At 40.8% G+C, this 72,089-nt stretch overlaps 1 long non-coding RNA gene across 1 annotated transcript; it reads right to left on the bottom strand.

Annotated features, from left to right (window-relative positions):
• Nucleotides 1-36,795: 36,795 nt before the first annotated feature.
• LOC134432400 (uncharacterized) lies at nucleotides 36,796-58,156 on the bottom strand. Its single transcript, XR_010031324.1, has 4 exons — nucleotides 58,060-58,156; nucleotides 45,994-46,081; nucleotides 40,909-41,000; nucleotides 36,796-37,353 (listed from the first exon to the last, which is right to left on the bottom strand). It is a non-coding gene; the product is annotated as an uncharacterized LOC134432400 (long non-coding RNA).
• Nucleotides 58,157-72,089: the final 13,933 nt, after the last annotated feature.

Below are 72,089 nucleotides of genomic sequence, written 5' to 3'. Positions count from 1 at the left end.
CCTCCTGGACATATCCCTGAGATGTCCCCTATGCCAAGAGCTGGGAAAATTCTCCAGAGAAATTCTCAGCTTTCTTGTTGAGCTAGTTTTATGGAACCTTTGCTATCCTGATACCATTGTTGATTATTTTCCTATTGAAAATATACTATTTTGCCATTCAAATTGCTCAGCAAGTTTAAAGAAGATGACAGACGTGTTTGTATAGGAGTGATATGAGCCGAAGAGTGAAAACGTGTTTAGTTCAGGAATGACTACCATCTGTGCAACTGGGACAATGGCTATTTGTCTACCAGAGACAAATATAATTTGGCCTATTGTTGTGCGATTTTTGTACCTGAAAGGGATATGTTTAAAACTAACAGGACTCCAAGTCCTTTTAAGTATTCATATCCTTACTCTCCCTCCCCAACAATGTAAGGATAGTTGTGGGGGAAAGACACCCAGCACAAAATCCTGCAGTTCTTGCGAATGGAGTCATCCATTTAGCCCCCCCTTACCTGAGAGATATTTCACACTGCTCTGACTTCCATCTGATCAAATTCCTTCTCCTATGACCTGATCGAGCCCGTGTCCCAAGAAATTCTAATCCACTCACTCAAAGAGTGAAAGCACAGAATTTCCAATAAACCCCACAAATGATAAATCTCAGTCCAGGTGTGAAGGTTTATGTTATCATGCATGGTACCAGAGAAACTAAAAAAGCAATCTAGAAAAATAAGACTTTTTCTTAGTCTTTAATTTAGGATCATGCTTGAACATGTTGTTTTAGGTTGATTTAGACTGCATCTTCTCACCTGTTCTAGACCAGCATTTAACACAACTAGTCTTTATCAGCAACAACAGAGCAATGAGTCTTAGCCAAACCCAGAAAATAAGCAGCTTTGGTAAACATATGCCAAAAAATAACAGTGATCATAAAGCATCTTGTTCCAAAGATGAAAATTCTCCCTTACCTTAGAGGAAAAAGTGTGAGAGGAAGAATTTCCATGAGTCTAAGTGTTCTTTGTTCCCAAAACATGAGAGAGGAAAGATTTATCTGCTGATCTTCATTGATCTTGACTAATACCTCATGGACTTGCTCTCACTTAATGGCAGAAAAATACATGCTGAAGACCAAAATAAGGGTGGAAGAGCAGAATTTATTTGCAGGGTCTACCTCTGGCTCCTATTAAAACTACCATGACGTATGTCCTTAGTTTCCACATCCTTATAGGGATGATAGCCTCCACACCTCACAGAGTTTAGCCTCTAATGTCTATGAATATTGTCATAGTCTCAAGTGAAAGACTCTGAAGCACAAAAGAAAATGGATTTCTGTTCCAGGTTTCAAAAATAAGAAGCTCTGTGGGCAGCTTCTGCACATCATAGTGGGGACTCTGCATAGTTCCTCTGCTATGTGGTGGGAAGGGACATAGCTAGAATGAGTTCACAGTTATTTAAATGCTCTACTTTATCTCCCAGCTTGCTCATATGAGCAGCCTGGCTGCTTTCTGTGGGCAAATGTACTCAAAAATCAAGGACGAATGAGGAAGGGGTTTTAATGTGTTTGTGTATTACACCATGACAAGCACAACATTCGTCTCCCCCAGTCCAAACTTCACCACCAGATTTAAGATTATGCACCAGTGGCAAGTGCTGTGTTTTCATTCTTCTTGTATTTGGACAAATGTGAATGTGCTTTGTTGATGAAGCATACCTCGCTCACCCCATCTGTTTCAATAAGCTGTGCTGTGCAGGGGTCTCTGGGGGCCATCACAGCAGCGTGCTTTACTCAGTATCCCAAGAAGCAGCAGCTGCAGCTCCTCTGTGCAGCATGGCAGGGTTTGTAATTGTAAAAATGGCAGCATTCAACTAACCACAGTGCTGAGAAGAGAGATTGCATATCACCTTTCAAGCCCTATAAGATGCAAAGACTCTGGGAGTCTGCACAGATCAAGCCTTTGACAAATTAATTTGGTTACCTGCCTGCTGGTGGGATCAGCTTTTCAGCCCCTGGGAGAAGTTTTTAAAAAGTAGCCAAAACAATTAGCTGTATATCTAGTCATTTCTGGCCCCAAGGCAACTTGCCTTTTCTCCCGTTTCTTACCCAGATTTTAATTGTTACCCAAAAATAAAAAAAATTAATAATTTTGAAATAATAATTAAAAATAAAAAATAAAAGTAGAGGCATGTAAATAAAATGGCATTAACTGGAGAAATCTGGGCCTTGAAGCCCACCTGAACACTTACAGTCCATGAAGGAGTAGACAGACAGAATGTTCCTTGCAATGTAGGCTATTTTGTCCTCAGAGTTCCTTGCTACATGGTTTGGTATTTTGAATAAAGTTAAGAAAGAAAGAAGGAAAGAAAGAAGGAAAGAAAGGAAAGAAAAAAGGAAAGAAAGAAAGGAAGAAAGGAAGAAAGAAAAAGAAAGAAAGAAAGAAAGAAAGAAAGAAAGAAAGAAAGAAAGAAAGAAAGAAAGAAAGAAAGAAAGAAAGAAAGAAAGAAAGAAAGAAAGAAAGAAAGAAAGAAAGAAAGAAAGAAAGAAAGAAAGAAAGAAAGAAAGAAAGAAAGAAAGAAAGAAAGAACCAAAAAATTGGAGAAAATTTCAAGACAAGAACTGTTGCTTTAGTTTTAAAGATCTATCCTTTAATTTTAAAGGAGAACTTCACAGCACCTAAAGCTGAAATAGGAAATGTATATCCTTTTGGACAGGAAAGGATACACCAAGGTCAGACTAGGTACCTGATGGCATGAAAATTGAATAGTGGGTTTTGTTTTGCCTATACAGACACACGTCTGTAATATGCAGACACTCTAACTAAAGCAACATTTGCAGGGTTTTTCTCCTAAATTCTCTAGAACATCTGGGTCATTTCAAAATTCCAGGGACCTGAGACTGGATTGTTTTACTTTCTCATCACTAAGAAATTAAGAATTAAGTCTGATTAAGTTACCAAGGGTTATGTTGAACAAGAGGTGTCAATGTATTTTGTGTCACCTGCAAGAACTTAAGAGATGCTCTTACCAAGTATTTCAGCAGTGCTTGTCACTGCAGATCTGTAATCTTCAAAGCAGTAGCCAAAGTTTGAACTCCATGTAAGAGCTGACACTGTCACTCTAAACCATTTAATTTTCCAGACTTATTTCTCCTCATTTTGTTCATTAAAACAGAAAATGGCAGTTAATACATTTACTCTCCAAGCAGAGAATACATATTTTACTGACTGGGCATTAAGGTGAAGCAAATGGATGTCACTGCATATCTTAAAATGGAAAAGATAGATTTCATTGCACCATAAAATCTTAAAATTTTCTGAGTTACAAGGGACCCACAAGGACCATCAACCCCTGGCCCTTCACAGGACAACAGTCACACTGTGTGCCCAAGAGCATTGTCCAAAAACTTCTTGGACTCTGTCCAGCTGATGCTAAGATCACTTCCCTGGGGAACTGTTCTGGTGCCCAACCACCCTTTGGGTGAAGAAACTTTTCCTGATATCCAACCTAAACCACCTCTGACTCAGCTTCATGTTGTTCCTTCAGGTCCTGTCACTAGTTACTGAGATCAGCGTCTTCTCTCCCCATTGTGAGGAAGCCACTCCTCAAACATCTTCCCCTCAAGGCCATTCATCATCTTCATAGCCCTTCTTTGTATGCACTCTAACAGCTTAATATTGTTTTATATGTGGCATCCAAAACTACCCCAGCACGGGAGGTGAGGCTGCCCCAGCTCAGAGCAGAGCAGGACAATCCCCTCCCTTGCCCAGCTGTGATGCTGTGCCTGATGCCCCCCAGGACAGGGTTGGCCCTCCTGGCTGCCAGGGCACTGCTGACCCATGTTCAACTTGCCAGGACCCCCAGGTCCCTTTCCATGGCACTGCTTACAGCGTCTCATTCCCAGTCTGTCCATACATCCAGGACTGGCATCCAGGACATGTAGGTTCCAGGACTGGCTCTATGTTAAATTTCATACAATTGGTATCTGCATTTCAGTCACTGCCATGACTAGAGAGAAGGAAGGAAAGCAAGGAAAAGAAATATGTAGAGAGAAATGAGAGGAGGGAAAACAGCCCTACTCCCCCAGATCAGATACCAATGTGTTAATGTATTCTCTCTGAACATATGATACCAAATGGAGGTGCATGAATCTCAATCCTGAAAACTCAGTGGATAGAAAAAAAGCTGACTGCTTCAGCCTGCAACAACTTCAGTGCATCTCTAGACACAGCCTGGAGCAATAAAATATGAAAGAATTTTCATTTATTTATTTATTTTAAGATTAGATATGTTTTCTACTATTTAGCACATTATTTTTAGCATTTGGAGACTCTAACTTGTACAGTTAGTAGGCTTTAAAAGGCAGACATATCAGCCACAAGAAGAAAAATTGCATTCACAGAAGAAACTGAAGAGACCTCAAAGATCTGTAAACAGGGCACAAAGAATGAGGCATATGCCCTGGGAACCCTATCAAGTGGAGCACAAAATGGGAGCATGTATGTTGGACGGACTGTAGTTCTTGCTTTTGCCCCACAGGAGAAGTTCTTCACTGGGGATGAGGGTAGGGAAAAGTAATAAGGAGGAAGCAGCCACAAAGTAGGGTTGGAAAGTAGGAGAGAGTTGCTTTAGGCTATGAACTGGCTTTCTGGGGGGTCTGAGATGCCACAGAAAATCTTTCAGGTTTATATGTGTGCATGGGTGGATGCACATCAACCAAACCTGCATCTAAACTTAAAGAGTATCTTCTTTCATGACTGATCCCAGGCCTCCTGAAATGGGACACCCTCTCTATGTGCTATTGCAGTACAAAAAAATAAACAATATCTGCTACTCCGGAGCTGGACACTGCACAGATAAGAGACACGAGTCCAACAAGAGGATTTTTTGGTGGTTTTGGGTCGTTTTGTTTGCTTTTTGGAGGTTTTTGTAGGTTGGTTGGTTTGGGGAGGGGGGTGTGTTTGCTTTTTGTTTGCTTGTTTTTTTGGGGGTGTTTTTTGTTTTGTTGGGTTTTTGTTTGGTTTTGGTTGGTTGGTTGGTTTGTTATTGGTTTTGGGTTTTTTTTTGTTTTGTTTTGTTTTCTAATTTGGTTTGGTTTGGTTTGGTTTGGTTTGGTTTGGTTTGGTTTGGTTTGGTTTGGTTTGGTTTGGTTTGGTTTGGTTTGGTTTGGTTTGGTTTGGTTTGGTTTGTTGGGGGTTTTTTGTAGGAGTACAAGCAAAGGTTCCATATTTGTGGCTGAAAATGTGATCTGCATGTGCAAAACAACTCAACCATCATCTGAAGACTCTTCCACTGATTTTGGAGGTGCAGTCCAAGGGGGACAGGATGATGAGACTGACCTATTCAGACATGTGTTTCTAGTGTGGGCAATTACCAGCTGAAAAACCATGAAGTGACACTTGTGAAGCAGAAGCTTCCCTAGGTTTTACCAGGATATGATTCCAGTGAAGACATGGTGATCAGCAGTATGCTATGCAGGAGTAAGTTCCAACATGCCTTACCCCATGTGATACTGCTCTTTGCCAACCCCCTTTTCCCCATTTGCACCAGAGCTAAATATTTGCCGACCTCTAACAAAATAAAAGCACACACAAAAATGAGGTAAGTGGAGCTGTTAGTTCAGAGGCTGCTATTTGAGAGCTCACATAACTCTGGGGAAATAAGTACTCAGTATGTAATCCCAGCAATGACACTAAAGGTAAATGGATTTGGGGATTTTTGTCATGTACTGTGGTAGCAATAACAGCAGTGACAGGGCATTTGTATCCTCACATCACATCTGGTGAAAATATTTCATCTGGGAAACACAGCTTTTACCACATACTTTGCTCCCATTATTTTAATGGCTAATGTTTCACACTGCTGGTGATCCTCACCTGAATGGTGGCTGCAGGGTGTCACTTCCATTCCACTCCAGATTTGGGAAGCTTGGGATATAAATTGAAGTCAATACATCCACTATTGGAGAAACATGTATTATTATTAAAGCTCATTCATCACACACTGAAGTAAATACCTTGCATGGGGGAATTGGAATCATTTTCAGTGAACTAGATCCATCACCTTCTAAATCAGGTACATCAGCTACTGAATCAAATGCATCACCTTTGAATTACATGGAATCCCAGTTGAATTAGATGCATCACCTATTGAATCAAATACATTACTATTGAATCAAAAACTGTACGTCACCCAGTAAATCATGTAAATGTTACCCATACTGCACGTTGAACATCTGCATCACCAGTAAGTTTAACAGATGACATGTTAAAGCTTCTATAACATTTAAACAATTACCATAAGAGCCAAATTCAATATGTCAGTTACCAGTCCTGAAAGATCAACTTTTCAGAGCCAGTAAAAACACTGTAAAGAAGATTTTCTTTTTTTTTCTGATATGTTAAGCCTATGAGTAGGCAAAATCAGAAGGACTAAGAGGGAAAACAAGATGCAATCCAATAATATTGCCATGAGATGCTGACAAAATCAAGGCATAAGGTATGATGGTTACTCCATAATGTCTTTAACAGCTATACCACATGACTCAGAAAGAGCTAAGCCCATTGCTTAATACAGTGACTACCTTCCATCTTTCACAAGATTCTCAGTCTCACCAACACCATAGAGGTTGAAGCAGAGACTATTAAATTATTTTTTTTTCTTTAGCACGAAATTTATCCCTGGGATAGGCAAAGTTTCTAAGGGTAGCAAAAAACAAAAATGGACAACACAGCTCTGAGCACAGAGGTATGCTCTGGAATGTAGTTTGAGTCAAGCTCAGATCTCAGAAGATATAATCTTTTATGAGCTATTATGATCTTACAAATGTTTTGTAAGCTTTAAAAACAGCCTTATTATCAGACATTTTTAAGAATTTTTATTGCTTCTTATCTGGAATTGTAAGCAGTTGGAAGAAATCAAAATATTACTCTTTCTGACTCCTGACCCTCTGAGGAAAACATGGACAATCCCATTTTAGAGACTGGCAAAATGAAGAAGGCAGCCTTTTAGTGAATCCATAATTTCCATCCTCTTTTATGTTGCACCAATCATACAATGAAAGCACCATATTTAGATGGAGGAGGTTTTGACTTTGTGACTGACTGACACATTTTTGGCAGAAGAACATACTTACCTGCCTTAGTTTTCTGGAGTGCTGGAACTCTAGTTAGCCTCTGCAATAACATGATTAAGATGCAGTCAAAGTTTTGTCTGAAAGGGGGAAGCACAGAGGACATATATGCTCAAGAGCACTGCAGCAGGATTGCTGCAAATGAATGAGAGCTGAGTCTGTGCTCCCAATTTAGAGGAATTTCTTGATGTTTTCCTTTTGCTGAGGAACCCACATAGGAGAAGCACAGAAGACCAGAATGAGGAGGGAGAATAGATAAAGGTCTGGTGCAGGCTGGGTTAGTAAAAAGGTGTGGGGGGAAAAAAAGGAGGGCAGTTCAGTAAGGTTATAAATACGTAGAATTACTAGAATACTAAAATGCTCTGGTAATGGTGACCAAAATCAGCAGCTCCTTTGTTTATGATCTGGGAGAGGATGAAGCAAATGTAAATGAAAGAAGTGTGCTGAGCTGAGGAGAAGCTGACCTGTAAGATTAACTGCATATTTTCTATAATCGTCATTTTAACACAAGAACATCACTACCAATTCAGACTTACTGACACTGAGGTTATGTAAGCATTCCCTTTTCACTGCAAGCAACACCCAGGATAATGATAGAAGGATTTCTTGACTTAGATGCATTTGTGCACACCGAGAATGTTTTTTGAACATGCACAACATTTAAGATCCTTCAGACAGTTTAAGCTAAGCATACTGTACCTTGCTTTTTCAAGTATTTTCATATTCTAGAAAAAAAGAAATTGTAACACTCAACTCACAAAAACCCCCTTTAAAAGTACCCAAAGAGAATGGCTTGTCTTTCCCATCCTTTGTTATCCTTATGATAATCATAGTATGGAAGTATTAGGAACAAGACATCCAAATTGCAATGCCCAGTCGTCCGTAACAGACAGAAGTTTCATGCTCTACTCCTTAACCTTTTAAATAGACTGGGGTTTTTTTGAGTGGCTGGTTGTTCCACATTTTTTCTCCCAGGTTTCCAGGGCTACACAAGGGGAGAACAGGAATCAGCCAGCCAGTCAGTCCAATTACAGCACATGGAGACTACTGCTGTCTTTCATGAAGGGCATGAGTGAGGAATGAAAAAAACCCCATTTGTGTGACAAGAGTTTCAGAGAGAAAAGAGAATGAGACTGTATCAGCAGGTGCCTCTGAAGGTGGCCCACACAAGAAGCAGGTGAGCCTCTATCTATTATTTCCACTGTATGAGGGAAAAGCACATCTTTATATTCCTCTTTGATGTATGTTATGCAAATATCTTTCTTGAAAAAAAAATTCTGCTCTTTGTACCCAAGGATCCTGAAAGGCCTTCCCTGGCAAATCAAATTCTATCTGCTAAGTGTGATACAGGCCTCACTATCTGTGCCTCACTATCCCTGCCACTGGGGATACTCTCACTGCAGGGTCAGCAAAATGGACAAAACAGCAGGTGTGCCGATGCCTCAGCTGATGCAGTTCACAGCTTGGTGGCTGCAATCAATACACCAGACATGGACTGGAACACCTGATGTGTGGGCACACATCCCTGCAGCTGGAGGGGGTGATTATCTGTAAAACTACTGCAAGTAGGTTTATGAGAGAATATCTGTCAGAGCAGTTATCATAGGTCTTGTTGAGCTTCTCGTTGTCTTCGCAAGCAGGCCATCAACCTAACTCAAGAAGGAAGACATCTGTTTCAAAGGGTAACTTAGAGCGCTGGAGTCAGTAGATGATGTCTCTGATTTAGATGGCAACTTGGACACTTCAGTATGAAATACTACATGTCCATTGCACTTCCTTGTGCAAAGCATTTCCTTCCATGCAGGAGGTATGTGTGTGCCCTGGGGAGGGTGTGAAGGTGAGAGCACACTCAGTTTGAATAGTTAACAGGCACAGCAGCCTTTATGGCTGTTGCTCTGTATAGAGTCTTTGCTGGGGAAAGCAAACTGGCAGGCATGGCACTGAAAGGACGTGGAGGATTAGTCCAGGCTTGGGGAAAGAATTTTCTGGTTCAGGTTTCTGTTAGCAGGGCCTGACACCACTTGATGCAGACATCACGTTGGAAAGAGCTTCAGAAAGATGTTGACTTCAACCTGAGTACTTCATCCATATCATCCAGACAAAGGTAGGCATGCCTTTCAGCTCCAACACCACAAAACTCAGCTGTATCCAAAGATAATGCTCAGTGAGCACAGGCTCTTGAACAAAGCTGATCAGTAGGAGCAATTCCCATTTCCAAGATCATATGCATGCTGCATCTGTTTCTGGGTGGGTCACATGCTGCTGATGATTTGCATGCAGAAGATAGTTAAGTACAGCTTGTAGAGACACGCTCTCCCAACAGCAATATAGTGGGTTTTGATGGACGTTCAGGAAAGGAGAAGCCACAAGATTTTTCCACCAGTGCACATCTCAGCTAGACTTTGAAATGGGAGATCAAGAAAAGAATAGTATAAACATGATTTTTAGGAACTGGCAGGTTCTGACAGATGATAATTTTTCTTGTGACTGTGGGCAACTCATTTTTCCACATAGACTCTTTGTTGTTTATGAGATAACATATATAGTACAGAACGTATTTTACTGGGCCTTCATGGTAGGTTATGGACCAAAGACATTCTAATAATGTCATATTTCAGTGTCATGGAAAAGCCAAAGCTAACAATGGTGGAAATAGTTATGCAAATTAAGCAGAATTTGGCCTCCAGCAAAACATCTGTAAATTATGTGGTAAGATGTGCAAGCTAATCACTTTTTACAAATAAGAACTGTGTACTTAGTTCAGCTAAGGGGAAAATTTGGAGAAATCATTCTTTTAGCTGAGCTTCTCTGAGCTTATCTCAGGAGAGTTAGGTACAGACCATGACCATGCACATGCTGTGGACAGCCTCCATACTAAAGGAGAAAGGCAAACTTCCCATAATTGGCCTACAGAATTTTTCACTCTTTCATCCTCCCTTGTTGCTACACGTCTTTCTTGCTTTTATTGAGCCATTACGTGATTTATAGAACAAATGCAACTGCATTTGCAGCACTGTACTAAGTGATGTAAAAAAAAAAAAAGTAAGTAAATATTTACTTTTCCTGCCTACTTCTTCTTTATCTGCAGGCGCCCCCAGGAGAAGAGATGTGGAAATCTAAAAGTCCTCCTGATATTATACTGCTTGTTGCTTCTTAGAAATGTTTCTCTAAATGGGATCAGCCATCACTTCCTATTAGTACAACCAGCCTTTTCAGTGATGACATTACACAACGGGCAAGACTGTGATTACTTAGAGTCATAAGACTAGTCTTGTGAATATACTCCTGTGTCCTACTGCATTCTGAGGGGAGAGTGCTTTGCTTTGCAAAACTGCTGCAAAGATTTGAAATCTCAAGTGGATGTAGAATGCAATACAGCCGCTCTCAGCTCTTTGCTATCCTCTCTGGTATTGTGCTCCACATCTTAATCTCTTCCATGTCTATTTTTCATAGACACTATCTAGCTGGCCTTCTCATTTTGCCTTCTCAATAGAGATTGCCACACTGCTGTGAAGACTAATAAGAGTTTTTCAGAGGAAACATATTAGGGCAGTGGGGAGAGGTTGTAAATTTCAGTATCATTCCACTGACAAGGGAGTGAACTAAAGGTTAGACCATTTGTGTTTGGTCTGTGGTACTCCTTCTCAATGCTTTCCACAGTTCACCCTTTCTAAAATCCTAGCAAGGTCTTTGTCACTCAAAAATCCCTACCTGATGTAGTGCTTCCAGATGGGTGTGTCTTTGTGAGGTGTATGAGAGAATATATTGCTCATAAATGACTGGAAAAGTAACAGGAGATCCAGCTAGGTAGATAAGTTAGCGATGGACATTAACCACAGAAAAATAAATCAGCAAGCACTGGATCTAGGACTGAGAGAAAAAAGTAACTGCCCTCTCTCAGGGGCTTACTGTGGCATGGGTCACCTCTTTTCTGAAAGGCCACAAGGAGATAGGGTATTTTATCTATGCTTACCCTCTTATATTAACTCCTTGAGAAAGTGGCTGACTTCCATGCAGCTGTTCAGAGGTTAGATACCCATCTACCCTTCCTCTATCGCATATGAAATGTATTTCTTGTAGTCACACTGGAGCTGTGGTAAGAAGAAGACAAGGCACTGCTAGTGAAAGATCACCTTCAAAATTTGGATTGTTCCTACACCAAATGTTGGGAAAACTGCAGACAAGGGGGGAGTTCAGGCTGAAGCCTGAATTATATTTAGCAGCATTCATTTTAAAACTTTGGATCAGAGCAAAGCATTAGCTGGGGCAGAAGTTTCTTAAAATTCTGATGTGCCTGAGCTGTTTTAGTGGATTAATGGTGAGGTATTATCAGTGAAGCAGACGCCCTCAGTTTGACTGGTTTTGTCTGGTCTCCTTTTCTTCCAGCTGGATGGAAATATGGAATGCTACCTAGGCAGAAACAATATGCTTGATGCCTTTTATGGAAAAATGGGTACAGATCTGCAAGTCACAAAAAAGTATTTATCCTCCTGTGGCATTTGAGTGCAGTCTCACATTGTGCTTGCTCTTTGCCCCGAGGAGAATTTTGTTCTTTGCAGAGGTGTAGCAGAGGATTTCAAAGAGTCCTTCAACAGTGAAACTGTATAAGTGACAAGCTCTGGTAAGAAAGGGTCCACTAACTAGGCTCATAGCTGCCACAAAGTAATAACTTTGTCAAGAAAATGGAAGAATTACCCCAGGAAAAGAAACCCAAGTGTCTAAAGTCATATCTCATAATGAAACTTAACTATTACAGTTTTAAATTGCAAGACCAGTGTTCTGATTTTGCTGTGGGTTCCTCCTTCTGTATAGGCCTTATTGAAAAATGAAAAACCAGCCCCCTCCAGAATAGCCCCATTCTAATCTCACTATACAAGCTGGGGAGAGATCCAAGGACGTCAGTGACCTAATGTGGATGTAAATTCAGAGTGAAATAACAGTCCAGCAGCAGCTAACCTGCCTCTGTGGATGCCTGGGTACACAATCACTATAGCGACCCCAAAAGGAAATATGCTTGAGGAGATCACTTCACAGAATATATGTGAAACCTTTCTCATAAAAGTTTAAATTCAGCATTGTGGTACAGTCACTTCAGCTAAACCAGTGCATTAGCAGAGAAGAGAGCAGCTCGTAAAAGAGGTAGAGTATTCCCTCCTCCCCCCTGTTCTTGTCCACTCGCATGGTTGTGATAACCCTTCGCCCCTTCAATCCTTTCATGCTAATTTCTTTTTTAAGGGCACCAAGGAAAATAAACAGTTGGTTTTAAGTTAACAACAACAAGAAGAAAGTGGAAAATAAACTCTTGGGATATTGCTTAAAACCCAGAGGTCATAAGCCCCAAGGCAATGGCTTTTGGTGCACCTGGAGTAGGAGAGTCCACATCTCAGTAGCAAATTTGTGAGTTCTGTGTGGGGCCAAGATGAGAATGATGGTGGTAGAGGAGGCAGGGAGCCCTCAGTCCAATTGCTGCAGAATTCATCCCATGATCTGAATCTGTCTGCAGAAACTCCAGATTTAAAGGTGGCCACTGTGGCTGTGAATTGGTTCCATTTCCAGGTGAACCTGTAAACCGCACAGACCATCTCCAGGCTGCTGCTGCCCAGAATATCAGAAAGCCCCTCTGTGCTAGTGTGGGCCTGCAGATGTGTTCCCCAGAGTGTTACTGCCTCAGGTCTTCAAAGTAGGATAATTATATTTAAAAAAATAAACCTTGCCTCTAAGTATAAAGTAATAGTTTGAGCTGAGTAACCCACAGATCTAGCTTTACTATTTTCCATTCTGGAGCTAGGTAAGGCTGCAATAACTTGAAGATCCCTCCACTGTCTCCCACCTCATATTTTTCTGTGTACAAAGAAACAACTCTCAGCTGGTTTGTTTCCTGAAAAGCCTTTTTTGACTAGCATGAGTGGAATTGATACACAGAAAATTACTTGGGCTGTAATAGCAGAGTAAACATAGATGCCTTTGGATTAAAAAAAGTTTTGTGCTGTGTTGTTAACTATATCATTAAATGGCTCAGACTCTGGAATGAGTACACTCTCTTTCCATGACAATGTAGGTAATCCTAAAGAAATATCCTAGGTAATTGCGTAAGAATGGGCACAAGAGTCCTTGAGCTAATATTTCAAAAACAGTTACCTATCCCTCATGACTTTGGGGTGGGATCGGGATCTTTGTGCAGCAGGTAATATTGTGCAACAGTTCCTACAGCTTCTCAGGGAAGCAACACTGAAGTATGTATGGAACACCTATGCTGCCAGATGGGGACATCTAGTGCCATTTCAGCCACTGCCTGGCTTGCACCTGCAGGTTTAGATGGTCCCAGGTCTCCATAGGCCCTGTGTCAGATCTGCCAGCTCCCTGCTGATGTCATGGGTTGCACAGATTCCAGAATGGATTACACAGCACCACAGAAAGTCCTGTGTTAAGCAACTGAAATGTGCCAGGGGTGCTGGGGCTGCTGAGGTGACAAGAAACTGGTGATACCTCCATCAGAATTAGAAGAAAGTAGAAATGACAAATGCAAGAATGAGGAAGGAGCTGGGGCTTCAGGTGTTGGGTTAAGAGTTGGCTGGCCTACATCCAGTACCCTGTCACAAGCTTTTGAATAATAGGAGAGTAATTAAATTATTAAATAACATTTAAATAATCTTTCTTCATCTTCTTTTGCCATGCGTTTAACAACAGGTGATACTTGTCATTTCTTTCCAAGATATTTAGAAGATATTTAGTTTGGGGCTCCAGCTGTTGCTGCATGTCTGCAAAGTACAACATGGATTCTTTTACAGTTCTCACAAACAAGAGAGGGAGGAGAGAGGGAACAATTCCTTCTTCAAGTTCCATCTCTTTCCTCTTCATCTGACTCTCTGACTCTCTTTCTTTTCTAGTTAGAAAGAAAGCATGCCTGTCCTCCATAACCCTTATTTCTGCAGTTTGCACTAAAAGCTTTAGGATAGGTACTTATATCAAAACCACAGAGTCTCATTTTTTAATTTCTCTCTTGATTATCTGATTTTTTTTAAACTAGAACACCCCTCCCTCCTTCTCTGATATGTTTTTCCCCTTTTAAAAGTGTATCTGTTGCCCTAAGTGCAGCTGAAATGAGTGAACATGTTATGTGGTGCTTCAGGGAATTCCTGAAGGATTGATTCAATTCTTCTGGGATCTGCATTCTGAGAACTGAGAGCGCAAGTGCTGCAAAACCTGTTTGTGATTCAAACCCAAACATTAATATATATTAATGCGTGTGTGCATGTGTGTGTGTTAAGGGAAAAAATAAAGGTGGACTCAAAGAAAGAAAATCAGAGGCAGAAAAAAAGACCTGGTTCCTGAGGGTTTTGGAGTATGTTTTTTTTAAGTGAAAGCTAATGGAATCCAATATAACTGCTGAAACCTTGTCATCCTTGCTATCAGTGAGAGCCTTTGAATAAGCTAAATCCTTAATCAGTATAGCCTAAGACCCCAATGACTATGTGTAGAAGTGTTAGTCCAAATAAATCCTTGAAGGTTTCAAAGATTTGAAGAGCACTGGCACTTTTCTGTGTAGTGCCTGCCCTTTGTCCTTTTCTCCATGATGTCATTATTGAAGTTTTACACTCACTATGCATGGTGTAAGTTGACATTGACAGTTTCAACACTTTCACACTGACTCTGGAGGATTGTTAGCTTTGAAGCTATTTGGCCTTGAGCAGTGAATTCTTTTTTTGAGCTCATACTGGCTTATAATATCTGAGAAGGTTTGCATCAGTATAGCCCCAGCTTGAATTATGAGAGAAGGCTGGTTTCCAACTTGGAACTGATACCCACATGATAGAAATAGCGAACATTATACCATTTCAGATGGGCAGCAAAGTCAATGTTCCTGAATCCCCCCGGGACGCAACAATGAGTTTTCATTTTAACATCACAGTTAAAGCAACATCGGCAGCATGGCTTTTCTTGTAATCAGAACTCTGAAAAGCAGCTAGGCTTGGAAATGACTGTAAGAATATGCGATCTTCTGCCCTGTGATCTGTTTGTTATTAGGCTTTTTGGAAACATCTGCATGGGGCCAGAGGCATATTTCATATCAGTGTAATTTAATTCAAGTATTTTATGAAAATAAAAATAAAATGCTGTGTGGTGATTTAGACACATGGAATATCAAAGCACACAAGCACTAACAAGCAACACAAAGAAAGTGAGCTGTTCAGACACTTACTCATATGAGTTGTCCCATGGAACTTTATCAAGATGACACACATAAAGCTTTAAAGGCTGAGTCCAAAGCCTAAGGCATTGGTGACCAGTTGGTGGTAGGTTTTGAGACTCCTCCAGCTGCAAGCGAAGAGACTTCTCTACATGTTAAAGAACCTTTGAGGCACAAGGCCCCAGCACCTTCAAGGATTAAGTTCTCTTGTAATAGGAGAGCTATGGGAGAGAGAATCTTCCAGGAGCTGCGAACTGAGTCTGTATCTGTCCTTAACAAAATTTCTATGTTTTTCATGCATTTCCTGGTAAGAATAAAATATGATAGTAGAAAATTCAGCTATCTGAAAATTTCTAGCTCAAGAGGTGAAATGCCATCAGCTACCATCCTTGAATACAAATGACATCTAGAGGTTTAAAATACAGTGTTCCTTTTGAAGTTCTCAACAGACTATATCAAGACAAACCCAGCTGAAATACCAAAAGAGCAGGAATGGAATTCCTGAAATAGTACACCTGTTTCTGTCTTTTAACTAAGGATGAAAACAAAGACACTAAATCAGGACAAAAGTTTTTTATGCACCTGTATGTGTATTCAGCTTCAATCCTTTAGTCAGATATTGTGAGTAGTCACAGAGCTTATTTAAACAGCCTTGCATCTCCTGTATTGTCAGAAGCATAGCTATCTTGAGCCCTTCTCCCAAAATATCTTGAATCAGTGAAAAGTTTTGTTGGATTTTCTCACTGGCAATATTTGGCCATTGCTAATCCCAGAGCTATGCATGGAACACATAAAATTTTAGGGTTTGAGAAGGTACCAAAACCTCAACACAGAAACAGTCGTATGAATAATAGATACCTCTTCCACTGAACTTTTGGCTGTGGCTCCTGCTCTCTGCCCTCACGTCCCAGCTGTTGCTGCCCTCACGTCCCAGCTGTTGCTTTCTCCCTTGCCATCTGGATTCAGGCAGGCAAAGTCTTGGAGCTCGCTTGGTCCCTGTGGCTGACACAGGGTGTGTCACTCAGCAGCGACACAAGTCTGCCTTGGGACTCCCCCACTTGAGCTGGGGTCAAGTTCAACCAGCGTAAGCACAGGGATGACCACATTGGGTTAACACTGATTAACAGTTTTCAGGGAGAAGTGCAATCAGGAGTCTTCTCAGTAAGTAGAGAGATAGTAGGAGTTGCCAAAACATGAGTTTCAGCCCACTAAAAGAAAAGGTTCTTTCATTTTCTGTGGTCAGTTCTACTAGCAGAAGCTATGCAGGATTCATTCTCAGACGAAGCAACTTCTGTAACCTGCTCACCCAAGATGTGTGGGCAGAGCTTCTTGAGCTCCGGAGCTTCAGTCTCTAGAGTTTTCACATCCTTCTTTTTTGTCTGGAGGTCAAACTTCCCATATATTATTTATACTTATAATTTAGGAGATTCAAATTTAACAACCAGTCTTAAAATTCAACTCCATTTTCTGAGTTCTGGATGTCAAAAAAAAGCATTTTCAAATATTTTTCTCATGCTGTCTTGCAAGGACAAAGAAATGAATGATATTAACAAACACTTGAGTAAAGGTATTTTACTTATTTTGGCCACAGAAATCCACATGAAAGGCAATAATCTTACATTAATATATAATCTCTGTAAGATATGAAAAGCTCATCAATAGTATTATAACTTCAATCACAATCAATTTCATTTCTGAAATTGCTTAAAACTTCCGTCAGAGAAAGAATGAAGAGAACTTAATTTACTCATTTTGCTGGGTTCTTTTCTACTTGAGCTGTAAACTTATGCGTAAGGTAATGGGTGGGCTTTCTGAAGGACAGATGGAATTTTAAGAATTTTGAGTACAAGTAGGTACAAAGAAAAATTACAGTCTTACCAAGTACAGTCTTATTCTTATTAAAATCGTGTAATGTGATAACCTGCATTTTATTTAATTCTTATTAAAATGGTGTAAAATTATAACCTGCATTTTATTTAACTCTTTCACTTTCATACCAGAAAAAAATTAACTGAAGTCTATTGCTGAAAGTACTTCAACCCAGTTCCTCAGCCAGTATAAAACGCCGTAAGTCATTGAAATTAGGGGGCTAGTACTGAATTTCACCCACATAGGTATGGTGGAGCGATTGCGCTGAATTATTCTTGAATTGTGTACAACCTGTGGCACTTCTGTACTAGTGCTCTGGAGACTGCTGGTGTTACTGTATTTATAAATTGCTTCTGGCTACCTACTCAGTAAGTCACCAGAAATGTAACAAAAATCAATATAAGAAAAAAAAAACTGTTGCCGCTATGATTTTCTTCTACTTACATACAGCCTAAAAGGTTCACAGGAAAACTACTTCTGAAGCTTCAAATCATAATTTTTATTTTCTGTTACCTAGTTTCTTGACACATGGACTTACTTTACTTTGAAGTAGAATCATTCTAAGACACGGTTTTAGTCTGCTTGGTTTACTGGTGCTTTTGTGCGCACAAAATATTCACATCTCTGTTCTGATGAGAGCCATTGTTCTCACGTAGTAAGTGACAGTTCTTTGAGTGGTTGGGTTAAAACTTGTCTTAAAGCGTCCTGACTTGGCCCTACATGATTCTGAACCAAGGTCTACCTGCTGATTGGTAAAGTTTACATAAGGCAGGGTAGTGTGTCAAAATCCCTAGACAGGGTGAATATCTTCCTCTTGGTAGGTCAAAAATTAAAGTATTTGCTGGATGAGGACTTACTAATATATATATATATGTTGCTGTTGAGAGCTACAATAAGAATTCCTATTGACTTTCCATGACAGCTACTGTAACATTTACTACCAAAGCTCTCACTCAGTTGCTCAGTGATTTCTCTCCTCTCCTGGTTAACATTTTGGTACAGAACAACAGTCCCCTACAACTATTTAATGCAGCATTCCCACAGATGGAGTGTGGGCAAATGGGTAAAAATGAACAGTAGTGAACATTTCTCAGCTATCAGTGTGGATTGGCACCACCCCAGAACTGAAAAAAAAATGCTTTTTCCCCAAAGTCCCAACCTTTCCTCAAAAGAGAGAGGATCGTTTACTTATTTAATTTTCCCGACAATACATTTGTGAATGGCAAAGTAACATGAAAAACAGAATGGAACAGACACTGACTTATGCAGGGTTCTGAGGGGCTTGTATCAGGATTATTTGAGTTCTGGTGCATCTTTGGGAGGCAGAAGAGCAACTTAAAGTGGGTGTTTAGCAATCAGCTACCATTGACTCTAAGCATAAAGAAATGAATGAAAATTAATTACCTTAGAGCCAGAAAATGATGTGGATTAAATTGAGTTTTTCATCATCTTGCCATTTTTTACAGCCAAGTGGTGCAGGAGTGGGGCAGAAGACATCTGAAATATTTACAGAGTTTGGGAATAGCAAAGGGAGCAAGACAGGATAGAAGGTTAATGTCATCTTTAATATGGAAAAACTACTCTCTTCCTGTGACATATGCCTTTGGGATAATCTTGATAAATGCATGAGTATGATCAAAATGTCAGCCAGACTTTCATAAGTTTCTATCTCCCCCTTGAATGCTCTTCTACTGTCTAGAAGTTACCTGCAAGAGTCTAGAAGTGGAGATTATCCAGATTGCACAGCTACAAGGACAGCTTTTGGAGAGGAGCAAAAGATATTTCTAAGATTCTAATTCCCTTTCACCTCTGTAACACTAATGAGAACTGTGAGGTTCTCGCTGTGTGTGCACATATATTGTCTGACACCCATTTTGGGATCATGCTACATGGGATACACATTGCATCAACCTAATGACTTGGCAGAGTTCAGCTTGGCAGAGATGAACTTTTGGCTAGCAGGATATTTTGGGGTGTTTAATAGCCCAAAATTATGGTAAATTATGCCTCTAATTTTTCTTCTTTCACTGTTTCTAGTTAAGAATCCTGCTGGTTTATTCCATTTTGCAGCATGATTGCATAAGAATATTTAACCATTTTTTAAAGTACTAGAAGCCACATAGTAAGAGGAAAGCTTACCTAGGATCTTTGCAGAGAGTCCTCGGTGGCCCTTAGTTGACAGTCTCCAAATATTAGGACTTCCCTGAGAGAGGATCTTCCCCTCCTGAGAGAAAACAGCCTCTTACATTATTTGTCCTGAAAGGTCTCTCTGTGTTCTACTCTGACAATCCACCTGCATTGTCTGGACAGGTTTATCTCATCATACACTGATTTCATTGAACTCTTAGGTTATACTTGAAGGGCATAAAAAAACCCCCCCAAAAAACAACAAAAAAAACCCAAAAAACAAACAAACAAACAAACAAACAAACAAAAAACCCCAAAAAAATCAACCAAAAAGTAAGCTTTTAAAGCAAGCTCCTTGTTAATACCATAGCAGTGGAATTGATTTGCATCTGTCTGCTGAACATTGATAGATCACATACAGCCTTGCTGGGATGCCTGAGAAGACATTCCCATTTCTTTCCTTTACCTGCATGGAAGCCTTCTGAAGGACCTTGTGTCAGATAAAAAAATATCCTAAGATTCTTTGTAGAAGTTTTGTAATATTTATAGCGCCAAATTCTTGAGGCTGCCTTATCCCAGACCTGTACAGCCAGTTCCTGAAAAATAAGGATCTCTTGATGTTTTTCTTATTCCAGATCCTGGTCTCCCCTCAAAATCCACATTGCAAAAATTTTACATATCAATGCAGGAGTGAAGCACACTTAGAATTGCCTAGCCCCTGCCCTCAGCTATTAGTGCAAATTGTGTGGATGCCTTATAAAGATTATATTTTTAAGTAATAATTATAGTTTTTTTTATTATAGAGTTATTTGTTAGTGTTTTGCATTATAGGTCAGCTGGCCCCTGGATCAATGGGTGCACTGTATCACTTACATGACAGAGATATTTTTCTAAACAAAATTTGGATTCTTCTCACAACAAAGAGAGTCAGAGTGTGCCCAATTGGAGTTCCCTGGAACACAAATGAAAGCACAAAGGAATTACAGGACCAAAGGAAAGGGAGAAGATATCTGAGAAAGAACACAGAAGCTGAGTTTGCTGCAAATCCATGGAGCAGTATTTTGGCGTTACAGAAGATGGATAGGAAGACAAGAAGCTTAGAAAAAAGTTGTGGCAATGAATCTTGGAGCAAAGTGCAGAAAAGGGGGCCAAATATAAGCAAAGTGTTAGTAGTAAAAGTGGCCAAAACACAGTGGAATAGTCGTTTCTGGAGGAAAATGAGAAATTAGGGGACTGAAAACAAGAAATTTTGCTTTGAGAGAAACAAAGTGGATACCTGTATATGTCAAACAAAGGAGTGTACCTCTTCCTTATCTGTATACACACAAAAGCCAACAGTCCAAGCCAGAGTTTCTGTCAACATAGTTATTATATACAAGAAGGGATGGGTAGCTGGGAGAGTGGGATGAGAGAGTTACAATGCATTAGAACAGAAATATAGAGGGAATTTCTAAAGCCTGGGATCACATACTTCTCACAATAAAGCAAACAAGGCAACTGGCAGAGTTCTATAGGGAAAATGACATCACTGCAGATTTTTAGGGATAATCATTTAACTGGATTAGCCCCAAAGTGCTGTGTCTAAAATCAGCATCCCTGTCTCTTTATGTACTCCAGATGAAACACATTAGCAGAAATATGGCAAGGGACATTCACAATGCACTGATCTACATTATCAGCATTTTTTACAAATCTGCAATTAGTCTAAAGGGCCTGGGTAAATTAGGCCTCTTGATAAATGAAGCACCTAGACAGGTCTCAGATTTATTGGATCTAGCTGTCCTGCTGTCCAGAGCCTGTCGGCTAGGCTGTGAAACAGAGATGGTACAGTGGGAAAGTATATGAAGCCAACATACCTGCGAACTGCTGAGCAAATGGTGAAAAGCCCTGACTAGTGCTGCTGACTGACTAGATTTGAAAGTTTCTGCCAGGAATTGTGCAATTTTAGGGAAAATGAATGGATAAGTTAAGAGATTCTGTTTAAAATTTGGTATATATGTGTGAACTCCTCTGATATTATGGTGATAGGGACACTTATTACCTGAGACAGAGGTGAAGAAATATGTACAATCAGAGAGAATTAGAGAGAGAAAGGCAGGGGGGGAGGGAGGGAAGGGGGGGGGGGAGCACCAGGGGAAGAGAGAGAAATAGCAACACTTAGTGAAGAAAAAGCTAGTATTTTCTTATTGTACAAATTCTTGAGAAAAAAGGATGCAACATTATTAACTCTTCTTCTTCTTACCCTGATCGTAAATAAGTTCATCTGAGGGGTGAATATTTGCACTCCTGAAGGGAGGACTGGTAGTTTTTTGTTGCTTTTCACCACCCCCCTCACACCCCCCCCCACACCCCCCCCCCCCCCCCGCCCCGAGTAATTTTAAAGGAAACAGTATATACTATGATAGGGTATCTTTGATACATGCAGCTATTTGCTTACACACACAGCCTGCTCTTAGCTATTTTAATACCTCCCCAGAGCTAACTATCACACAATAAAGTTGCTGTCACTGAGAAACAAAAAAAAGTCTGGAGGGAATGAGGTATAGGGAATGTCCAGAACATTCTGATTTATATCTTGAGATCATCTGCAGTGATTTCCATCTACAGCATGGTGACACCTGCCAACTCCTCTGCTTTTGCTCTTGCTGAACTCAGCTGAACAAGCCAGTTAGGATTTTCCAGCAGATGTTCAGATGTTTCTCTTCTCCCACTCTCTGTCTTTGCTGCCTTCTGTCTTTAAAAGCCCTGTAGGACCCCAGGCTTGCAACTGTACCTAGCTTCTGAGAAACAGACAACATCTGAAGTTTCACTTATTGCAGTGCTCAGATCAGCAGAGCTAATAATTGAGCATAAAGACGCTTTATATTGGTTGTGAAAAGCGAGAAGAGCAGCAGAAGAAACTGCAATGTCTGGATCTGTTTGTTTCTGAAGGAAGTGCAGAGGGCTGCCACTCCTGTCTGGCTGCTTCTTTGCTCCCTGATCACTCAGTGTTCTTTAGTAAACCCACATTGATTTCCCTGTCGATAGTGTTCCCTCCAATCACAAAGAAACCATCAGTGCCAAATAAATGGCCAAGTGTTTTCCAGCAGCACACTTAGCTAATCCACCTTATAAAAAGCTTACTTTGCTGCTGCATCTCTCTCCTTTCAAATGAGTACACTCTATGTGATCTTAGAAGAAAGAAAGAAATCACAGGTGCCTACCAGGGACCCAAATTCACACTGGAAGTGCACAGTGTATCCAATTACACTACAGTTTGATCCTGCTACTTTTCAAGACCTTCTAAATTATGGAATTAAAATGGTTTAGTGGAAAAAAGCACTGGTGACACTAGCAGTGTTAAGAATTTAGAATGTGCCTTCTCATATATTAAAAAAGGCTCTTTGAATGTCATCAAAGAGATTTAAGAATTTTTATTCCTTTTTAAAGCTGTTTTAAAACTGATTAGGCTTTTTAGAATGTGTCTGTCTCTCGCTCTCTCTCTTTCCCACTGCCTTTTCTCACAAGTATTCCCTCCTGCTGATTAATCAAACTTTTCTTTGTTAACATAGGGCACTTCTGCCAAAATATTATAATTTTGCCAAAGAATGAAGCAGGCAGCCCAGCACTGAGACCTGGCACTGTTTTGTGTTAAGGTCTCCTAAACGCTGTAGGTGTAAAATGACTAGAGAGAATCAGCACTTTTCCAACTACTTAGTCTTTCCAACAACAACAAAAGCGCCTGACACTATTCTCATAAGAATAAAAAATAAATTTAAAAAAAAACTAGGGTTTTTTTTTTTTTAATGGGGAAAAATACAGAGAGAAGCTAAGAGTTCTGATGTCCTGTGCAGCTGAAAATCATAAAAGAACTTCCTTGGGAAATGTCTGTGAGTTTTTCAGTGAGGAGGTGAGGTGAGATGTATGTCAGTTTGTCCATTTGTGAATGAATGTGCACTTATCTATGTTGAGGCTGAGGGCTTCTGCATCCATGCATCCTAGCCTATGCTGCACCACTGTGAAAATGTTGATATTCACCATTTGAAAGTAATTAGTGGGGCTGTTGTATTTAAAGTATTCCCTATGTTGAAACTGCTTACAATAATAAATACTAATTGCTTTCAAAAGGCAAACTGGAGCCACTGCATCTGGGTGGTGTTCCACAAGTGAGCACGAAGGCACATGCATCTGTGGGTGTAGAGATATATATCTGTATATCTGGATGTGTGTGTATGCATGTTTGTGTGAGCATATGTGTAGATGTGAGTCTAACATAAAACACACAGCCATACTTGCCAGAAACAGAAAAGTTCTGCATATGTTATTCCTGTCCAGGAAAGCAAATCAGAGATAAGATGACATACAAAGGTCTAAAGAGAGAGGAAAGCTGACAGGCTATCCTGCAGTATCTGAAGGGAAGAAAGCACAGTCTTGTGGTTCAGGCACAGAACTGCATATTGCCAGCTCTACATGCTGGAACCAGCCTTGCCAGACCAAGTCCCCTGCTGGAGACCACCTGGCTGTCAGGGACATTTACCAATACACTGGGAATATGACAGAGCGGTTTTCAGCAGCCTTGATCACCATCAGGAGGAAAGCTGAAGAGATGCCTGATTTTTTTCCCAACCCAGGATGTGAAGTTGGCAATGAAAAATAAAGCATCGAAACTTAGTAGTGCTTCTTTAATGGTGTAGCTGATGACCTTTTTCCACCATAGAGGATCTCCTGAGGGTAGCACTGAGGCTCTGTTCATAAATGCTTATCAAATATATTGACATTCTCAGCTGCTCTGAGCTAAGTTGCAAAATGTTCTCACTCCACGAGGGATGGGTTGCTAACAAGCCTGTATCTCTTCTCACACCAGTGTAAATCAGAAGCAACACCAAAACAGTCAACGTAAGCCATGCTGTCATCAAATTGGAATGAACAAAGGGAAAATCATGCCTGATTCTACTTGTCAGTTTACAACTAAGTTGGAAATCACATGCTTAGCCCTAATTGAACAGTTCTAAATGAAACAGAGCTTCAGTTCAGCTTGTTCAAACCCCACAGCAAAAATTAACCTAGCCTGCACTGTCAGCAATAATCAGGTAAAATCCTGTGGGACTGTAAAGTTGCAGATAAAAAAAAAAAAAAACAAAAAAAACCAAAAAAAAACCAAAAAAAAAAAAAACACATCCTACCAGTGAGGATGGTATTACCCTTTCTGAAGTATCAGAAGCTGGGATCAGAGCTCACCCTCAGGACTATGGCTCCCAGAAATGCATTGCCCTTGCACAATTCATCCACCGCTCTGTAAAATCCAGGGCAAGATATGCTGTGGCTGTCTCTGGCAGCTGTGTTAGGCCAAACAATGAGTGCTTTAGAAAATCATCCTCACATCTGTGAATAATAATTGGAACACAGATTGGGGACGGCTCTCCAGCACAACGTCTCTCTGCAGGGAGGCTTGCAGTTTCCTGCAGTGAGAGAGCAAGCGGGAGGTCTGTCAACTCCTGGAAGACCCATTCTTGGAGATCCCAGCTTGCTCTGGTTTGGCAGGAGAGGAGATGGCCATGAGCCCTCTGGGTTGGCGGGGCTGATGCTGAGTGGATTTTCAGAGCTCTGCTGACTCTTGGAGCTGCACCATGCAGAAATTCAGGAGGGAGACATTGAAGGGCAGACACCCTGCTCAGTAGTGTGCTCCCCAAGAGTAGCACCAGTGTCCTCCTCTTGCAGAAAGAATCTGGGTTCCACAGTCCCACTGTCACCCCAAGCAAGGTACAGCTCTGGCATGAACTCATGGGGAATCTTTGCATGAGAGCAGAGGATGAGCAGCCCTTCTCTATTTCAATGTGTGGGTAGTCCAACACCTCAGCTTGTACCAGGTCAGGTTTAGGTCAGATATAGAGAAAATTTCTCTGTGTTTGGGCATTGGAACAGGCTACCTAGGAAAGTAGTGGAATCACCATGCGTGGAAGTGTTTAAAAGGCATATGGCTCTTGGGGAAATGGTTCAGTCTTGGACATGGCAGTGTTAGGTTACCAGCAGAAGTCAATGATCTCAGAGGTCTTTTCCAACATTACCGATTCCATGATTACATGGTACGACTTTTTTCCAACTGTGTATGGAATGTAAATTCTGGGGGAAAAGAGCTTTGCTTGAAATACTAATAATTTTTTGGTAAGAAGGAATCCTTAGAAACAGTAAAGTGGCCAACTGTGCATTCCTCTAATGTTGTCTCTGTCCCTATAAAACCTACTTGCCTCCCTCTTGGCCTTTCTGCATCTTTGCTGGCTTTGACTTTAGACACTAGAGCCGACAGAGTCTTTGTATCTCCCCATTTAAAGTACTGTAAAACATGACCGAACAGGGAATATCAGAGGCCGTTAAACATGCTTTAAAAGTTCCTAATTTGATGTATCATGATAACTGCACTTTAATAAAAGCAATCTCTGGTCTTAATAGCCATACAATAAACTGTTATTTATATGAGTCAATGTGCCTGCTGAGCCTTCCAGGTGTGCCCCAGACTTTGAATCATCAGAGCAATCCAGTGGAGGACGTTGTCTGACAGAACCCAAACAAGGCTTATAAACAGGTGCCATTTTGCCTAGCTGCATCTAGGGGTATGCTGGCTATATTAAGCGCCTGGCACAACATGGCACTTTCAGTGCTTTGATTTATTTCAGTATTACATTTAATTGTTTCCTTCTTGCCGAAGCTTTAACATGCAATGCTTGTAAATATAACCTGCGCCCTCCATATGGCATGCTGGTTTTCCATTTTCAAATGCAATCGTCCTGGAATAATGACTGTGGTATAACTCAATTTGAGTTCTGCTGCTGGGGACTTTATTACATAATGCTTTCTAATTGACCCTCATAGTTTAATAAGACAGAACATTTCACCAGAACATTGACAAAAGTTATTAATTTTCACTTCAGCAGAGACCAGTGTCCCAATTAAATCCCATGATAATGCCTGACTGACTGACTGACCTCATTATGGCTAATGCTTATTAGTCCTGCAGAGAGGATAACATCACACACTGTTAAAATGGCTAAATGAGCGCATACAACTATTCAGCATGATTATAATTTACATACATGACTAATTTTACTCCACCAGTCCTTGTCTGGTGAAACTAATGCTGTAAACTCTTGTCACACAACAAGATAGCTGCTGAGAATTTTGAACCTATCATGAAAACAGACCTGAAGTGTTTTAAAAGAAAAAAGTACCCAGTTAAATCCTGCCTGCCTTTTGAAAAACAGTTATAAGTATTCATACTATGTGTATTCAGCTTGTAATGTGCTTATGCATGTTTCTTTTTAAAAAGTAATTACTTAATTTTCTTTAATGAACTAAATATTGGCTAAGATCAAACTTTTCTGAAAGCATTTTTATGTGCCTTACAGTTTAACTGCTCTTCTTTGTGAAGGGCTGTGATTTTACATTTTCTTAGGAGATGTTAAAATGTAGTGTACATAGCAATTTTTTGTTCATCAGAACCTTTCCCTCTGCCTCTTATAATAGTTACTCTCCAGGAAATCACTTAAACTTAAAATCCTTGATTAATATGTTAAAAACTATAGAAAGCACAAAGTTTAAAAAGTTACTTGTTTTGACAGAGACCTTCTGAAAGAATGGCTGCACTTTTCATGTGCTTTCAAGAAGAAGTAGGGTAGGTGAGTGCAGTACACCCTTTCACTATGGTTTTAAGTTGGTATAAATACATACATCTCATGCTATGAAGCATGTACCAATACTCCATCCTCAAGATTTTCTGCAGGTTTATTGCATCCTTTCCCACAGGATTGCATATTTGACAAAGAACAGCAGTGAAGGCCTGTCTCCCAGGATTTGGTTTGTTCAGAAGCAGAGCAGTGTGAACTTTCGGAAGAGAAACTGACAAGACAGGACAAGACTCATAGGTGCTGGTAGATGAAGAGAGTTAGAAACATGCACTATCACACATACCCACATATGCAATCTCACCAGGGCCAGGTGATGGCCCATATTTTCAGGTTAACAAGGTTGACTTTCTCAGACACGCCTCAATGACACCACAGTCTACCACAGTCTATGTCCCCTCACCCTCCAGTAAGATTTATCCTGTAATAGTGTGGCATCTTTGAAAAAGTACTGGTGAGCCTGGTGAGCATTGGCTCAGAGGTCCTTCTTCTTCAAAATGACCATAAAAACAAAGTCAAGGTCAGCCAGAGAAGTCACTGCCACTGCATAAAGGCTGCATGCATCAGAATGGCTGTCAGGGAAGAGTCCCTTTCATTTTATCAGTTCCTTCCTCCTTTTATTTCAGACATATCACTTTTTCATTCATAATCCCTTAAATCATGAAACTTGGTTGAGCCTTTCAGACTTGTTTTCAACTACGCTTTCTGTGTTCATTGCTTGCAGTCACATACCTCAGACTGGTATGCCTTCAATATGCTTCTTGCTCAATCCCCATCTTAATCACATTTCATCTTCTCTCATTACACCTTGGAAAGGAATATAGCTGACACTGTCTATAAAAAAGAAGTGCAAACACAGCAGAAAATTAACTCTCAGACATATAAAATAGGTGTTTGCATGGTTACAACCGAGCAAAGAATTTGGCCCAGCATGTTTGTAAATAAAACCTAGAAAGTGCTGAGAGTTGCTAATTAGGTTAATAGTGTATCCTAATTTAAAAACAAGTATTTGTCTTTTGCCATTTAACTGTCATGTTTCATTTCCAGTATTGTGTTCTGTTCACTAACAGCGTGATGACACATAACATAGCATGATCCTTCACTCTGTAAAATAAGCCAAGTAATTGTGAATGCATTAAGACACATCTGATCACACCATGGATTATGTAAACAATTACTCCAAACAGGAAATAAGACACTGTAACACAGATCTTCACTCCTGCCCAAAATCTTCTCCATACTCTACTTTGGTGCTGCTTTTAATAGCTGTTCTCAAGCGGGAGGGAGGGAGGGAGGGAGGGAGGGAGGAAGTGTCGGAAGGAAGGAAGTGTCGGAAGGAAGGAAGTGTCGGAAGGAAGGAAGTGTCGAAGGAAGTGTCGGAAGGAGTGTCGGAAGGAAGTGTCGGAAGGAGGAAGGAAGGAGGAAGGAAGGGAGGAAGGAAGAAGGAGGAAGGAAGGGAGGAAGGAAGGAGGAAGGAAGGGAGGAAGGGAGGAAGGGAGGAAGGGAGGAAGGGAGGAAGGAGAAGGAAGGAAGGAAGGAAGGAAGGAAGGAAGGAAGGAAGGAAGGAAGGAAGAAGGAAGGAAGGAAGGAAGGAAGGAAGGAAGGAAGGAAGGAAGGAAGGAAGGAAGGAAGGAAGAAGGAAGGAAGGAAGGAAGGAAGGAAGGAAGGAAGGAAGGAAGGAAGCAAGGAAGGAAGGAAGGAAGGAAGGAAGGAAGGAAGGAAGGAAGGAAGGAAGGAAGGAAGTGTCGGAAGAAGGAAGGAAGTGTCGGAAGGAAGGAAGGAAGTGTCGGAAGGAAGGAAGTGTCGGAAGGAAGGAAGGAAGGAAGGAAGGAAGGAAGGAAGGAAGGAAGGAAGAAGGAAGGAAGGAAGGAAGGAAGGAAGGAAGGAAGGAAGGAAGGAAGGAAGGAAGGAAGGAAGGAAGGAAGGAAGGAAGGAAGGAAGGAAGGAAGGAAGGAAGGAAGGAAGGAAGGAAGGAAGGAAGGAAGGAAGGAAGGAAGGAAGGAAGGAAGGAAGGAAGGAAGGAAGGAAGGAAGGAAGGAAGGAAGGAAGAAGGAAGGAAGGAAGGAAGGAAGGAAGGAAGGAAGGAAGGAAGGAAGGAAGGAAGGAAGGAAGGAAGGAAGGAAGGAAGGAAGGAAGGAAGGAAGGAAGGAAGGAAGGAAGGAAGGAAGGAAGGAAGTGTCGGAAGTGTCGAAGGGAAGGAAGGAAGAAGTGTCGGAAGGAAGGAAGGAAGTGTCGGAAGGAAGTGTCGGAAGGAAGTGTCGGAAGGAAGTGTCGGAAGGAAGTGTCGGAAGGAAGTGTCGGAAGGAAGTGTCGGAAGGAAGTGTCGGAAGGAAGTGTCGGAAGGAAGGAAGGAAGGAAGGAGGAAGGAAGGAAGGAAGGAAGGAAGGAAGGAAGGAAGGAAGAAGGAAGGAAGGAAGGAAGGAAGGAAGGAAGGAAGGAAGGAAGGAAGGAAGGAAGGAAGGAAGGAAGGAAGGAAGAAGGAAGAAGGAAGGAAGAAGGAAGGAAGGAAGGAGGAAGGAAGGAAGGAAGGAAGGAAGGAAGGAAGGAAGGAGGAAGGAAGGAAGGAAGAAGGAAGGAAGGAAGGAAGGAAGGAAGGAAGAAGGAAGGAAGGAAGGAAGGAAGGAAGGAAGGAAGGAAGGAAGGAAGGAAGGAAGGAAGGAAGGAAGGAAGGAAGGAAGGAAGGAAGGAAGGAAGGAAGGAAGGAAGGAAGGAAGAAGGAAGGAAGGAAGGAAGGAAGGAAGGAAGGAAGGAAGGAAGGAAGGAAGGAAGGAAGGAAGGAAGGAGGAAGGAAGGAAGGAAGGAAGGAAGGAAGGAAGGAAGGAAGGAAGGAAGGAAGGAAGGAAGGAAGGAAGGAAGGAAGGAAGGAAGGAAGGAAGGAAGGAAGGAAGGAAGGAAGGAAGGAAGGAAGGAAGGAAGGAAGGAAGGAAGGAAGGAAGGAAGGAAGGAAGGAAGGAAGGGAAGGAAGGGAATAAAGTAGCAAGGTGTGTGAGCAGCTGAAAAATAGAGAAATAGAAAACTAAAAGGCCATAGGGAAGGATGATGAAAAATGAGTGTTCATGGATAGTGTCATGTAAGGCTTTGTATACTTTATGTCATGCTGGGACAGGCCAGTAAAGCAGATCTTGTGTTCACGAAGTTTGAAAAATGAAAAAAGAAGGAAAGTAGTATGGAAAGAGGTTGGTTCTTTTTCAACATCTCAGAAGTCAAAATGCTACACTGTGGAATCAAGTGAAAAAGAAGTCAAGGAATTTGTAATAGAAAACTTCTTCATCTGGTGTCAGTGGCTTTTACAGTCCAGTCAGATCATGATGGGAGCCATGTGGACAGAATGTGGCTGTTAATAACAATAGCAATTCAGACACGAACACTTGTGTCCCTTTATTTTAGAACATAAAGAAGAGCACAAAGGTCACAAACCAGTCAAGGGAATTGAACCTAAATAAACTACTTCCTTATTAGTTCACTCTCAACCTTTAGGGATGCTTTCAGCACTCCTGGAAGTGTTTTCTCTCTGGTTCATGACACTCTCGAAGCCTTTCTCAAACACATATTCTGAGGAAACAGCTTGCTGCTTCCATTTATACTATATGGACTGACAACACAAGCTTCATGCCCCAGTGGACTTTCTTCTCCTACTTTTCCCTCACCTCTGCAAGCACTTACTTGATACCTGAAATCATGGGATGAATATTTTGAGTTTAAAGCTTTCTATGAAGTTTGCAGTTCCTTTTAAATACATGTACCTGGAGGCCACTGCAAGAATTGCTGTCTGAAGCTGATTTTGCTGTGGTGGATGCAAGGGATCTGACCTGCACATCATCTGGACTGTGTAAGAAAAGAATCTAAAGAGGAGAAAATAGGGATGGTGTAAGTCTCTTTTCAAGCAGTATTTGTAGAGATGGAGAAAAAGAGGAGGAAGGAAGTACTGCTGGACACTGACTATGCAAGAATTCTGTCTACAAATTACTGGAATTAAAAAAAATGGAACAAGAAGGAAAAGCAGTACTTCCTCTCAAAATTTTTTGCACTGTGAAATTAGAAAATAACCTCCTGCAACAGAAAAATAGCCTCCCTTCTGCCACCTTCGGTGTGGCAAGTGGTACATACTGATAGTAATGCTATGTTACAGGTCAAGTAAAGATTAATCTATCCCATTGAAACTGTAAGGGAAGGCTGGGTAGGCAGTAAGTAATCGTTGCATTTGGAATTGGTCCAGAATGCAGGGGTTAATGCACCCATTCTTGCAAAATATATTGTAAGACCTTTAATGAGCTGAGTGGTCAGTATCAAATCTTGGAAAGGTGTCTAAATGCTCTCCTGACATCATTCTGGGCTGTGGTTCAGCACGGACTAGGGATGAGGGAAGGGAGAGGAAAAAATGTAAAATGCCACCTACAGTACTGAGTTGCCAACACCTAATAAAGAACAAGGAAATGAAAAACTAATCAAAGGTGAAGAAAGGACATGTGAAAAATTTAAAAGATCAAGTCCAGGGTAGACTACGGAAAGGACTGAAAGGAATGGAAAGGAATGGAAATAATGGAGGAAAAAAACCAAAATTGAAAATGATATCTGGAAACTGAATATATCTTGCTATTGGTATAAAGATTAAGAAGATTTTAAAAACCAACAAATGAACCAAAACAAAACACAAAAAGTCCCCACAAACAAACAGACAAAAAAAAAGAAACAAACAACATACCCATAAGAAATACAGGGATGAAAGAAAGAAGAGATAGCTGGCCTCCAGGATGTGGCAGAAGAAATTTATTGACAGAAGAAGACTTCACTACAGAAGGGAGAGGGAGGGAGAAAGAGAGGGAGAGGGAGAAAGAGAGAGAGAGAGAGAGAGAGAGAGAGAGAGAAATTAAATTAATTCTTCCCCTCTGTGTTCACAAAGGAAGATAAGAGACAAATGCCAGGAACAGACATAAATTTCCCTGGGGTAAAAGACAAAATATCGAAGAAAATCAGGATCATGTCAGACCAGATGATTGAGAAATTAGAACTTCTGAAGACTGACAAAGATTTACAGTCAGATTAATTCCAATAAAAAACAGTGAATGAAGGATGGGGTAAAGAAATGAAGGGAATCTTTAGATTGTGTTGTGGTTCAGCAAAACTGGGGTAAAATGGTTCACAGAAAGTTCAGGAACTGTTGAACAAAGTATCTCAGGACCTGCAGGATCAGTGTTCATGACTGTGACTCCACCCTAGAGCGACAGAAAGTAGGGGAGACTTCAGAGGTTTTCCTCACAACCACAGAAGTCACCGCCTGCCTGTTTGCTCACTTTTATGTACCTGGCACTTGAGATCTGCTGGCAGCCCTTTCAGTGCGGCTCCAGTGACAGGGTGGGCCAGTAACTTCACATTTGGGGTGTCAGAATGAACTGTGTTCCCTCTACCCTTTAAATCAACATTGTAAATGTGTCAACATCGCCTGTAGGAAGCATTAGAAAGTGCTATTTTAAAGTGTTTAGAAGGCAGCTTGGATTTTTTCCATTTGAGCTTTGTGTAAACAAGGGGTCTCTGCAACCTGGGGCTCCTGTGAGAGTCACCCAGCGATCACAATGAGACAACACATGCTGGAAAATACACAGCAAAGCCAGAACCAGTGAAAACTACTGTATTTGCCATGTATGCATTTACATCAAATTCATCAGTAAAACAGTAGCCAAACCTTGCTGGAAAATAGTTGTAATGGGATACATTTCATGCTGTATTTTGGCATTTAGTGTTTGTAACATTCTGTGCTGAAGGAAAATAAAGGTGTGGAACAGTCTATGTGACTGAGAAGATGTCAGATTAAAAGAGATGGAGCAAATTAGAGATTGTTAGGAAGCTTTGATTCGTCACAACTTCTCAGAAAATTAACTTCTAGTTATTTGTTTGGCTGCTGCTTATGTCACCAGTGTGTTTGCTCAGGTCTAAAAGACTTGCACACATAAACCCCAAGCTCAAGTTAATGGGACTGACATGCTGCAAGAGACCAGATAATTAATACCAGGAGTTTGGGTGGAGCAGGATAGGACTGCTCCAGTCATTTGTTTTGTCCCACTCATTTATTACCCATTGTATGAAGCAGCTGGAATTCTTTAGCAACATGTAAACAAGATTTCTGCCAATTAATAGCAAGGAATCTCACACCACTGATTGTTGCTCTGTGTCTTAATCTGCAAGGTCTGTCTCAGACACCATCCTAAGGAGTAGATGCCGTTCATGGCTTTGCTGGGGGTTAGGAAAATATCCCAGCCTTATGATCTTAGTAACTGAAGTTTCTACTTTGCCAGGGCACTCAAAATTCCTGATATTATAAGATTTCAGTAAATTCTTTCGTCACACTTAATTATTTTTTATGTTAAAGGCAATATAAATGTAGGTTGTTCATGGCAGTGCGAAGTCTCACACAGTGGATTCCCATTACAGCGACAAAAGCCTTTTCATTTTTTGCCTCATTTCAGTAGAGGTGTTATGAAATGTCTACAACCCATTGGAATGACAATGTCTAAGTATTCAACAATATCTCTTAAGATCAAATTTTTCTAACCTGGATTATTATATAGGGCTTTCATCTTCCACAAATAAGTCATTGCCTGCACAACAACCAAATTGCCTTATGTAAATTTGCAAATAGCCAGCAAGCTTCTCTCTCTGCACATTACCTATGCATGCAAATAAGCCTTTTGAGAATAGCTCCATTTTCACTTCTACATATATACATGCAAGAACAGTCAGATTCTTGCTCATATTATCTAAGAATGTTGATCAAATACTAAAAGTTACAGGACTTTTTTTTCCTTTACAAACACAACTGAAGACTGAGATTTGTGTATATAACTGTATATCACTTTCACTGGAAGCAGGAAGCTTCAAAAAGAACTGCTGCCAACGGGACAACAAAGCTCATGATTTTAACCTTTGCCCTGTAGTCCGTAAGTCAAAGATCAAAGTTCCCTAGTTCCAAAGTTGTTTGCATGCAATCATTCAACACAACACATGCTTTCAAGGAATTTCTTTGTAAATACAATTATAATGTGCAAAACCCAGCAAAACAAAACAGTCACGTATGTTCATGTTGATTGAAGGTTAAAATCATAGGTCACTCTCAGTTTCAGTTTCCTGAGGTTTGGGTTTGCTCTCTCAGATAAGAAAAATTATGTGCTTTGCAGAACAAAATCTGCTATAAATAAATTTAAAAGAATGTTTAATTGGTAGTTTCTAGGAAAATGTGAATGTAAAAGTACTTATACTATGCACAAACTTGATATGATTTTAATAATATCTGCACAAAAGGGGAATCTTCTTTTTACTTTCACCTATGGTGGGGAAGTCTGTATTTCCTCAGTAAAGGTGCAAGAGCACCAGGCACAAAAACGTTGTGTTAGCTCTTAGCAAATCTTTTGTACTGGTGATTTCTGTGGCTGTTTTTGGAAGTAGTAATTTAAGGCTCACAATATACTGCTAGTTTAGTATAGAAAAATGTAGTAGGTAGTTTTTCACCCATCACCTTTAAAAGCGGATTGAGGCCATTGTGTTTTGTGACCAAAGAGCACAATGCTGACAAGGACCTTCAATTGCTGCCTGTATTTTTACTGCTTGATTAGCAGCAGAGCTGTATGGACCCTGATGTCTCTTCTAAAGAACAGCAGCTCTAAAAGTGCATTACTGCTTGATTAGCAGCAGAGCTGTATGGACCCTGATGTCTCTTCTAAAGAACAGCAGCTCTAAAAGTGCACCACATCCTTCATGATGACACAGGCAGTGAATGCCTATTGCCAAAGCAGTGTCCTGAAGGAGGACACAAAGCACTGGGGGTTTTTTGTACCGTCGGTGTCAACGAGCAGATTGTGCTTCTCCATGATGTTAATCTAATTTGAGAAAACAGATTGTTCAAAACATCTTGTCATTGCATATAGTGCTGTAAGCATAAATGTGCTATATTTTCAGAATGCAATTTGCAAGAACCTCAGTTTGTGTGTTTGAAATTGTGCAAGATTTGCAATAAAGTGCAAAGACAGTTGTTTTGCACTTGTTCCAGTGCCAGAGGGACTGGGGGAAAAAATTATTCTCCAAATCCTATATTTGAACACTGTCTTTCAAGAAGCTTAATAAAAATTTTAAAATAATGGCAGTTTTCTATTTTTTTTTTACAAAGAATAATTTATCAAAGATTTTAAGGTGGTTTAAGAGTAGATTGAGTTTTCTTCTTCAGATAAATAAAAACACTATCCAAATTCTAATACATTTTTGCTTTTCTTCATAAATTGCTACTAGAGATTTCATTTCCTGGTAAGTATTTTATTCACAGTGAACAGTGTCTGTTCACTAGATCTGGATTTCTGCAAAGTTTTAAAATTTTTGCATATCTAACCCACTCATAAAATGTAGCACATTCCTATTTAGCACTGGAATAAAAAGTACTTAAATACCAAAAGAAGCTCTGGTATTTCTGGCCACAAGTTCAGCTATGAAGTCTATGAATCTTCCAGGGAAACTTATCCCAGCTAAATATCCAGCCCAGTTTTGCAGACTCAACAGATGTGGACGATTCAAACAAGCATCTGGACTTTTGATGTTTACATAAAACCAAGCGCTGGTTTTCTGAGGTTCCCCAGATCTAGAGACCTCCCTGCACCTACTGACAAATTCTGACTGAAACCTGAACCATTTGTGACTAACCAGAATCAACTGTCTGAACCAAAACCAGGGACAGAAACCATCTCTGTCATAAAACCTTTTCAGGGTGTTCCAGTCATGAGGCAAGCCTAGCATTTTGGCTACATGTCTGATTGCTATCAGGGGCTAACACTTCAGCTGGGACAGATGACCATTACACCATTGACTTCCTAGATTTCTGGATTGCTTTGAAGTGAATTTATCACTTACTGAATAACAATATACTCACAAACAAATTTTGGGAAGGAAAAAAAAGAAAAAGAGAGGTCTTTAGTTGAATTACTAGGCTCTGGATTCAATTAATTTGTAAGAGTTGAGAAAAGCCCTTTTCTTTTTTAAACCAGACATTTATTTTTAACAAGGGATGAAATCATTGGAGAACAAAAACTGAGACATCTGTTGTTTTATATCTGTTTATTGTAAGTACTTAAATGTGAGTTCGGTTTCACACAGTTTTGACATTGTTGCTTCATTAATAATGATTACGTAATTGCAACCACAAAACAAGCTGTAAGGCTGTAACATTTTCATTACTTATTAGAAAAGAACTCGAAAAAAAAGACAGATCAGCAAGGAGGTAGCAAACATTTTTGTGTTGAAAGTGGTTCATATATAGAATTTCATAGCAAGATCAAGGTGATGAAAATACCTAATAGACATTTCTGTTCAATAATTTCATTTTTAAAAAATAAAAAAAATCTTTGAAATGCATATTTCTATCAGTGAAATTTTGGGGGAAGAAACCAGTGCCTCACTGTCGCTGTTTGACAAAGTTGACAAACATCACACTGTTTAAATAAAAATATTTTTCTGATGTTTTCTCTAATTTTGAAATATTTTTTTCCCTTAACTTGTTCATACAAATATTAAGTCCAATGATTTCTGAATGAGTTCAAAATGTAAAGGAAAGCACTTAGGTTATTTAAACCACTGTAAAATTTTACATTTTTAAAGTACAACTCTCCAATCCCTAGTTTTATTTTATTAATGTTACCAAAAAGTGATTTTTTACCTTTTTTGACAGTTAAAATTTTGAATTATATTTTTAAAATAACTTTCATTTTTTTCACACGTGGAAACTTAAGTTTTTTACTAGCTGTCATAACATGACCTCACCTGCACTGACCACTTGGAACAGGGCCATTTTCCTCATACATTTCCTGGGCAAGGAGGAGTGTGGTAAAGACAAAGTGCAGTGGTATCATTCAACATAATTGTAAAGGAGGAATGCTGGTATCTCACAAGTAGATACATCATATCCATGTAAGCAGCAGAGACACCATATCCCAGAGTAGTAACAGACCACAGCGTACACTATATTAACCACAGCTCTATTTTTACATATGTGATGAATGTCTTCTGATTTTTTGCTTAGTGTTTACACAGATACATAAATTTGCTACCCTGAAGGAGTCATGCCAGTATGGACAGTTGTTGTGGTACTCTGAATCAAATTAGCAGTCAAGTTTTTTCCCCCACGTACTTCACAGGTTTCAGGACATTCAGGCCTCTGCTGTATTGGCATCCCTTAAGCTGCCATGCCACACAATACCTTGGGCACAAAAGCCTTCCTATGCAGCAGTAAGCCCATAGAAATGCAAAGTCCATAATTGCAATCACAAATTTTAAATCAAATGAAAGCCAAGATGCTGTGGTGTTGTATCATCAAAACCTCGCAGGCTCAGATGGAAGGGCTAGGGAGGATTGGCAGGCACGTGGAAACAGAGCTGTAATAGAGACAAACAGGGAGTCTTAAAACTGAGGACAGAGAGCAATTGACTCTACTAATGGAAACACATGCAGTATTAAATGAAAGTGTTCTGCACCCTCCTCATAAGGTGACACTTGGGAGCCCAGTCTCTCCGTCCTGTAGGGTACATTTTTAACACGGTGTGAGGGGGAGAACAGCTGAGTGATTCCAGCTTTGGTTAATGGGAGCTGTGCTCCTAATCCATGGTGTGCCGTGTGAAATATTTACCTATGCCTTTCCAGTGAGGCTACTTATGTAATTTCAAGGGAGGAAGTAGCCAAGGGGAAGCTGCTTTATACCAATTAAATGGAGAGGAATTGGATGGAGGGCAATTCAAAGCATTCATCCTTATAGGGAGATCTGTGTTTAAACATCTCGATGGGACATTTTTTAATGAAGAACTAAACTGCACGCCCTGCATATGTCAGAAAGGGATAGCTGGGGCCCAGAACACTGAATTTCTCTCTCAGGAAGGAGACTAGTGTGTAGTGTAGCTTCCTGCTGGGTGATATATTTACCTTATCAAGATGATCACAGAGAACTGTGTAAGTATGTATATTCATAAATCACTTCACCTCCAGACTATGATGGGAGAATGTTGCAAGGTTGGAAGGTTTAGAAAACACCTCCAAGTATCTTAAGGCCTTTCTCAAAGTTTATCAGATTCTGTCCTGACCCTGAGAAATCTTCTTACTCCTTGTCTTCATCTTGCTTTTAAATTTTTCTTCAAACTCTCCCCATTTCTTCCATTCTCCATTTGCCCTTGTCCTTCTTCAATATACTACAAAGCTGAAGCTCCTGTCTCTTACATATAAACAACTCTTGTGCAGATCTTCAACCTAAACCCAGACTGAAGGGATCAAATCAGAAGATTCTGGAAGATATCAACAGCTGTGTAATATTGAGTCTCTGTGACCCACTTTGCTAAGATCTAAGTGAGTCAAAGTTGAAGTAGTTAACACCCTGAGGACCTAAATGAAATACCTCACTTAGATATTGGGCACTTTGTTGCAAAAAACAGAAACTCTCCCTTATGTTTCAGAGAGAGACCTGGATACCATCTGATTTACCATTTCTGATGATGGTCCTGTGTATTCTACGTATACAGATCGAAAGTCTAATGAGAAAACATTGAATAGAGCATCCCATTAACCATCAGACCTAGCAAAACTTTACTCTGGATGTTTTGGAGTTAACAAAACCACCAGCAAACAAATAGCTATACATTCACTACAAAACATTTTCGAATTTTGCCTTTGCTTTTTCACAAATGGCCTAATTTGTGAAATTATTCTGTTTTTTCATGCAGACCGCCCTGCAGAAAACAGTTTAGATGCAACTTTTTCTCTGAGGCTACAGGCAGGCAGCTTTTAGGCCCACATTTTGGCATCAGTGTAGTTGCTCTGTGTTGGTACGGGTGTAAATGAGATCAGAATCTGGCCTGTGCCGTACCACTGCAGTCCCACTTGAGAGCTGGGCTAAGATTCACAGGTGAGAATATGCACACATCTACTAAGCCTATTGGCTTGTCAGATTACCTATACTTGCAGATTCTCTATCTGACCAGTAACAGGCACAATCATCTGGTGCTGGATGATTGCAAAAAGTGACCTTGTACAGTGAGGTCTGGTACACAATTCTTGCCTCCTATGCTGTGTGTAGCTATAAAGATATTGTCCCCTTTTGTCTACAAAGTCCCTCTAGTCTTCCCAGGAAGCAACAATCACAGCAAGGACAAACTGCCAGATCCAAGACCCACAAGTAAATTCTGTACTAAGAGCTCCTGCCTGTCATACTCCAATGCCAGAAAAGATTTGCCACTGCTCTCATGCAGTAAGAGAACAGAAATAGCTACTGGATGGGTGGAGGGCAATTGGATAAGTTGATAAGGGTGAAAAAAATGGCTGCAACTCTGGGTCCTACTGTATTTGCCCAAATCATTTCTCTCCTGTGGCCTGCCCTTGTGTTCAGATCTGTACTAGATTGCCTAGGGCACTGCTACAATCTACTTTATCATGCACACTTTCTTTCTTCTATTCAACTCTTTCATTTGTTTCTTCATCTCAAAACAAATTATTCAGAATTGTGCATCCTCTCTCACTAGAAAAGATTCCTCTTTCCTTTGTACACCCCTGGTTTAGAAACAGTATCTACTGCTTCCAAAAAAACCCTGGGAAGCCTGAGGAAGCAGAATGAATATGCATTTTTGGAAATTGCTATGACAAGAAGCTAAGAAACTCAAGGAAAGACTGCCTTACACTCCTTCCCAAGCCCTTTCCTGAGCAGTACTTGTCTCTCTCAAGAATTGTAAGACAGGGCAGAAGAGAACGAAATGGTAGTTTTGAGAAGGTTGCAATACATGGATGTCCCAGCATGTTTTTGATTAATTGCTCAATTTAAGATCTTTGATTACTAATGCAACCTAGTCTGGCTTCCATCCAAATACAGTGAAGTGGGGAAAGAAGACAGACTTCCAGTGGAGGATAGACTACTCTAGGTTTTCCTGTAAAGCAACACAAAATTGTGCTCACAAAAGGCAAAATTATGAGTGACACTAGAAGACCAGGAGGAATAATAAAAATGTTGGGAGAGATCTCAAGTCTTATAATTAAAAGTTCTCTGCATTCTCAAATCCCAAGATATGCTGAAAGGTGAGGAGAACTATCCTGAAGAAATCCAATGAGGACAGAACTTCCTCCCAATGAAAATTCAACCTACTTTTCATTGCCATAAGTTATTACAGTAAGAAATATTCTACATTCTTTTCCTCATAAGCTTATTCTTGCTAGTGCCCAGTTTTAATCACCTGCCCTCTTTTAAGCTGGAAAGCATTGGTTCTCCCCTCGTGTCCACTCTGATACATATAAAGACATATATATTACATGCACTAGGGCATATAAAGACCCACATTGTGACTCTGTCTTTCCATCTGTGGCAGACTGCAGTGTCATGACTGCAGGGTGATGAGGAGAAGTAAGCTATGGAGCCTAAGGTGCCAAGGGGAACTTCAGAACTGACTTCCACTGGGCTTGGGCAAGAAGGCATAAATAAGGAAGTCTGTAATAACTGTGGAAGTATGTACCCTTCTTCAGAGAAGAAGAGAAATGGCAGTGTTCATTTCTGGGCTCTGCTGTGGATGTAGGCAGGACTCACATTTCTACGCCAGCCACACTGCAGGGCTGCAGCCACGACCTTCTGATGACAAGAAGGAGTCTTTGCAATGCAGGGATCAAACAATCCATTTGGGGAGACACACAGATGGCCACACTAGTCCTGTCCACAGTGGCCATCATTCTCCTGCTGAGTCAAACTCCTGTAAAAAAGACATTGCTCTTCTGGCCCAGGGGTCCTAACAATGCCACACAAGACAATCTTAAGAAAGATGTAGTTCATGTGAGTTTGTAACATGTGTATCTCTTGTTGATGCCTGTAGGCTACTCTGTACCAGATTCCCCTGCTCTGCTGCAGAAAAACAACTTCTTCTCCCTGCCTGGGAACTTAAAAATATATATATTTTTAATGTATTTCTTACCATTCAGCTATGGTGGTGTGAGAGTGAATGATTCCCTTTTCTCCTCAGAGCAGTCATTGCTTCAAAAATGCTCCTCCAGGAACAACTGCTCCCTGTTCAACCAAATGCAAGATGAACATCAGTGCTTAAAGTACTCAGTTTTTCCTCCATCACCTCATTAATATCTTTGTCATCTGCCTTGCTCTGTATTCTTATAAACCCATAAAAATTATTTATGCAATGACCCCACTAGGCTTGTGTCCCTGAACCCTGCCTGTCCCTATAGAAACTAACGATTTACTCAAACATGCACCAGGTATGGGTCCCTCAAGTGCACCATTCTGTTAAAAAGTGCAAACAAGAAAGGAAAGAAATTACAGGAATAAACCCCTTCCCCAAGGTTTGGAGGTCCAGAGAGGCGAGATTCATGCTATAAAGTGACAAAATATTCTATTACTGTCATGTGAAGAAATCTCTTTATCTTGTGAAGTGCAAGCAAGTTTTGATTGGCTTCACAGGGAGAGACTTGTAGTTAGCAGAAAGTCCTGGAAGCCAGCTCACACTTTAACTACTCTCCAGAGTCTGTCTGCCCTCCTGGGAAGCCAAAAAAACAAGATAAAACATTTAAAAGCTGTCCATCACTTCTCACTGGGAGCCGGCTCAAGAAAGCCATAACACAGCCACCGTGTACGAGGAAAGCCCCCACACCTTGTGTGTTAGGCCACCTTCAGTTCATCAGAGGCCTGCAAGAGAGCAAAGAGATGGCTTTCCACCACACATCTCTCACTCGTGGGAGCTGGCTGGGGCTGGGGACAGGTCTGCCGGAGGGCGTGGAGGGGAGATAACCCCAGCCTGCATGAGCCAGCTGCAAACCCTCTGCATCCACCAAGGTTCAGCATAGCTGGGGCCCAGGGACAGACTACAGGGAAAGACAGAGAGCATAAACATTGTCTGTGTTCTGGTCTGGCCCTCAGAGACATGTGAGAGACAAAGAGCATTTCCCAGGGGCATGATCCTTACGTGTCTGCAGGAGCAGAGCACACAAACTGAGGGCTATGAACCCTCTCTGTCACACGGGTTTGGGCCACCAGACTTTGTGCTGGACATCTCTGTCTGTGTGCTTGTTAGAGAGCCTGGTCAGGAAGAGAAGACACACAGCACATCCTGTCTTATGTAAAAAAATTAGTAACAATAATTGAAAAACTTCCACAGAAGCCACAAGGCCGACAGCAAACCTCTCGGTTTTTGACCACATGTCACCCCATCTCTTGTTTTGCTTTTTTAACCCTCAGCTAATAGGCCAACCACCAGAGTGTGTTGGGGTTCACCAGCATGGCAAGGGGTGCTCTGAGTGACATCAGAGCCCATGTGCAGCAGTGCACACACGTGCTGTGCAGAGAGCTGCCTGGGTGCTTCTTTGCTATTCCAGACAACACTTGTAAGGGCAGCTGGAGGCTGGGCAGGGGGGCTCAGCACTGGCAGGTCACAGGAGGTTTGGTTTGGCAGACACAGGTGGGAGCAGGAGGTAGTGATCCTGCTCTCTGGTCCACCCCACTGAGGACTCAGGTTGGAGACTCCTCTGTGCTGTTGTGAACAGTATTACTGTTGAGGGGCCTCAGACTTTGAGTTGCTGTTTGTTCCTTGCATATGTTTCTGGTGGGTTTTCCTCCTCTCTTCCTCTGGGGAATAGTAACTTCCATTGCCGTGGGTTAAATGCTCCAAGGTGCCTTGCTGGAGGCCAGAATGCCCTGCAGACCCCCAGTGTGGTGGCACTTCCCTGCTCTCGTGCTCTCCTGCCCAACAGGAGTTGGGAAAGCATGTCTTGGGGAACAGCAAAGCCTCTATGGGCTTGGCAAGGACTACACAGAAGGGGCTGCAGGTTTCTTGGGCTGGATTCTATTCTCACTCTGTAAGACACAGTGCTTGGTGTTTCTAGACATAGCTGCAGGGCAGATGTATCTGCTTGTCTAGTCTGAACCCCACACTTGGCCTGCAAATACTATTCTCAGGCAGGCTGGAATCCCTTCTTTCTTTCATCTGTAAAATCATGGTGACACTGAGGAGGAGGTGGATAGCAATCAATCGCTCTCTTTTTCACCACAGGAACCAGGGAGTGGCAAATATATTTAGTGGGAAGTATAATCAAAACAAGTAAAAGGTATTCATGTGAAGAGTACAAAGACTTCTTATGGAGCAGGACCAAGTCTGGGGAGTTCTGTTTCCATATGGGATTTTGGGGTGAAGGAGATAATCTCTAAAAGCTTTTGGGATCTCTTCTAAAGAAAAGATGCAAACCAGACTAATTCTGCTGATTCACTATTGCCATATGGATTTAACTGGGATAATTTAGACATTTTATTTTTTATCCAAGACTCTGTGAAATAATTGGATTAATTCAGAGGTGTGTTTCCTGCAGGACAAAAAATCAACAGAGTATGGTCTGATAAACACACAGGTGTGTGTCCCCAGCCTTAACCTATAGCCTTGAGCAAAAAAGCAATCAGCAAATACATGAGTGACAATAAACAATGTATTGCAAGAAGACGCAAGGAAATTAATTATCAAAATGTACAATGGTTGTGCTTTTACAGCAACTTTAGATTTCTCAACCAGTTTAGCTAAGCATTGCCGTGTAGCCCTGAAATCAGGAGTCATTACTAAATGGTGTCTGAGCAAGCTCTTGTCTGCTTTCAGTTCATCTCTGAACTGCAGGGCCACAGAAATTGTTCCAGCAACATATTTTTGCTGCATTTTTGATCACCTAGCTTGAATTTCCATGCTGTGATGGGAGGAATGGAGGAAGGTAGGAAAAGACGAAACAAGGAAACAGAGGGAGGGAGTAAGGAAGTGTCGGAAAGAAGGAAGGAAGTGTGGGAAAGAAGGAAGGAAGTGTGGGAAAGAAGAGTAGGAAGGAAGTGAGGGAAGCAAGTGAGGGAAAGAAGGAAGGAAGTGTGGGAAAGAAGGAAGGAAGTGTCGGAAGGAAGGAAGTGATGGAAACAAGGAAGTGTCGGAAGGAAGGAAGGAAGGAAGGAAGTGTCGGAAGGAAGTGTCAGAAGGAAGTGTCAGAAGGAAGTGTCGGAAGGAAGGAAGTGTCGGAAGGAAGTGTCGGAAGGAAGTGTCGGAAGGAAGTGTCGGAAGGAAGTGTCGGAAGGAAGGAAGTGTCGGAAGGAAGGAAGTGTCGGAAGGAAGGAAGGAAGGAAGTGTCGGAAGGAAGTGTCGGAAGGAAGTGTCGGAAGGAAGTGTCGGAAGGAAGTGTCGGAAGGAAGGAAGGAAGGAAGTGTCGGAAGGAAGGAAGGAAGTGTCGGAAGGAAGGAAGGAAGTGTCGGAAGGAAGGAAGTGTCGGAAGGAAGGAAGTGTCGGAAGGAAGGAAGGAAGGAAGTGTCGGAAGGAAGGAAGGAAGTGTCGGAAGGAAGGAAGGAAGTGTCGGAAGGAAGTGTCGGAAGGAAGTGTCGGAAGGAAGTGTCGGAAGGAAGTGTCGGAAGGAAGGAAGGAAGTGTCGGAAGGAAGGAAGGAAGGAAGGAAGTGTCGGAAGGAAGGAAGGAAGTGTCGGAAGGAAGTGTCGGAAGGAAGGAAGGAAGGAAGGAAGGAAGGAAGGAAGGAAGGAAGGAAGGAAGGAAGGAAGGAAGGAAGGAAGGAAGGAAGGAAGGAAGGAAGGAAGGAAGGAAGGAAGGAAGGAAGGAAGGAAGGAAGGAAGGAAGGAAGGAAGGAAGGAAGGAAGGAAGGAAGGAAGGAAGGAAGGAAGGAAGGAAGGAAGGAAGGAAGGAAGGAAGGTCTTGAGGTCTATAAAGTTTCATTACCAGTGATAATTCAGCTAACCAACATCTGACCCCAATCAGTTTCTGCAGCAATTTAGTCCTCTCTTCACTTTAAAATAAATCCTCAAACCCCAGCTGGAAAAGTTTACATGGTAAGGGAGATTTAATCCATAGCAAGATTTTGGTCAGATATTTTTCAAACACTGGCATAAATTTTTAATTTGGACTTTGATATCCAAACAGGACCACCTGTAGTCCTCCTGGGGATCCTTCCAGAGGCTTGGACTTTAAACAGGCTCTGCAGCAAACAGCAAAGACTACTGAAAAGTCTGACGGCTGCTGCTGAACTATCAAGTCCTACAATAAAGTGGAAATCAACACATCCTGCCACTTGGAGGGACGGTTTAAAAAGAACTTCTCACAGGAGAGCAAATGGAAAGTACATAGAGGCAGGAAATACTGGTGCATTTTTGTCTCCATCTGGGAAATATTCTAGGAATGTTCTCAGTAACACCGGATTAACACCTTGAAATGAGAAAAGCAAATAAACACAACTGGATATGGTTTCATTATTTGCTTCGTTCTGGTTTGATTTTCTCTTCATGTTCATATACTATGTTCCCTTTTCTTGTAGATGTGGCCCTAGATAACTATGTGTTAAATCTTTGGATTCTGACCAATAAAAAAACCTAAAAACTGATTTTTCTTTTCCGATTTGAAATCTAAATTTTCTAACATCTTCCAAAATGCCACTTCAGTGCAGTCTGCCTCCAGCTGCTTTTTTGTGAGAGCAGCAAGTCAAGAACTTGCAACATCTAACATAAAAGACATTTTCCTACTGCTTGGGATCCAATGCCCTTTAGAAATGCCAGGTTTTGATATGCTAATATCTGATCTTACCAGCCCAAATTAATGCAACAGATACAATCCTTGCACCATCATTTTAGTAAGTTCAGCACAACCTAGCTGATCTTAAAGTTCCATTGGAAAGCTGCACTTTGGACAAATAGGAAGATCAATGTAATTTCACCTTGATTAATTAAGAATATTTTAGCCACTTAGGCTTGAATCAGGAAAATTTGACAATTCTATAGCTGCCCAAAACTGAAGATTTCTGGATAAGTATATACTTATCATCGACTGTCACTTCTAGAAGATGGCAGACTCTCCTTCCTTTATTAAGGTCCTAATGAATGGGTGTCCTTTGGATTGATTGTCATGTTTCATTCCTTCCAAAACAGAAAGGTGTTTTCCTAATGGTAAATCTATAATCCACCATGGAAACATAAAGTCACTGTGAATACAGCAAGAGATATCATAAGACAGAATGGAAACATGCTAGGAAAATTACCTCAGAAGGTGGTCCACCATCTTTTTTTCTGCTATTCCTGACTTTAGCCAACCATTACATGTGTTGTATTTCTTGAACACCAAATTCACTGAAAAAAAAAAAAAAGAAAATGAAATTGAATATGTCAGCTACCAAAAAAAAAAAAAAAAAAATTCATTTTACAAATAGGCTGCCAGATGGGGAAGAGCACTTGTTTTTAAAGACTCTGGCAATAACGAAAGGAACTAGAATCACTGGAGAATTAAATTCTTGTTGCCACTGATTAATACACGATATACTGTCAGCTTCTCCAGCAAAAAGACAACATCTACCATTCTGAGAAGGAACATAATTTGCTGCATAGGCCTTCTTGTTGTGTTCTGCTTATGTGATATGAGTTCTAATCTCCAGAAGCTGGACTGTGTCCATCAGCTAACTTCAGGGGTTCTGAAACAACAAGATATATAAAAACTTTTGGTTTGAACTTGTCTGAGGAGCAAAAGGTTTTCTTGCCTGTGATGGTCTACTGATTGCCTGTATTTTTGATACTTGAGTTGGAAAAACAGACAGCCTCAAACCAATCTAAATCATTTGAGTTTAAACCCTGCTTCCTCACCAACTACCTTTCATTGAAAATCTTGATTTTTCTCATGAATCTACAGTGAAGAGAAAAAATATCAGGTCTGTATAGCACAGGAAATTCCCTTGAAACAAGCCAAAGTTCTTCAAAATCTTGTAATGTGAAGAGGGCCAAGAAACTACTGTAAATGGTAATGAGGCTCTGCAAAGTAGCTGACTTTATGCAAAGCAGGCAAGTGCAGTCAAAACACTTACAGTAATCAATTGAAGTTGTTGGGTAAAGTTTTTTCCATGTCCCATAAATTATTGAACAGTTAATTTCGTCTTTGTGCCTGCAAGACATTCTAGCTTTAGGATGACAGCTTTATCCATTAAAGGGAGTGTGGTGACAGCAGTACAGAGAGTGCTGAGAATGCAGGGAGAGAAGGCCCATTCTCAGCTGCATTACCACTGAACAATGCTGGGATACGTCAACATCTTAATCAATATGTGAGAGTCAATTAATGGGGAAGCGAGCACATGGCTTAAGCAGGATCTCATTATTAAGTTCGTGTTTCGTCCACCAAATAGGTGAAATCAATATAAAGCTGAGTATAATATAGTAAATACATAACCATCCACTCTAACCCAGCCTTTCTTCCCTCCTTATTCCCTCCTGGACCAGATTCATACATGCCCCTTCTCTCTTTTATATTGCAAGGGCAGCTATTGAGGCAGACAGCAAAACTGACAGAAGTTGAACAGATTGCAAAGGCCCACATTCTGTCTTGAGAGCCAAGGAGAAAGCCCCTCTGTGGCTCCAGAGGTTTCCCTTTGAAAGAAAAGGTGTCATCCTTTAGAAACCTGCGCTTCTGTTTTCCTCCCTGTTGGAGGTTTCATCAGATCAATGCTCTTACTGAGTCCTGGAAATGCAAGCAGTAGAGAAAACTGTTTTTTTACAGAAGGGACCTAGGATGCTCTCTGGGTCACTCACTATCTAGATTTATATTCTAGGCAGTTCCATAGTTTTGAAAAAGAGATCAGGATGCATGAATGAAGCAAGCATATAAATGGCTGACTTAATATCTTCATAGTAGAAATTACTTCAGCTATTTTATCTGCTCATGAGCTTGTTGTTTGGGGGTTTTTGGGTAGCAAAGTAAATGGAGCTGAATCAATTCTTCGGCAGGCACAGCATGGATATGTGATATATCTGGTTTTACAAATAACAGGGCATTTTATATTAATTTTTCAGCCAGTTGTGGTAGTTCAGTTTTAAATGGAAAGGTCAGAAGGTGAGAGCAGTGACTGAACATTGAGAATTGAATATTTCACTTGCTTGATTTACAGCGGAAGCACTTCTTTGTGCCCTTGAAGATTCAGAAATATATGGGGGAAGAAAAAGAGAATTAAGAAAGGTGGCTTCTATAAATTAGTGTGAAAAGAATGAATAGTGTAATCTGATCAGATAGTACGAAAGACTGTGTATGGTAGGTGCTGGTTACACTAAGGTAAAAATGTTCGTTTGGAAATAAACCAAAGTCTTAAGAGAGGGCATTATGGACCTGCCCTGAAATCAGCTGTAATACTTGGAATCATTTCCATGGCACAGGTTGGGCTATCTATTTAGTCTTCCAAATAATCTTCGATATGACTGTATTCTCAGCGACACCCCTGCGGAGCAGAGTGAGTAGAAAGCATTGGTCTCTCTATAGGGAGGTCTCAGCCTTGGGAGTGCCTCTGAATTTAGACTTGGATTTTTAAATCCCCCATCTTGGGTGACAGAGAACAGCATAACAGAAGGAGAAAATAAGAATGGTGTTATCAGAAAGCAAATTCCATGTGGTGTTTGACTTTAGGAGGAGAACAGCTGACTAATTCAGCCACAGTACAGTCTTACTGTGTACCATGACAGAGGGCAGTGTGGACTGATCAGAAGGTTCAGGGCAAGAGCCTGAAAAAAATTCTGTTTTCACCTATGCAGAGTGGGAAACTTGCTCTGGTGTGTTCAGGATGTGCATATAGCTGCCAGAAAATGTGCTCCTACTTCTGTCTTGTTACCTAGTAGGTAATTAGAAAGTGGTGTAACACAACATGTTCAGGTTGGAAAAGGTGTGGCCTAGACATTTGAAAAGCAAATAAAAATAGCATGATGTCAGTCACTGCATCAAACTTTCTCACCTTTGTTTTTATCAGAGAAAAAAATGTGAGAAAAAATTGGCAGTGTAAAGGGATACTGAAAGAATGACATATTTGTCTGTTAAGTATAAATATGAACAGCTATGGAGATCTGGTGCTATGGTGCTAGGTTTTAACTCCAGTAACATTCATCTAGTGCCAGGAAACACTAGATTTAGTACCTGAGGGATTGCAGTCTCAAATACCTTCTACATTTTGTTTTAATATGCTGCCAAGAATTTAAATTGGTAAAAGCTGGGGACTGACAAAAACTTGATCCCCAAGAGTTTTTCTGGCACAGATTTATCAGGGAATATGGTGCCATTATTTTTATTATAATTATTTTTTTTTGTGGTGGTTGGGGAGCTCATTTATAACTCTGTGACTTCTACTCCCAAATGTATTTTTAAAAATCTTAAATAAACAAAGGGTTTTATTTTCTTGGTGGCGCTAGGAGCTGTCATTCATTTTATATACAATATGCCTACTTGGATTGTAGTCATTTTAACATACTTCTTGAAAAATCAAGAGCAGGCAACAAAAAAAAAAAAAAAAAAAAAAAAAAAAAAAAAAATTAAAAGAAAAAAGAAAAAGAAAAAAGAAAAGAGGAAAAAAAAAAAAAGGAAAAACTGTGGGGTGCACAGTCCAAACCACCATTCCATCCAAACCACTACCACCTATCTGGTGCCTCTTGTTCCAGTGAGGGATGAACTTACAGTGTGTAGTAAAAATAGGCAACTCTCAGGCTCAGTCCTGCTTTCACTGATGTCAACAACCAGCATCTGTTTTGCAATAAATATGTAATGGGAGGAAGCATTTCACAGGGAAATATGGGCTTGCAAGGGAAAAGCTGGACTTCTCTTGGAGACAGACATCTAACAAAATAACATTTAACCTTTATTAGACTTGTTTAACCTTTTTAGCTTCCCACTAGATAGAAGATCCCTATGATGCTTTGAATGAAAAGCAAAGCTAAGAAACTCCCTTTTATATTGCAATCATAATGGAAGGACTCAAATTAGTTGATGCAAGATCTAGATCAATTTTATAACATTGGATAGGAAGGCAAAGGGGGAATCTATTTTGAATGTGAATTGTGTCGTCTGTTTTGCAGGCCAGAGAAACTTCCTTCCCTTGGAGAGGAGACTGCTAGGATAGTCTTAGTGCTGCTCTGTGAAGGTGAGGAACACCTTCACTCTTGAGCCTTTAAGGTTTATGCAACTGACCTGCAAACCTTTTACACATATCAAACAGGCAACTACAAATAAAGCCTCTGCCAAATAGGTTTAGTCACTTAAGGTGATACAGCAAATAAATAGAACAGAAAATAAAATCAAAGAAGTTTCTGGTTCCTAGATTTATGCTCATTCCATCAGGTCAGGTTGTAGCCAACAACAGCGCATTGAAAACACAAAAGTAATAAATACAACAGTATCTCTATGGTTCCGCATTGCTCTCACATACCATAGCCAGGTCTCCCTAAATGTACTTTCAAGATCACTAAGTAACAGTTTATAGGGTTTGGTGGTTTTTTGTAAAAAGAATTTGTCATCTTGTCCCTTGAACAGACACAGCATAGCTTGCACTGCCCAGAATGCCTTCGACTTTACTATACAACTAGGTTAGATCTCAGGACTTGTACTCTTTCTTATACCTGTGTTACGGATAAGATATCCACCAGATTTATTCTTCCCTGTAGCTCAAAGTACAAGATAAAATTCCTTCCACCTGTTTGGTAAAAAAAATTATTGCATAGAAGCTATTTTGATTTTGGTCTTCTCTTGAATTTTGCTAATAAAAGCACAAGCACAATAGTTTTCTTATTAAAAATTATTGCTGAGGTTTATAGTCTGCCTTTACCTTGAAGGAACACAAAACACTTTTCAAATTGCAGCTTGGACCTGGCAAGCTTCTGTGCCCTCACAGCGTCCCATTGACTTGAATGATGTTCCCAACACATAAAGATTTCTCCATATGGATCCACTTGCAGATCTGGCCCTCAAGGCACAATTTGTCCCTATGCCAAGAGAATAAAAGCACTTTGAAGAAAGGAAATTTTATACATTTCGGGTCAGAGTTTCCACCTGGGCTTTGTTCCTTATGGAAGAACAGGGGCTGTGAGTTTCTAAAAGTGATGGATCTTCTAGGTTCTGCTGAAGGCTCCAGCAGTAGAGCCCCATTCCTTTTTGGGCCCCAATGTAGCACTGTTTTCTGAGTAGCCATATTGCCTTTCCTGTATTCCTCTGCACATGAAATCTCCCTCTCCTGCATGCTGCTCCCATTCTCCTGAGGGAGTACACTCACCCACATGTGTCATGTACTTTCCATCCCTGGCATTGAGGAGGATGGGATTATTCCCCTTGCTCAAGGGGACACTGGCAGTGCTAGAGATGACAGTGCTGTAGCTGAGAGTCTGTCCCCAAAGGACATATGCCTCAACAGGTGACTGAGCATAATCTCAGCAAAGGTCCCTGAGCAGTCTTCTACAGAACTGAGTGATGGGGAGGACACTAGTGCAGCATCAGTACCGTACCCATCCTCCTTCCCTGAGATATACCTTATGGATGTGTTTCTCCTGCTCTCCAAAAGCAGAAATAAATCCCAAGTACTTTATAAACAGTGTTCAGTCTGTATAACACCCTGAAGAAATTAAACCACCCGTTGACAGGGAGATTTGATAAGTAATGTCCCTCATTTCTGTCTTGGGTGGAATTTAGCTGGTTAAATACACAGATTAGGATACCTAGGTTAATATGCCTAATCATTAAAGATTTGCATTAAATATCTGGAGATTATAAGGGCAAACACTTTCACTTTAAGCTAACTTCCCACTACAGCCCACATGACAAAAGCTCCAGATGTTTGTTCATTGCTTTCTCTGTGTAAAGGTCATGCATAGCCATTACTATATGTAGTTGGTCATGCACTACATATGTAAGTGCATAAACTACAAAAAACAATTTCAAGCACTCTTCTTCTACACTGACAATTTCTGCTGCAATTAGGAATAGGTGCACCTCATAATTAGGGGCTCTAAAGAGATCACAGAAGTAAAAACTATGCCTTTAGCATGGAAGGGTTAAAATCTTAACAACCTACTTGCAAATTAGCAACACAGAGAACAAATTCTTAAATTTAGACTTTTGAATATTGCTTGCAGGCGTGACGTAGTGCAGCTTGCCCCACACTAAATTTATAGTGAATTTATGTTAACTTGCAGAGCCATTTCATTTAGTAAAAACATCTAACAAATATTTTCACACTGTTCTAGAAATACTCAATATATGATTTGTAGTAAGAAAGGTAAAATACTCTAGATAGGTAAAATACTCTATCAAAACAAATGCATAAAACTGTCTTATTTTAGAATACATTTAGTGCAAGAAACATGCACATCTACTAAAATCCCCTGTTCAGCCTTTCCACTTGAAGCATGTGTTCATTAATTGCTTGAATGTTCTACATTGTCTTAACTAGCTAGAAGCATGGTAGCTGAATATGCTCCCCACAATCACCTCAGATCAATGCGGTGGTAGGTCTCCTTTCATCCCTAGTCCAACAACCCCCCTCCAACAACAGAGGTCCTTTGCAGGCACAGGGCCCTGATTTATGTTTAATGCAGCAGTGTTTTTACTGCTTTTGGCACAAGATACTTGAAAGAGGTGAAAAAGACACACAGGCAAAAGTCTGTTTAGAAAACAATTCCAACATAAGCACCATATGCCTCCAACTCATAGGCTCATTTCCAGGCAAGCCACCACAGCAAGCACAACAATTAGCCCAGGTTTAATTTTTTTCTCCCTTAAGAAGTGGATGGGGGTGTGGGGGAAGGTAAAGGGAGCAAGTTAGTAGGGAAGTGTTGCTTCCTTCCTATAGGAAGGAAAATCCTATAGGATTTTTTATTATTATTATTTCTAACTGCTTTTCTTTCCTTTTGCTGGTTTACTACCCTGAATCTATCTATCCCTAAACAGTTTAAAAGCCCCAAGTAAGTATTATTAGATTTTTAGTGTGTATTTTCTAATTTGGTGTGCGGGTGTGTGTGCACACCTGTGTGTTGGAAGCAGTTAAACCCTCATGCAAAAAGGAGCAGGCTGTCTTTTATTAACACTGGTCCATCGGTAGGGATGGCTGTTTGCACCAGCAGGGACCATGCCTGCACACTGTCCCATTCATTCCTACAAGTGCAGACACCAAGATCGTGTTACACATAATTTTCATATTTGATCAAATCTTTTGATATGCACATGACCTATATTTATCTGGGCTGAGAAAAGAAAGTTCACATTGCTAGAATAAAGATAGTAGCTACAGCAGTAGAAACAGAAAAAACAGTTTTGTTGCCCCTTGGTCTATGTTATTGGTGATCAGGATAAAACCTTTAATTAACTTCACCAAAATGAGGCTGAGAAGACCACGTCAGGGCACAAGGGAGATATGACTTTACAAAAGGGTGTTATCACGATCTCTACAAGAACTGAAAACTTAAAGGCTCCCCAGCATTCAAGATTGAAGTTGTTTTTATTTTTCCTGTAATTCAAATCCTGTGATGTCTGGAGTTTTAAAGGAACAGGGAGCAAAGAGAGCTCATCCTTGTGGTTCACACCAAGAGAAGGGGGCTTAACCACAAGCAGTAGTCATTATCATCAGACACCTGGAAAAAAAACAACAAGATTTAAAATTTAAACAGCAGAGTATCTACAGCTGAAGAGAATCCATTCCTCTAGCGCAAGATGTATATCATTATTATTTGATCGGTAATGGCTGAAAGAGCTCAAATTATGAGTTTGAAACCAAAAAATGGTTTCACTCAAATTATTCAATGCATAATAAACCATTTTCATAATTCAATCAAAGTATAGAAAAGTGTATTTACTGAATATTTTTTGCATTGAATCTCAATAAATATTTTGCAAATAAGTTTTGAGGTTTCTTGGCAGTTCCATTGCTTTTAGGCTGTTCTCCCAGGTTATTCCAGGGCACCCAAGCTTTTACTAGTGTGCTTTTCTAGGGTGAAGGAAAAACCACCTCTAGGAGCATGTGAAATCATGTTAAGCTTGCTGCTAGATCTTCAGAAATAAACAAAATTTCTGCTAGGAATGAACAAGTCTGTGACAGGAAAAGCTTCCTGCATTTCCTCTGTTATTATCTGTACTTGGAAATTACCAAATTCTACTCCAGGTCTTAGTAAGGGACAGACACTTCCTCTTTTTTTGGAAAAAAAAATATAGGGGAGTGTAGAAAAATTCAAGAAAATTCATACAGAATGAGGGTTGAGAGGAAGAGGATGTATGGAAAGGTGGTCATTTCCTTTTTTTGTTAAAAGCAAATTGAAACCCCAAAAGCTAATGCCAGAGACATCATCTGCCTAAAGCTCCCAAGGCACTTTACAAACATCATCTGACATGTCTGTCCCTGAGGACAGCATCATTAGTAGGAATTCAACTCAGGATTAACAGCATTCTGTGAAGTTAGTTGACACATTCACAACCATGGTCGCCCCACCATCGAGGAGTTTCCCACTCTGACAGTGTCATCCTCTTTGGACACCCTCCTCCAAAATCCTGCCTGACAGCACACAATATTAAGAAAGAATAAAATTAGGTTTGTTTTAAAGATGGGATTTCTTTTGTGAAAAAGCCAGTGATCCTTTTGTTCAGTATTTCCTTTGTTTTGGTACAACAGGGATGTCAGCCAAGGGAAAAATGAAACATGATCAAGATCCCAAGACAAGTCGATTCCACTAGTGTGTGATGACTGAGCCAGAGTGCTCTGTTAGACCAGCAGCTATAAGGGGAAAATATTTGTGACAGTAGCAGTGTGGCACCAGAAAAGAGAGGAGTTGGGGCAGGAAAAATTTCTGGAATGAATAGAATTAGCTAGGGGTCAAGGGCTGGGAGCATGAATGGCAAGGTGGAAGAGTAGAAAGAAACGCATCTGGGAGAGAGATCTTTTCTGGGCTTTTATGTTGTTGGTTTTTGTTTTGTTGTTTTTTGTTTTTTAATTTTGGTGGGTTGGTTTTCATTTTGGTTTTTGGGGGGGTTTTATTTGGTGGGTTTTTTTGCTTGGCTTTTTGTAGCGTTTTTATTTTTTATTTTTATTTTTACATTTTTAATATTGTGGGTTTTTTTGCTTTCCTTTGTTTTTCTAAATAGTGGAGGTGGGTAACTCGAGTTTGGAAGTTAAGATGCAAACCTAAACAATACAGTACTGCTAGTGCAAAATCAAATTTTCCTGTCTCTGGACTCTTTGCCTGCCTTGGCTTTTACAGCCTCTGGCCCTTCTTTGCTCCATCTGCCCTTCAGTCACATTTCAGTCTGTATCTGGACAATGCTTTGTATAGGTTCATGAAATCCTATCAATCCACTCTTTTCAAAGTATTGGGCTAGCAGTGTGTCTGCCCCATTGAGTGCAAATTCATATATCCTCCTGCCTCCTCACCCTTTTTCTTCTTTCTTTTTTTTTCCCTGGCAATTAAAAAAGTAAAATCTAAGACCAAACAAATCAATGTTTACGGATTTGTAATAAGTTTCTTTCTACTTATTTATTTATTTATTTCCTCTTCAGTCACTAAAGAAGCAGCAGCAACTTGCAAGGAGCAGTTGTTGCCAGAGGGTGAATCATAGCTATATTGATTTGATTATGTAAAAGCTCAGAGGAACCTAAAGCCAGATACAGAAATATCTCATAGTCCAAACCCTGTGGGACACACACTAGTAAAAAAGCAATCTTTATATTGTTCCTGATAAAAGCATCATTAGTTTCCTTGCAGTGAAACCATTTCTCTGCTGATACGGTATATGGTTTTCCTTTTCTCTAGAATCCACTCAGACATAATTAACACTCAGTTACGAGACCAGCTTTCCTCTGGAGTGTGCACTTTGAGGCTGTTGAGAGCGCGGGTGCACAGCCCTGAGCACCTCTGAGTCGCTCGCTGGCCCCTGTGCAGAGCAGGGTCTGGCCTCTGGGGCACGAGGTGCGCTGCACCCCAGTTTCAGCACCCTCGCTTGCACCCCAGTTTGGTGGGCCTGAGGAGGCCCAGCACTGCTGCCAGTGCTCTGCCAGAAAACGACTCTCACCCCGCTCCAGGCTTTGTACCACAACAAAGGCACAAAATCACACAGACACATGGACCTGTGCAGAGAGACTCCTTCCCTGCTTTTCACAACAAAATGCTTCCATGTGTGATTTTCTGCAGAACAGCTCCTCAGGGAAGCACTCTACTGCCATAACTGGCTTGAAGGTGGGCTGGAAAAAGCAGGGGCAAAGAGTCTAAACTAAAACATCATGGAGAGATAAGGCTGCACATTTTTATTTAGCTTCTATTAATCATGCACCTAATATCTGGGCAGACTGAAACTGGGATAGGCAAATTCAGCAACTCCAGGTCTTTCTATGTACTGTGAAGGAAGAATACAATATTTTTTTTAAACCAATCTTACAATTTAATGCCTTCATTATAGAAGAAAGGTGTATTGTAAGTCAATCTACTTCATTCACCTCTAGTTCTCTATTTCTTACCAATTTCAGTCTTCTTTTGGCCCAACCAAAGGAAAATACCAATGAACTTTAACATCCCTTGTTCGAATCTGCAATGTGGGCCTTGGCTGTAAGATAATGTAAAGTGTTACCATGATACTAAAGGTGATATGAGACAGATACAGCACAGCTATGCTTCTTGCTATAATACTATGTGCTTCAGAGAGGAAACTTCATGTAGGTGAGAGAAGGGAAAGGACAGAAAGACTCATTTCAACGCTTGCACCTGTCTTCTCTTCAAATCAATGTGAAGACTCCTCAAGGAAACTTTAAGACATCTGGGAGTTTTGCTGACAACTCTGAAGGATTCATACACATACAATTTGAAACAATGCCAGAAAACTCAAAATGTCTAAATGTGATGATTTTGGGGGATCATTTTACCTAGTTTCAAAAACCTTTAACCTTATTGCAGTATCACTAACATAAGAATGTTTTTGTCCCATAATCTTGAATTGCCAAACAATTGGGATTACTATAAACCAGAAAATTATCCTCTTTTTTTGTCTGTCTCTCTCTCAGAGCTCAATACATGTCTTTTTCTTTCTCAGAGCTATTCCAATCCTGGCTGGTGTGTGCCCTGAACTCTTCATACAGCACCACATAGTTACATACAGGCTAAAGCACAACATTTAGGAGACTTGCAAAAATGCAGCCTGCTGAACACTTTGCATAACCAGTGCTTGAGAAGAAAGGCTGTTCACATAAATTATTTATTCAGCCTACCATTTGCAGTGATTTTTCATTATCAACACAGGAATAATTCCAGCGGTTTCAGGTCTCTTCACCTGCTTCTGCAGTATCCACAAAGGCAGGGGTGTGACTGTATAGTACATCAAGTGTAGGATAGCAACCTGTCTGCCTGATTGATTTGTTCAAGTAGGATGGATCCCTGCTGTTCCAAGCTGTCTCTGTCTCCCATTGCAATGTGGTGCTGAATCCAGAGAGCGCCACAAAATACTGTCCTCAGCAGTGAGGGCTGAGACCACTTCAGGTCTCTGGGTTGAACCTGGTGCATAGTCCCTGGATGTCTTTTTGCACAAAAGTGAAAACAAAGCTCATGAAAAGAGAGCTTCAGTTATTGGAGAAGCAAGTGATTCACCCATCTTTTACACATTAGCATAGGAAGTTTCTAATAAAATATTAAGTGCACTGTGATATGGTGTTTTTACTCTGAATTCTGTACACATTTACAGTAGAACCACATGAATTAAGAGCCTTGTTCTGACAAACCTGTGGTCTTGGGTGGTTTTAATTGTAACTTAAAAGAATACTTAACCTTTTGCATGACCTTCGCAATCTGAGTGATCCGCTAGCATAGCTTACAGCATTACAAGTCTGTTTAAACCATACACAGATATTTGTCCCTGCTGTTCTCAGCGTTCAAAACAGGTGAGACTGACACCTCACTTGTGACCAGGAGAACTGCTCACATTTGATGGATGACATGTGATTTGAACATATTTGTGATGAAACAAAACTTAAGATTGCCTGGACCCGCTCTCTCTCTCTCTCTCTGAAGTCCTCAAAACTTTTACCCAAAGCAGCTGATATGTTCAGAAAAAAGGCACATGAGAAAATCTTGTGTGAGAAAGAGTAAAAAAACCCAAATTATATTTTAAGCAAATGCTGCAGTTTTGGAGTAGCTGACACACAATTTTATTTTTAATACATTTACTGACTGAAATACTTTTTAATTAGAAATATTTTAATTAGAATTCACTTTCATACATTATATACCAAAAAGATAGAGTTCATCTTAATTTATCTGAAAATATAAGCATTTCTGTTTTAGAGAGAACTTGTGCTTACCATTCACTGGAATTAAGTTATTATGATTATCTTTCTTGTCTGTAGCAATCTCAGTGTTTCTTCAGTACAAAAACCAGGCATCAATGTAAGCATCAAAGAAAACCTAGGACCAAAACCATTGACAAAGGTGAAATTACAAGATGGCTAAATGTGAAACCTCATTTTGATAAGTCTTGCAACTGAAAATGTGGCAAACAGAATTGGTTAACTTCATATAACACAATCCCTATGTTTTGGTTTTTAGTCTACATCTATTCATCAAGAAACCCTTCTTGTACAAAAGGTGTTCTCATATTGAATAATGCTCAGTTCATTGGCTTATTCTCTGCAAGAATTAATAAACCCCTGAAAAATTGCTGTGCACAACAGGTTTAATAGCTCTGTCCGGCTGCTTCCCAGTCTCTTCCTCTGGAAAATAAAGCAAACTCTATCTATAAATCAAGGCCACTGAAATGAAGGCCAGTTGCACATCACAGAGAATGATTTTATAGGTGGAACGTGAGCTTGCTAATTTCTAGAATAAATTATTGTGCTTTATTGAAAGCAGTTTCATTTACACTTTTAGTTGCAAAGACTTAAAAACAAAATCACAAGCCCTGTTATAGGCTAATTTTAACATGTCTTTTTTTTTCAGGCAGCTCTCAGTATAAAACATTTAGCTGACAAAGTGCCAGGAAATCTGTTTCATTAATATAAACACCGATACACTCATTGTGAAGTTATCTAACTTACAATATCAATGATCTTTATTGGAGCTTTTTTATTACTGGGATAACATTTCTGTCTAACAAGTCTGGAGTCAATATTTAACAGATTTAGGTCAGATTTAGCAATAGAATTTTGCAAAAACCTGGGAAGACTGAATTCCGACTGTAAACTCATAAAGTAGGGTTACAGATTACAAAATGAGCATTTTCATAAATATGCATGTCTCATAAATATTTGAGAAAAAAAATAAAAAGAGATCCAATATCTAAATGATTGTCTAATTAATAATTCTTTTGATAGGGTAGTCTTGAATACATATTAAACACATAAAAAGAAGGAGAAAAGAGAGAAAAAAGGAAACAAGGAAGAAGGGAAAGAAACAAGAAAGGAAATGAGGAAACAAGGAAAGGAAGAGAGGGATGGGGGGGAAATGAGGAAAAGAGGAAAAGATGAAAAGAGGGAAGGAAGTGTCGGAAGGAAGGAAGGAAGGAAGTGTCGGAAGGAAGGAAGGAAGTGTCGGAAGGAAGTGTCGGAAGGAAGTGTCGGAAGGAAGTGTCGGAAGGAAGGAAGGAAGTGTCGGAAGGAAGGAAGTGTCGGAAGGAAGGAAGTGTCGGAAGGAAGGAAGGAAGGAAGTGTCGGAAGGAAGGAAGTGTCGGAAGGAAGGAAGGAAGGAAGTGTCGGAAGGAAGGAAGTGTCGGAAGGAAGTGTCGGAAGGAAGTGTCGGAAGGAAGTGTCGGAAGGAAGTGTCGGAAGGAAGTGTCGGAAGGAAGTGTCGGAAGGAAGTGTCGGAAGGAAGGAAGGAAGGAAGTGTCGGAAGGAAGGAAGGAAGTGTCGGAAGGAAGGAAGGAAGGAAGGAAGGAAGGAAGGAAGGAAGGAAGGAAGGAAGGAAGGAAGGAAGGAAGGAAGGAAGGAAGGAAGGAAGGAAGGAAGGAAGGAAGGAAGGAAGGAAGGAAGGAAGGAAGGAAGGAAGGAAGGAAGGAAGGAAGGAAGGAAGGAAGGAAGGAAGGAAGGAAGGAAGGAAGGAAGGAAGGAAGGAAGGAAGGAAGGAAGGAAGGAAGGAAGGAAGGAAGGAAGTGTCGGAAGGAAGTGTCGGAAGGAAGTGTCGGAAGGAAGTGTCGGAAGGAAGGAAGGAAGTGTCGGAAGGAAGGAAGTGTCGGAAGGAAGGAAGTGTCGGAAGGAAGGAAGTGTCGGAAGGAAGGAAGGAAGGAAGGAAGGAAGGAAGGAAGGAAGGAAGGAAGGAAGGAAGTGTCGGAAGGAAGGAAGGAAGGAAGTGTCGGAAGGAAGGAAGTGTCGGAAGGAAGGAAGGAAGGAAGGAAGGAAGGAAGGAAGGAAGGAAGGAAGGAAGGAAGGAAGGAAGGAAGGAAGGAAGGAAGGAAGGAAGGAAGGAAGGAAGGAAGGAAGGAAGGAAGGAAGGAAGGAAGGAAGGAAGGAAGGAAGGAAGGAAGGAAGGAAGGAAGGAAGGAAGGAAGGAAGGAAGGAAGGAAGGAAGGAAGGAAGGAAGGAAGGAAGGAAGGAAGGAAGGAAGTGTCGGAAGGAAGGAAGGAAGGAAGTGTCGGAAGGAAGGAAGTGTCGGAAGGAAGGAAGGAAGGAAGGAAGGAAGGAAGGAAGGAAGGAAGGAAGGAAGGAAGGAAGGAAGGAAGGAAGGAAGGAAGGAAGTGTCGGAAGGAAGGAAGGAAGTGTCGGAAGGAAGGAAGTGTCGGAAGGAAGGAAGGAAGGAAGGAAGTGTCGGAAGGAAGTGTCGGAAGGAAGGAAGGAAGTGTCGGAAGGAAGGAAGTGTCGGAAGGAAGGAAGGAAGGAAGTGTCGGAAGGAAGTGTCGGAAGGAAGGAAGGAAGTGTCGGAAGGAAGGAAGGAAGGAAGGAAGGAAGGAAGTGTCGGAAGGAAGGAAGGAAGGAAGTGTCGGAAGGAAGGAAGGAAGTGTCGGAAGGAAGGAAGGAAGTGTCGGAAGGAAGGAAGTGTCGGAAGGAAGGAAGGAAGGAAGTGTCGGAAGGAAGGAAGGAAGTGTCGGAAGGAAGGAAGGAAGTGTCGGAAGGAAGGAAGGAAGGAAGGAAGGAAGTGTCGGAAGGAAGGAAGGAAGGAAGTGTCGGAAGGAAGGAAGGAAGGAAGGAAGGAAGGAAGTGTCGGAAGGAAGGAAGGAAGGAAGGAAGTGTCGGAAGGAAGGAAGTGTCGGAAGGAAGTGTCGGAAGGAAGGAAGGAAGGAAGTGTCGGAAGGAAGGAAGGAAGTGTCGGAAGGAAGGAAGGAAGTGACGGAAGGAAGGAAGGAAGGAAGGAAGGAAGGAAGTGTCGGAAGGAAGGAAGTGTCGGAAGGAAGGAAGGAAGTGTCGGAAGGAAGGAAGGAAGTGTCGGAAGGAAGGAAGGAAGTGTCGGAAGGAAGGAAGTGTCGGAAGGAAGGAAGGAAGTGTCGGAAGGAAGGAAGTGTCGGAAGGAAGGAAGGAAGGAAGGAAGTGTCGGAAGGAAGGAAGGAAGGAAGTGTCGGAAGGAAGGAAGGAAGGAAGTGTCGGAAGGAAGGAAGGAAGGAAGGAAGGAAGGAAGTGTCGGAAGGAAGTGTCGGAAGGAAGTGTCGGAAGGAAGTGTCGGAAGGAAGGAAGGAAGTGTCGGAAGGAAGTGTCGGAAGGAAGTGTCGGAAGGAAGGAAGGAAGGAAGTGTCGGAAGGAAGGAAGGAAGGAAGGAAGGAAGTGTCGGAAGGAAGTGTCGGAAGGAAGGAAGGAAGGAAGTGTCGGAAGGAAGTGTCGGAAGGAAGTGTCGGAAGGAAGGAAGGAAGTGTCGGAAGGAAGTGTCGGAAGGAAGTGTCGGAAGGAAGTGTCGGAAGGAAGTGTCGGAAGGAAGTGTCGGAAGGAAGTGTCGGAAGGAAGTGTCGGAAGGAAGTGTCGGAAGGAAGTGTCGGAAGGAAGGAAGGAAGGAAGGAAGGAAGGAAGGAAGGAAGGAAGGAAGGAAGGAAGGAAGGAAGGAAGGAAGGAAGGAAGGAAGGAAGGAAGGAAGGAAGGAAGGAAGGAAGGAAGGAAGGAAGGAAGGAAGGAAGGAAGGAAGGAAGGAAGGAAGGAAGGAAGGAAGGAAGGAAGGAAGGAAGGAAGGAAGGAAGGAAGGAAGGAAGGAAGGAAGGAAGGAAGGAAGGAAGGAAGGAAGGAAGTGTCGGAAGGAAGGAAGGAAGGAAGGAAGTGTCGGAAGGAAGGAAGTGTCGGAAGGAAGGAAGGAAGGAAGTGTCGGAAGGAAGGAAGGAAGGAAGTGTCGGAAGGAAGGAAGTGTCGGAAGGAAGGAAGTGTCGGAAGGAAGGAAGGAAGGAAGGAAGGAAGGAAGGAAGGAAGGAAGGAAGGAAGGAAGGAAGGAAGGAAGGAAGGAAGGAAGTGTCGGAAGGAAGGAAGGAAGTGTCGGAAGGAAGGAAGTGTCGGAAGGAAGGAAGGAAGGAAGGAAGTGTCGGAAGGAAGTGTCGGAAGGAAGGAAGGAAGTGTCGGAAGGAAGGAAGTGTCGGAAGGAAGGAAGGAAGGAAGTGTCGGAAGGAAGTGTCGGAAGGAAGGAAGGAAGTGTCGGAAGGAAGGAAGGAAGGAAGGAAGGAAGGAAGGAAGGAAGGAAGGAAGGAAGGAAGTGTCGGAAGGAAGGAAGGAAGGAAGTGTCGGAAGGAAGGAAGGAAGTGTCGGAAGGAAGGAAGGAAGTGTCGGAAGGAAGGAAGTGTCGGAAGGAAGGAAGGAAGGAAGTGTCGGAAGGAAGGAAGGAAGTGTCGGAAGGAAGGAAGGAAGTGTCGGAAGGAAGGAAGGAAGGAAGGAAGGAAGTGTCGGAAGGAAGGAAGGAAGGAAGTGTCGGAAGGAAGGAAGGAAGGAAGGAAGGAAGGAAGTGTCGGAAGGAAGGAAGGAAGGAAGTGTCGGAAGGAAGGAAGTGTCGGAAGGAAGTGTCGGAAGGAAGGAAGGAAGGAAGTGTCGGAAGGAAGGAAGGAAGTGTCGGAAGGAAGGAAGGAAGTGTCGGAAGGAAGGAAGGAAGGAAGGAAGGAAGGAAGGAAGGAAGTGTCGGAAGGAAGGAAGTGTCGGAAGGAAGGAAGGAAGTGTCGGAAGGAAGGAAGGAAGTGTCGGAAGGAAGGAAGTGTCGGAAGGAAGGAAGGAAGTGTCGGAAGGAAGGAAGTGTCGGAAGGAAGGAAGGAAGGAAGGAAGTGTCGGAAGGAAGGAAGGAAGGAAGGAAGTGTCGGAAGGAAGGAAGGAAGGAAGTGTGGGAAGGAAGGAAGGAAGGAAGGAAGGAAGGAAGTGTCGGAAGGAAGTGTCGGAAGGAAGTGTCGGAAGGAAGTGTCGGAAGGAAGGAAGGAAGTGTCGGAAGGAAGTGTCGGAAGGAAGTGTCGGAAGGAAGGAAGGAAGGAAGTGTCGGAAGGAAGGAAGGAAGGAAGGAAGTGTCGGAAGGAAGTGTCGGAAGGAAGGAAGGAAGGAAGTGTCGGAAGGAAGTGTCGGAAGGAAGTGTCGGAAGGAAGGAAGGAAGTGTCGGAAGGAAGTGTCGGAAGGAAGGAAGGAAGGAAGTGTCGGAAGGAAGTGTCGGAAGGAAGTGTCGGAAGGAAGGAAGGAAGTGTCGGAAGGAAGTGTCGGAAGGAAGGAAGGAAGTGTCGGAAGGAAGTGTCGGAAGGAAGTGTCGGAAGGAAGTGTCGGAAGGAAGTGTCGGAAGGAAGTGTCGGAAGGAAGGAAGGAAGGAAGGAAGTGTCGGAAGGAAGGAAGGAAGGAAGGAAGGAAGGAAGGAAGGAAGGAAGGAAGGAAGGAAGGAAGGAAGGAAGTGTCGGAAGGAAGTGTCGGAAGGAAGTGTCGGAAGGAAGGAAGGAAGGAAGGAAGGAAGGAAGGAAGGAAGGAAGGAAGGAAGGAAGGAAGGAAGGAAGGAAGGAAGGAAGGAAGGAAGGAAGGAAGGAAGGAAGGAAGGAAGGAAGGAAGGAAGGAAGGAAGGAAGGAAGGAAGGAAGGAAGGAAGGAAGGAAGGAAGGAAGGAAGGAAGGAAGGAAGGAAGGAAGGAAGGAAGGAAGGAAGGAAGGAAGGAAGGAAGGAAGGAAGGAAGGAAGGAAGGAAGGAAGGAAGGAAGGAAGGAAGGAAGGAAGGAAGGAAGGAAGGAAGGAAGGAAGGAAGGAAGGAAGGAAGGAAGGAAGGAAGGACTTCTCTTTCAAACGGTGGCAAGATTTTTAAATCCTACTTCTGCATTTTAAAACTTCAAAATCAGTCATGAAGACCCTTTAACCTCATCAATATTATATGAAAGTCGTCACATGTACAGCCTGTTGCACATGAAAGATTGCTGTTTGATTCCCAGCACAGTTGGGGTCCAGGGCTTCAGGCAGCTGGATTGAATGAATTTAAGAACTCTTCTACTTGAGGAAGTGTAAATCCTTAGGAAGAGGAGGTTGGAGAAGCATGCTGATGATGACCCATTCCATTCCCCTGCAATTCAGCTTTGAATGGGATTTCTACACTGGCTGCTCAACCTATAAAGTTATAGTATAGCCAAAACATATTAAAAGCAATTCCCAAATTATTTTACAAAAGCAAATGACACAGTCATTCTGCAGTCAATTAAAGGCCTCAGTTTCCTGTAATTTGCAAGTGTTTTGATGGATAATTTGTTGACAGAGCCAAGAAATCCCAGCTCTTGGATGAATGGTCATTCCCTGTGTAATTTGAGAGATGTATTTATTATTTTCTTTAGACTGTAGTTCCACTGCAAGGGTTTTTATCACCCATGTAGAGAGAAGGAATAATGATGGCAAATAACTCCTGTAGTGAGAGTTTTGTGTTGTTAGTCATCTGATTAGGCAGCAAAGCAGGTTTGCGAAGAATAAAAGGAAAGCAACAAACAACCCCTATGTCCTCTGCACATCTTTGAGCAGTTACAGTGAAGGGGTTTAGCAGGGGCGTGAAGGGAAACACCTCCCTTGGCTGGCAGAATGGAGGCAGAGGTGTATACCGGTGGCTAAAACCACTTTTCTCTGGAGGAAGCGACAGAGCTGCGATTCATAAACTGGCGCTCTGGCTGCTGCCTAATTCCTTGAGCTGCAGCAAAATCTTCATAATCCCTTACACCTCACTGTTCACCCATCATACCCATACCCAGAAATGCAAAGTCCATAAAATCAATGGAAAAAAAGGTTTGTTTAAGTCTGAGTCATCTCTCTAATATTTTGATTTTCAACTAACCTGAACAACTTTTGTTGCCATTGACGAGTGCAGCTATTTATGAAGTTACTGTACTTGTTCAACCATGCTATTGTTGACTACAAGAATTTTTTGCCTTTTCCTCATACCACATAAACATAACCTTCCTCATCTGTTCCCAAGTGGAAAAAGAAGCTGTAGTTTTACATAGAGTCACTCAAGAATTACAGCTGCATTTTCAGAATACTTAAGAGAATGGGTTTCTTTCCAAAGGAGTGGTGTTAAAGATTCAAGATATGATACTAAATCTCTGTTTCACATACAAAACAGCATGCCCAGCAAAATGCAGCCAAGGTGTATTAAAAATAAACAAGAGATAAGCAAGGAATGCAGCTATTGCTGTATTCAGACGTTCAGAAAAAGAACTCCTACCTTCATGGTTTGTGAAGAAATAAAAGCTTTGCAAGATACCAAGAGCACGAAACTTGGCATTTTCTGTCAGATGCTGCACAACAGGGACATGGAGGCATCTTAACTCATCGAGGTGGTCAAGTATTTGCCAGGGTGAGGCCAACACCCCTTCTTTGTTATCAAATATGGATCCAGCATTCCAAGTTATAGCCAGAAAAATTATTTCTATGAAATGTGTAAGTGCAAGGATCACATCTGTTCTCCAAGGTGTTTTTATCTGAAATACCATCAGTTAGCTCAGAAATTATTTTCGCTATAAACTAAGATGGCTAGATTTTGTGAGCACAAAGGTGAATTTGTATAATTTTAGAGATGCAAAGTTAGAATGCAGTTTTGATCATTTTGTCCATGGTTATAACCATTGACTTTTTAATATCCCTAACAGCAGCAAACAGAATTTCTTTATCCAGACAGAACTGAGCTCCCTGAAAGTTGCACTGTGGCTCTACTAAATTTCCGCAATAGATGAATCTTGCTTTTGGTGTCATCTCCTCAGAAGCTGAAAAAAGATCACTATCCCTAGTAAGTCACACATACTAAGCACTTAGATGCTGTAGTCAAAGACATTTTATAAATGCTTAGGTATATTATTTACATATTAAGAAAATTAATTAAATGTTGGAAGCAGCTCTAGACATGTTATGTGTAAACAATGGATGTTTTGGAACATGAAACTGATCAGCAAAAAATAACTAATAGAAAGTATAACTGGGTGGTCTCAAAGTATTGCTAAATTCTGTGGAGATTTCACATGTTTTAAGAGATGTAAATGTTTTATGGCTTTCATGCAATTTAATGATGAAGTGCATCATACCTGGACACAAACAAAGCAATGTCCTCAAAGCATCTTCCACTACTGCAGTGTAAATAAATAATAGTACTTCACATTATTATATTCAGTAGTATCAAATAGGGAAGAGATGTAAGTGGAATGACTGAGTTTCTTTAATAAATTAATATTTATCCATAAGGAGAAGGCAAACCATAATCAAATTGGGAATTAAATTATTTCAGGAGATTTAAAACAGCAGGAGGGTAGGCAGCAAAATTTGGGGGCAAATGTATGAAATTTATGGCAAGTAAATAGAAAATTAGTGTTTAGCACCAGTGCAGAATGAGCCCAGTGAAGTCACAATGCTCACATTTGACAGCATTAGAAAACTTCATAACAAAACCACCCCAAGTAACAGTAACTGCCATTTTCTCTAGGAATACAATCAGCAAACAAATTCCATAAGATATGAAGTCTAAAGTATATCTGCAGGAATTAGCAGCACTTCAGCTGAAACAGCAAAATTGCTCTACCATTATAATTGCAGAAATAAATTGAATCCCTTCCTTTAACAAAAGGAATTTTGTATTAACAAAATCCATATAAAAGTTTATTTAAAAATTAAACAAAAAAAATAAAAAATTATATTATACCATACATTTGCATGTACCTTAGCACATGTAGATTAATACCAGCTCTGTTTCTCACCCCCTTCAGAGGGAGAAATGCGAAGTTGATGAAAGACGAACTACACAAAAAATGCTAGCTGTCTGAAGAATTAACAAATGTTTCTCAGATTCTTTTACTTATAATCTGACATGCAAAACCATAAAGCTAAAATACTTCATACAAATAAGGTCCCTGCCCAGCATCCTTTACTGATCAACAGTGTTTTTTTACAAGGGTTTCATTATCATATGCCCTTGAAACATTCTGAGTCTTAGAGGCTCTGGAGGGCATGCAATATTACTTAATAACACTTGAATTGTATGTTAGTATATTGATCTACGATGTGTGCCATTTGTACAACCTAGAAATTAGTTTAAAGTCTAAGGAGCTGGGATTTCTGTTTCAAATTCTGATGTTCACTTGCTATGGGAGATGAGGACAACTGCTTATGTATCTGTTATGGAGGTGAAATTAAAAGACTTATTTGACTTTAAAAATTTCAATCGGTCTGAAGGAGCATAGGAATTATTGGGTAAAATCTTCAATACTTTCTAATCTTGGTAGCTATTCACATAGCTCCCAAAGCTCTACTATCTGAGTGTCTAAAATACATAGGTGCTATTTCATCTATTCTGATAAGGAATTTATATCTAAACTGATAGAAAAAATCAGGACTTAAACTAAAAAACTTCTATGTAAAGAAATAATAAAACCACACATAGACAAATCCAAGCCAAATGAAAATTAACTTTAAATGTTTGCCCTCTGCAGTATATCGCGTTCACACAACCAATTAAAAGAAATGCCATCTCGTTTGGAAAATATCTATTGATTTCCCAGTTCATCAGATCAGCTTGATGTGTCCGGCAATGGCTCCTATGACATCATCAATATTTTTCTATTTAGAATAATGACTTATTTTATATGCCAAGAGCTATAAAAAAGTCTATATACATATATTTCTAAAGACATCAGCTTAAAAACCATCTTGATTTCCCTCCTTAACATACAATATTTTTTATCCAACTATTAAAAAAATTTGGGATCTTGCCATGGGATTCATTTATGAAACTCAGTAAATTTGTTTAGTTTATAAACTGACCTCTAAATCATGTTTCCCCTATTAGATGCTGTCGCTTTGGCCTGCATTTGGGGTCCAAATTAAATACATTTTTCTTTTAGATTATGCAGAACACATTTCAGAGAAATTCTCCCAGCCCTGCTTCCCCCCTCCTTCTTTCTTCCTTTCCAGCCTCCTGTATCTTTTAACTGCTACATATTACCTCTAAATCTTTCTACAGAGTCAAAAAGGCACCCATTCAGCTAGATGTTTATTCTGTCCAATTCACTCATGTATGTTTTTAAGATACACTTGCAGCTGACTCCCAGCCCAGTTTCTAGCAATGGTAAAGAATATTTATATGCCCTGGACATAGATGTGCCTTTAATCAGACCTCTCAACAAGGCCAATTGGCATATAAAAACTGGAAAAAACATGAGCCAGGAACCAGCAATGGGACAGTTTTCACATCTGACCCCATGCAATTCTTTCTTCTAAGATTCTCATTCTGGGAATGGGGGAAGTGGAAGAAATTCCTTATCTTTCCCAGCTTCTTTCCACACGATGGGCTCTCAAGTTCCCCTCGGACAATATTTCATGGTGGGCCAGGACGAAGTTTAGCAAGTTTGAAAGGCTTCCTTCCCCTGGAACTGCAGAAAAATCGAGTGGTATTGCTATATTTGAATATTCCTGGTTTGGACTACTTCTGTGGAATTCAGCCTGTTTCAAAGGACGTGGCCTGTGGGAGCCTGTGCAAAGCAGGCTAAAGCACGGTGTTTCTACCCTTGTAGCAGAGCTGAGTCTTGCAGAACTAGCTCTTCTCCCACTGGCAATGCTACTCTAACTCTGTCTGGGGCCCACCACAGTATTCTGAATACTCAAAACAAAACACGTGGCTCCAAACCCAGTAATTTATCTTACCACTTCGGTAATCCCTGGAATGTGGTTTGCTGACCTCTGGTGGTTATCCAAGCTACAAGAGACGTGGCTGGCCTGTCGGACCTGGAAAGTTAAAAAGGAAATTTTATTAACTCCTAAGTGGGGAGGTGCAACCATGGTGTTGGGCAGTGGGAGAAGCTGAAGATTTAAATTCCAAATTTCAGAAGCTACTGTCCTATGCTACTGCCAAATTAAAGTGCAAGACTTAATCCTGTTGGTGTCATTTCACCCAGCAAAAAGAACTGAAGCAAACAAGCAGAGTGGTAGTTTCTGTGCTTCATATTCTCTCATTTAGGTTGTTTCTTTTACTCTCGCTGCTTGCATGGCTCATCACTCTAATTCCTGATGGCCTGGTGTTCCCAAGGGAAGATTCTGACTCCTTCCAGCGCCAGACTCAGATGGGATGACTTCAGCCTTTGTGCTTAAAGCTGCAGAGGCTGAAGAGCAGGGGGAAGCCATGTCCTTCACAAGGTTACACATAGTCTGTCCCAAGAAAACTCCAGGTAAAGCTAAGGATTACCTGTTTTGGGCCTAAACCCTTGGTTTGAACTTGTCTTTGAAAGCAAGTCTAAGGTGAAACTGAGTCAGCAACAGTGTATGCAGGGTCTGAAAAGGCCAAGTTCCCAGAATCTGTTCAGCTGGGGGAGATGCACTGCTTCCCCCTCTGTCTCTAACAGTCCTCCCTACCACACACTGCCTAGCAAGTCAGAGAGCAACCCAGTATTACACTAAATTCATCCTCTGAGAATGAAAAAAAAAGCAAGCCCTTCATCTCAGACATTATTAAAGTCTGCTATGAGTCATGTTTGTCCTTGGTTATATTCCTTCCAAGGAAGTATTTTCCTCAGCCCATGGAAATGTACACTAAATATAAACACAGCTTTCTCAGTGACATTTGACCAGTTTAATGACTATACCATTTTCAAGGACACTTTCTGTTCTTACGTACTGAGTCCAGATTGTTTCTATTTGCATTTTTCTGACAGAAGTGTGGCTAAAACAGACTACAGTCTATTTCAGTCTGAAATAACTTCTGGTTACACGACTGCCTGAGAATTTCCATTTAAAAAGTGACAAACATTCTCTCCTTTTTCTTGTTAGCAGTCAACATGCATTACTCAATTCAACAATGTATTGTCTTATCTATTTTTCCAGCTTTGTCACTGATCCCCTACACTCCCTAACTGTTAGCAGTGCTTCTCATGATTTGTTGAATAACAGTTAATTATTTGATACAGCCAATACCAAAAAGGATTCCAATGAGTATCCTTTTAAGATCAACCTACTGTCAAAAACTTGCTTCAAATTAATTTTTTCAGCACAGTCCTGACTTAGATAGGAGGGATAGACTTCTGTGTTAGAAAATAATGTAGCAGATGGTCAAGAGGATATCTTGGTGTCATGCTTCTAGAAAATGAAAAACCACATCCACACTAACCATTCTATGGCACTAAACTCAAGTTGTGCTAAAGAAATGCAAAATTAGTGTGTAAATATGGTTTTGGGGCGAGTACTCTGACTTAATTTACATTACTTTTCTGGACTGAGTTTATAAAGAATCTATAGAATACTACCCTTGTAGGTGACTCTTAGGACAAATGATCTATGTAAACAGTTAGATTTCAATTCTCTTGTGTGACCAGGTGTAAGCCAGCGTTTTCAGTATCTGCTTGATGAGACAATAGTTCATTTCTTTATTAAGGGCTAAAATTTGTCCTCTGATATGTGTGAATGGCTCCCATTGAAGCAAATGAAAATGACAATTAATTATTTAGCTTAGTTTCAGGGGTATAACCAGAGCAATAATGAGAAGAAATTAAAAGAAGAAAAATTTAGATTGACTATCAGAAGAAAATCGCAGGCAGTAAGACTATTTGCATACATCTCTGTCTCAGTTCTTGAACTAGATTTGGACTAACCTTCGCCCATCATCATCATCATAACATTAGACAGTGCAATAATTTCTCAAGGGAAAAGAACACTTGGGAACATTTAAAGTAGATTGGAAAAACACCAGGAAATATAGCACGGAAATCAATTCCACATTAACAGGAAGATATAGTGGTTGATCTTTATCATCTTTGCATTCCACATCTTACAGCTTATTTCCAGCTCCAGGATATAGAAGTCTGAGAAGGTGAAAGGAGGCAGTTGTAGTTACTGGGTAAATTAATACTTCTGTTCCTTACAACAAGTAATCTCTGATGTGGAAAGTGTTTGGAGCCTATAGAACAAGGTTTGCCCCTTCTTTCTCAGCAATGAGAAGAAGCAGATTGATCGAGCCAAAGCACTCCTATTTTTCAACCCAGAATGTCCTTTACATGCAAGATACACAGTGGTTACAAATACTGAAGGCAAAGTCTGATGGTGACAGAAGGTGGCTCTGTATGTTTCCATGGATGAAGGTGAGCCTTGCCCTGCTGAAGCTGGCCAGAGTAAGCCTGCTGATCATTGGGATCATTCAATGATGTTTAAATGAGAAGCAAGGCACACAGACAAATAGTGCAGCAGTCAGACTGCTGTGTAATATAAGTCCAGAAATTTTGCAGTCGTTTCCTTGCAATAGGAAAAGAGTGCACTACATTTGTGCAGCTTGGGAAACTAGAATGCTATTCTAAAAATTGCTTCCACTAACCTTGTCTTCAACAGAGATTGTGTGCATCATCTTCACCATTTGAATAAAACCTTGAATCATGCGTCCCTAGTATAAAGAAGTTGAATGTCAGATGCAGAGGATAGCGTGTGAACCACACAGAGCTAAAAGCTGTCTGCAAATACACACTCGCATGCATATTCTAAACCATGGCAGCAGAAATGATGGCACAGCCTTTATGTTTTTCTGATAATAAAGCTCGTTGAAACATTGTTAGCTCCCTCTCTCTCCATCATGTCACACAGGACAAGGAATGGGACAGGGTTGCAGTGGTTCTCAATTCATAGGCATGCCATACAATCCAACAAGCCAGCTTTATAAAGGCATCCTGAATGAGGCCCTGTGCCTGCAAGGGAACTTTAATTGGATTTCTTTACAGCTTGCAACAATCCAATGAAAAATTATGTAAGAATAGCATGATTCAATTTCAGCATGCACTTGAATAATAATATTTTTAAAAGAAAGAATTCTTCATGCACACACAGGATTAAAAAAAAAAAAAAGTAAAAATGAAAACAAGGTAAACCAGCAGTTTTCAATCCAGCAGACTGCATGGCCTAACTTTATTCACAACAGCACAGACATTGTGTGTGTTATTGTCCCAACTCAGGATATGAAAGCACAAATTATATACTATTCGATGTGCATATATAATCTTTCAGA

The sequence above is a fragment of the Melospiza melodia genome, chromosome Z (assembly GCF_035770615.1).
Source record: "Melospiza melodia melodia isolate bMelMel2 chromosome Z, bMelMel2.pri, whole genome shotgun sequence".
In the NCBI taxonomy this organism is placed as follows: Eukaryota; Metazoa; Chordata; class Aves; order Passeriformes; family Passerellidae; genus Melospiza; species Melospiza melodia.
Note: the sequence above shows the minus strand (reverse complement) of the source record. Positions and strands in the feature narration are given on the sequence as shown.